The sequence below is a fragment of the Mustela putorius genome, unplaced genomic scaffold, assembly GCF_011764305.1.
Source record: "Mustela putorius furo isolate JIRA1106 unplaced genomic scaffold, ASM1176430v1.1 tig00003898_pilon_pilon_pilon, whole genome shotgun sequence".
Taxonomy (NCBI): domain Eukaryota; kingdom Metazoa; phylum Chordata; class Mammalia; order Carnivora; family Mustelidae; genus Mustela; species Mustela putorius.
The window spans coordinates 19,984,443-20,056,531 of NW_025422047.1; the positions used below are offsets into that span (position 1 = coordinate 19,984,443).

The 72,089-nt window shown below is 39.6% G+C and overlaps 5 gene segments (V, D, J or C); all 5 read left to right on the forward strand.

Moving 5' to 3' along the window:
* The first annotated feature begins 11,879 nt into the window (after positions 1 to 11,879).
* LOC101679476 lies at positions 11,880 to 13,645 on the forward strand. The segment is given in 2 exon segments: positions 11,880 to 12,167; positions 12,389 to 13,645. Coding segments are annotated over 2 exon segments (393 nt in total).
* Positions 13,646 to 18,336: 4,691 nt separating this feature from the next.
* Positions 18,337 to 22,199, forward strand: LOC101670342. The segment is given in 2 exon segments: positions 18,337 to 18,581; positions 18,727 to 22,199. Coding segments are annotated over 2 exon segments (522 nt in total).
* A 9,761-nt stretch (positions 22,200 to 31,960) lies between these two features.
* LOC101679175 lies at positions 31,961 to 33,142 on the forward strand. The segment is given in 2 exon segments: positions 31,961 to 32,105; positions 32,321 to 33,142. Coding segments are annotated over 2 exon segments (597 nt in total).
* A 5,959-nt stretch (positions 33,143 to 39,101) lies between these two features.
* On the forward strand, positions 39,102 to 40,062 carry LOC101678871. The segment is given in 2 exon segments: positions 39,102 to 39,257; positions 39,413 to 40,062. Coding segments are annotated over 2 exon segments (438 nt in total).
* Positions 40,063 to 48,710: 8,648 nt separating this feature from the next.
* On the forward strand, positions 48,711 to 49,800 carry LOC123388331. The segment is given in 2 exon segments: positions 48,711 to 48,918; positions 49,106 to 49,800. Coding segments are annotated over 2 exon segments (411 nt in total).
* Positions 49,801 to 72,089: the final 22,289 nt, after the last annotated feature.

Here is a 72,089-nt window from a genome sequence, read left to right on the forward strand (position 1 = left end):
ATTTAGAATACATTTCTTTAAAAATTGGAGATGAGGGAATGAGATAGGAAGTGTCTGGCCTGATGTGGAAAAGAGTACACAATATAAAATCCTCCTCGAATCACACGAACCTCACGGGGCTTCTAAAACAGAATCCTCTGACTGCTTTTTCAGTGCAGGAAAGTGGCTGTTTTCTGTAATTGCTTTTGCTCAGACAAGTGTTACCATTTTATGTAAAATACATACACATCTCCCTCTCCCCACACACACTGACTTGGACCATGTGCTTCTTAAAATTTTAATTTTACTAAAGTGGCAGGTTTTTACTCTACCAGTTCATATAATAAGGATCTGCATTTTGAACATTTCTTTGATGACTATCATGAGTCCACAAGATGGCAGTGTTTTTTCAGGGAGTGAAGAAACCTCAGGTGTGTGTGTTTGTGAGAGAGAGAGAGAGAGTCGAGAGGAGGGGCTTGGTGTTGTAGCAGGGGTGGTGAAAAAGTCTCTTTTTTCCTAATTGGTAGGAAAGCAGAAGAATTTGAAATGTCTGACCTAGACTCACTTTTTTAGGGCTTAAAGTCTGAATCCTCAGCGAACCTGGGGAAGAAAGAACGATGAAGTCCTCAAGAGTTTTACTGGTGATCCTGTGGCTTCAGTTAACCTGTGAGTTTGGGGCATCTCTCTGGGAATATAAAGTCCAGTATTTGGAGTTATCATCTATTCTGGGCCTGTGGGTAAAAACATGAATGATTTCCCCCACTCAGGGAGGGGTGGGCTAGGAGGCCTGTGAAAATTCATTTAAATTCTGGAGAGTAAGCATCCACTACCCAAAGACTATCCTTTGACTGTCTTTTTTCATAGGGATGAGGAGTCAACAGAATAGAGTGGAGCAGAGTCCCGGATCTCTGAGCCTTCGGGAGGGAGATGCTGCCTCTCTCAACTGCACTTACAGCGACAGTGCTTCCCAGTACTTCACGTGGTACAGACAGTATTCCGGGAAGGGCCCTGAGTTGCTGATGTACATGTACTCCAAAGGTAACAAGACGGAAGGAAGATTTTCGGGACAGGTTGATAGAACAAAGCAGTATGTCTCCCTGCTCATCAGAGACTCCCAGCTCAGCGATTCAGCCACCTACCTCTGTGCAGTGAGCACACAGTACTTCCCTGGCACCTGTTGTCTGTACCCAAACCCTCTAGGATCCCAGCACTGTCTGATATACAGCCTAAGCTTCAGGGTAGAGAAATTCTCTTTGCTCTCTAGAAGCACACAGGAATTAAAAGCATTAGCCATGGCCATAAAACGCCTTATACCCACAGGCAGAGCATGGGAGCACAGAATGACTTCAGATTTCCTGAGAAAAATCGCCAAGTAAGTATCTAAAAAAGTTCCAGACACTGAGGAGTTTTGCTACAGTGATTAAAGACCTGCATGGATCAATTATGAAAATACCATATGGTATTGAAGATGATGTCTTAGAAAATGTTGTTGAGGGAAGGAAGTTGATAACACCAAAGATTATACCAAAAGACCGTTCCTCGGGGGGGGGGGGGGTGCTTGGCTGGCTCAGTGGGTTAAGTAAGCCTCTACCTTCGGCTCAGGTCAGGATCTCAGTGTCCTGAGATCGAGCCCCACATCGGGCTCTCTGCTCAGCGGGGAGTCTGCTTACCCCTCTCTCTGCCTGGCTCTCTGCCTACTTGTGATCTCTCTCTGTCAAATAAATAAATAAAATCTTAAAAAAAACTCTCCTCTGGAATTGCCCTACAACTTATGCCCAAGTCCAGGAAAAATGTTTCTGGCTTGATAGAATTAAGGCCTTGTGGTAGATGTTACAATTACAGGGGGAGAATGTAAAAGTCACATTTACTATAAAGCTGAAGACGTGGCCCATTAGACAGGACACTGTTTATGTAGTCTAACGTGAGGGAAAATCTGGAAATGGGGAGTTAAGATTTCTGTACATTTTTGTTCCCATAATCACTGATAAAAAGATGCAACCTGGAATTTCCTCTCATTTCCAGTATGCTGGCTGCACTCCATCCAGCTTTACAGAGTTCATATAGATTCACTATTTGTATGTCATATTTTTCTTACAATTATAATTCTGCTCACTTTTCTGTTTTTTTTTTTTTTTAGTGTGAGGCCTCCATCATTTGGCAAAATTTATCAGTCTGTTCTGGCCACTGACAATTAGAACAGGACTCTCCCTTTCTCCTCTTAAACATAGGGTGCCCAGGTTACTCTCATAGCATAAACACACATCAAATGTGTTCCCCTGAAACCAAGGAATCTTCTTCACATTTTCTACCTGACAAAGAAAAGTACTGCCTTTGTAAGTCGGCACTGATTAGATAATGTCACATGTTCCAGGCTAATTTTAAGTATCATCCAGCAACACAAGGCCATATGAAGCTCAGCTCCACTGAGGCAATTGATTTTAGTCCTTCTGCCTGATGAATGGCTTTCAAAGGTAATATAAAGCCTCTCAAGCCTACTCCAAAGCAGAATATTCTCTTCTGTGATTAATTTCTCAGTGAAGTAGATTACTCTTCTATTTTTACAAAACTCCCATTTCTCCCTTATTTTGAGACTAATACCATGTACTACAGAAGGTGATGTGATCACAGATTCAGAGAGGAAGGAACACTTTCTGTTGAAGTTCTGATGACCACCTCTCTGAAATGAGAACAGAAGACAGCTAGCTCTCTCAGATCCTTGGTCCTGCCAGTGTTGGCAGAGTGTGATGCTGCACAGAAGAGACGTTTGTTCTGGTTCCAGGTCCTCACCAGACACTAAGCCCCTCCTCCCTGCAGCTGGCTGACGTTGTGCAGAGAAGAAACCATGACAAAAAGAAGCCAGAAGAGGAAGACTCCTTACAGTCATTGAAACTCATCAAAGCCACGGACTTGTCCAGCCCCACCTCTCCATTCTTCCTGTAGCTCTGAAGGCTCAGTGATCTCGGCTACTGTCCCACCTGCTCAGGAAGCCCAGAGTGTCTCCACTGCTCAGCCATGCTCCTGCTGCTCATCTCAGTGCTTGATGTGATTTTTGCCCCAAGTGAGTAACATTCCCTTGGACCATGAGTAACATGATGTGATTTTTGCCCCAAGTGAGTAACATTCCCTAGGACCATGTTCTAACTGGATGCGGAATAAAGACACCTTCTCTTACCAGGTAAGTCTGTCTTGGACTCACTGACTCGGCATTGATGTTTCAGGAGGAACCGGAGCTCAGTCGGTGACCCAGCCCGATACCCATGTCACTGTCTCTGAAGAAGCTGCTCTGGAGCTGAGGTGCAACTATTCCTATAGTGGAACTCCTTATCTCTACTGGTACGTGCAGTACCCCAACCAAGGCCTCCAGCTTCTCCTCCGGTACTTTTCAGGGAACACCCTGGTTAAAGGCATCAAAGGTTTTGAGGCTGAATTTAGGAAGACTGAATCCTCCTTCCACCTGAGGAAACACTCAGCGCATGGGAGTGACACGGCCGAGTACTTCTGTGCTGTGAGTGACACAGCGTCTGAGACTGCAGGTGGAGCTGAACACAAACCTCCTGAGACACTGGGACTTTTTGTGACTCAGGACCTCAAGAGAGAGTTTCCCCAGATCTCTTCCTCAGTGAAGAAATATAGGGCAGGACAGGCTGGGCTCTGGGAAATGCTTTACTCTTGAGTAAAGCTTTCACATTACATTACTGCTTCAGCAGTAATGCTCTGCTGCATTAAGATAGACTTTGTTCCAGACGGAGGTCTTCTGATGAATTTCTCCAGGACAGATGCACTTCCACCAATTCCCCACGCCACTCCCACTCTGAGTATGTCATGAAGTGTCAGAGTTCTGAAGTGGAAAAGGCAAGAGCGTTTGTATTTTTTTAAAAAAAATCACTTTTAGCATTCATTAAAGTAATTAGCACTGCCTTAGGTGTTGATCTCCATGTGGAAAACGGAAGTACTTGGTTATGATGTTAGCGGACAAGTTGGGCCACGTATGTTCTAAACGAAGGCAACGCGTACAGCGTAGATTTTTATTCAGTGCAATATAGTCTCCACCTAGATTTGAAGCTTAACTGCTAGCACCTAAATATCCAACTGTGTGACACTGACATACTTTAATGTAAAATAGACATCACAATTCCTAGGTTTCCATTCTTGTGTAACAGAAAGCCAGTGAACCTAATTTATATGATTCTTAAAGCAATATTGAGAATCTAAAAGCCACCCAGTCATAATTGTTTTCTGAAATAGTTATCCCAGTGATTTTTGAATTGAAAATTTAAGGCTCCTAACCCATAAAAGGATATCAAAAGTAATATCTGCTGAAAAACTCTTAGGTATTTTGTAAGAAGCCACACTAATTCATCATATAATGTAAAATAGCATATTCAACAAAGATTTCTAGTCTTTCAAACCACATTATCGAAGTTCATAGGAAAATAGATCTCCATGACCAAAGCTCACGATGTCAAAGATTACATTAATTCTAATAGGGGTATCCAAAACCAGAGAATATTTTTATTTCCTCTGAAACAGCTGTATCAAAGAGCTCATATGTTTAAGATGTTTTATATACACGATTATAACTCTAAATTATTATATGTGATTTATGTGATTTTAAAAATTGCCCCAAAATGTTATAAAAGTTTGTACACACCGGAATTAAGCCTCACAGAGCAGAAATTCATTTTGAAAGTAGTAATAAGTAAGCAATTATACTTCATGTCCTCCAACTTCTTTCTACATCTCTGTTCACCTCCTCTTTTTTTCAAAGATTTTATTTTTAAGTAAGCTCCACACCCACCGTGGGGCTCAAAGTTACAACCCAGAGATCAAGAATCACATGCTCCTCCAACCAAGCCACCTTTCCCCCCTCTTATTTTCTCTGGGAAACATCTCTAGTCTACTCCCAAAATAATATCTCTACTTAATCTACTGATAACATTTCTTTCTATCTTTTCTGGGAAAAGGACAAAATGATCATTTTCTTATTAAATCTTTATCTAACTGTCCTCTGTTATAAGAAATGTCTCCTTATTTCTGGGTTCATTTTGTACTTTTCCGGGATGCTATTTGGGATATGAATACACACACACTCACATGTTTGTCTTTCCTGCGATACCTCAGTGTCTTAAGAATAGCGACAATGTTTCATTCAGTTTTTGATTTCTTAAGACCTAGCTCAAGATCTAGTTTAAGAAGACCTTCAATAAATTGCTGTGGAATTATTTTTAAATAGATTGGAGAAATTACATGCAACCCTGAAGTTTCAATTTGACAAGATATTTTAAGATAATAGCCTTCATTAAGTGGCATTTTGACGAAGAAACCAGTTCACTTTAAAAAAAAAAAAAAAAATCCCCAGCCTGGTTTTCGACCAGTAGGGGCACTCTAGGCATTACTCTAAATGAGTGATTTTTTCCTTCTAGTTCTGAGATAGTTGGATGTTAGTGAAAATTTGAATGAGAGCTAGCAGCAGTTGGGAGGGCATCTGAACTAGTCATACCTTTTCAGGACAAGGAGATCGCCATATATTCATCTGTGAGAACGGTCTGCTGCTGTGATGGGTGTGACAGAGAGGACTCCAAGCAGAACTGAGCATCATCTAGAACAAAGGGAAAGCTGGAAGCTCCAGGAGAAAACATTTACAATACTTATTTGCCATTTTGATGTTTATGACTAAAAATTATAAGGTATGAGCCTTTATCCTCACTTCAAAATTATTCCAAAGATTTCTACTTTCTGTTATACCTCTTCTGAGATTAGAAAAACAGGATAAAAAGGAGATGAGAAGATGAAATGGGAGAAAAATAATGAGCATATGTAGAGAGAGAGGAGAAAAGAAAGTGAGGAGAAGAGAGATTGGGGAGAAAGAAATGAACACTTCAAAATGTGGCCTATACGTCATAGTCACAGAGCAGAATCGGCCAGGTGTACCTGCAGGGTATACAGGGAAAGTGTTGGAAAAGAGATGAAGGGAGATAAAAATGAGATCAGGGTGACCATCATATACATGTTCTATTTCCTTCCATCAACCAAAGTCTTGTTGGAGACATTGCATTTGTTCATGATGACCACAAGTCTGAGATTTACAGAATTCTCCTAATTACATTTAATTATGTTCACTTCTTTAAGGGGATTTAATAAATTAACAATGCATTCAATGATGTATTCCTTCTTTGACACAGCTTTCCTTTTTCTTTTTTCTTTAAGATTTTATTCATTTATTTGACAGAGATCACCAGCAGGCAGAGAGGCAGGCAGAGAAAGAGGGGGAAGCAGTCTTCCTGCTGAGCAGAGAGCCCGATGCAGGACTCGATCCCAAGACCCTGAGAACATGACCTGAGCTGAAGGCAGAGACTTAACCCACTGAGCCACCCAGGAACCCCATGACATAGCTTTCTTATAAGTGAATTCTCAATCACTTTTCAGAGTATGTGTCCTGATTTTCGGCTAAGGAAATTGGGTCACTGACCCTGATCATTTTTTCAGGCTGTACTTGACCCAGATGAGGACTTTATTTATCTCTGAAGCTTCTTTTTCCTTTCTTTACTCCCCTCTTGACAAGTCTGATTACTGAGGGCAGGCTATGTGGAGGTGATCCTATGAGAATGATAAGCCTAGATGTTTCTGTGCCCTTGGTCAGCCGTGTAGCAGTCAGCAGGGCAACATCAGTACCCTGCTGAAAAAACTAGAAGGAAACCTTTTTGCTCTCTGATCTCCTTGTACTCCTCTTCATTAAGGACAGACTCAGCCTACTTGTTACTTCCTTTTAAGCTATTTGGGGGCTAGAGGACAGGCTTTCTCAAGAGAAAAGCTTCCTTCTCAGAGGCCCAGTGATCTTGGCAGGCCAAGCTCTCTCAGTGTTCCATAGTTTTCTCCTCTTCATCCTCGAGTTCCCTGATATCTGACCCCAGATTTATATGTGACTCCACATAGGATTCCCCACTTGAGCTCTCTTGGCATAACCTGGCTGGTCACCACTCTTTGGCAAAGCACAGGGAGTCAGGGACACTTTCAGTCTATCATCTATCTAGAATTGCCTTCTTTCTAAGCTAAATGGGTGTTTATTTTTATTAACATATAATGTATTTTTTGCCCCAGGGGTACAGGTCTGTGAATCATCAGGCTAACACACTTCACAGCACTCACCATAGCACATACCCTCCCCAATGTCTGTCACCCAGCCACCCCATCCCGCCCAGGCCCCTTCCCCTCTAGCAACCCTCAGTTTGTTTCCTGAGATTAAGAGTCTCTTATGGTTTGCCTCCCTCCCGATCCCATCTTGTTTCATTGTTTCCTTCCCTACCTCCCAAACCCCCTACCCTGCCTCTCAAATTCCTCATATCAGAGAGATCAGATGATAATTGTTATGACCTGTTTTTTAAAAAAGACTTGTAGAACTTAAATTCTAAAGCGCCACTTCTTGATGTAGGGAAGGTCAGAATCAATGATGATGGATGAAAAATCTCTTGATCTGGTAATGTTTAAACATTTCATTAGCATACTTGTACAAAAGTTTCAATTTCTATGAAATGTGATCTATCAATATTTTCTATTATGCTTTCTGACTGACATGCTTAAGCAAACTATGACATCCTAAATTTATTAAAAAATAGCTTCTCTTTTATTTTATTTTAAAATGTTAAGTATTATCTCACTTGGAATTTATTTTGTAACAGATACTAAGGTAGCTGTCCACATTCGTTTGTTAATTTCTAAATGACTCTCCATTTATCAAGGCACATTTAATTTTTTTTATCTTACCTTTCCCCATTTTTGTTACAACTAAGTTTCCATCAGTAATTTGTATGTTTGAACTTTCAATTCCATCCCATTGATCTATGTGAACCTTTATAGTAGCACACTTTTTCAATTAGTAAAGCATTCCACTTTGTTTTATTAACTGTAGAGGAAAATGTCTCTTCATTCTGAGAATGTCAAGGCTTCCTGAAAGACCAAGATCATCTGCAGTATCCAGTTTTGCCTCTAGAGGAGGACGTTACACAAATTGAACTTCACAAAAGCCAGAAACCAACCAGGTCTTTGAAGAAGAGCTTTCACTTTACATACCGGTAAACTCACTTACCACTCTGCCAGTGTCCATGTGGCTGAACTGTTTGCATAAAAGAGCCCCGGTTTCTCTGCAGCTCTGACATGAAGGCCACCCTCCTCTCAGTGTTGGTGACAATATTCACACTCGGTGAGTATAATGCCTTTTTATTCTCTTTCTGGGGTCTTCCTGATTTAGAATAGTTGAAAGGAATATTCCCCTCAGTCTGCAAGACTTCTCTGATGTTAATTTGGTGTTACAGGAGGAACAGGAGCTCAGACAGTGACCCAGCCTGAGGACCACATCTCTGTCTTTGAAGGGGACTTCGTGCAGATCAAGTGCAACTACTCGTATTCTGGGAGTCCCATACTCTTCTGGTATGTCCAGTATCCTAAACAAGCCCTCCAGTTACTCCTGAAACAGATCTCAGGAGAGAGTACCAAAGGCTTCGTGGCCAACCTTAACCGAGATGAGACATCTTTCCATCTGAAGAAACAATCAGCTCAACAGGAAGACTCAGCCATGTATTACTGTGCTCTGAGTGACACAGTAACTGGTTTCATAAGGGAAGCAGAGCACAAACCCTTTAGGAGTTACAGAAAGTAACCTGAGCCAAAATCAAGAGTCTGACACTTAACCGACTGAGCCACCCTGGTACCCCTCTTCATAAGTTCTCTATACGGCCATGGTGGGGTATTCTTTCTCTGGAGACTCACATTGAGTTTACCTCTTAGATATAATATCATTGGTTGTCAGTTAGCTATAGATTAATCTCAAAAATTTGTCCAAGGAAATTCTCATTACCAACTCTGTTTAATTAGTTTTAAAGATATAAGTGTGTTTATTCTGTCTAGTAGTACCTGGAAAAAGTACTTCTGAAATAAACTATATAGCACAGCATAAAAAAAAATTTTTTTTCTAGGCCCAAGACAACTCTCCAGTGGGTTGGGTCTCACCTCTCCAACTCCTCTGCCACCCAATCCCGCCCCATATATGTTCATCACCTTATACCTAAGCACAGTTCCTTGAAGGTACTGTACTGTTTCATGGCATGTGAATGCCTTTCCTGTCATGCACTTCACAGACTCCTACTAACTCAACCAGAAGAAAAAAGAAACCCACAGTAATCCAAATCTAATCAGTAATTATTAATACAAATAATTAAAAAGAACTCTAAAGAACATAGAAATAGCATATGTAGGGAGAAGCTTTTACCTTAGGATTAGGCCAGGGTTCCCAAGTAAGTGACATATTGTAATACCGTACTCTCCAAGGATTCTGATCTCGCTGGGGAGTGTGTGGCTGCAACTTGCAGAATGGTAGAGAAGTGTGCTGAGGTGCCAGAGAAAAAGGCTAGCAAGTAGAAAAACACCCACCAGGGTTCCAACAAAGTTATAGGAAGCTAGAAAAGGAGCAAAACTTGCTCTGGGGACTCAGCAGTCTTGCCAGGAAGCTGATGTGTGGCTGTCACTGAACCTTACTGCAGGTGAATCCCGCTGCATGTCCCTCAGGCTGGCTAGACAAGAACTTCAGGAACAAGAAAGGCAAAGACATACCAGCACCAGGAAAAGAAGCTTCTCCCTCCTGCCCTTCCACGTTCCTCTTATTGGCATAGCTTGATATCATGCCAGCTGGTGAAGGAGAATGTTCCATGGAGCGGGTCCAATATCGCAAAGGGGGCACTGATTTGGCAATAAGAAAGAAAGGCAATAAATCAATGACTGGCACACTTTATTCTTACGGTTACTTATCTTTCATAGGTACCTCTGCATGCACATTTGAACTTCTAAACAACAATGAAATGACAATGTTACAATCTAGCAAGCTAAAACTGTCCTTTGAACAAGAGAAGTTCTTAACCTTTCCCCAAAATGAGACCTGTAGTCCCAACAGTCATTAGCCCTCTCTTGCTATATTAGTCATTTCTAAAAATTCAGAGGAAATTCCTTTGAATATGCTGTTATGCACAGACTAAATCACAAAGTTAATCTCTGACAATTTATATATAGTGGTGAGAAGGAGGGAGAAAGAAGGAAATGACAGCATATACAGGAGAACACACACGTATAAAGAACAAAGGGAAGACAGAGAAAGTGACCACATTCTTGGAGTCCAGATTTTGTCAGGGGGCTGCAGGTGACACAGCTCCGTTTCCCTGCCTGAAGCCAGAACCCTGCTGGATTTGGGTTGTTTGCCTTGAAAAGTGACCCCAAACTTCATTCTCAAAGGATCTGAGCCCTAAATGATCCTGCTTTTTCATATATTGCTCTGGTGTTCCATTAACATTTACAATGAAAAGTTTCCCTTTCACCCCAGCTAGCTCACCTCCCAGTTCTTTCCAGAGGTCAGTAATGTTTCCATTTCCTTTTTTTTTTTTTTAAGATTTTATTTATTTGAAAGAGAGATCATGAGTGGGGGAAGGGAAAAAGGGAGAGAGAGAAGCAGACTCCCCCTTGAGTGGAGACCCCAGTTTGGTTCCATCCCAGGACCCTGGATCATGAGCTGAGCCAAAGGCAGATATTTAACTGACTAGGCCACCCGGGTGCCCCTCTGTTTCCTCTTCCTGCTTCTCAATATACTTTTCCTGTATACAGCCAAATAGATACAAATAATAATGGAGCTAGATTCTTGTGAAGCATTGGAAGAGTCACTTAATTTCTTAGAGCCAGGGATCATCTTTTAACCACTAGTAAAAAATTTCATCACAAATTTTTCAAAATTATGTAGCAGAGACCAGACAGACTAAAATGTAAACTCCTTAAATTACATCAGTTCTTGCTCAGAAAGCTTTACTCTTTCTTTGTCGCATAGTGACAAACACCCAGGTTTGCTGTGGTAGTCACCCAACACAAACCTTCTTCTAGAAGTACCTCCTAGCACTCTCCAATCTCCAGCCAACAACCTCTCCCCTTCTTCCTTTCTTTCCTGTCTTCCTTATATGTCTTCCTTCCCCTCTTCCTCATCTCTCTAGTTTACACACAGAGCGTCTTAAAGTCAGTTTTTGAAACCATTTAGAAAATACTCTAGGGGGTGTTTGCCATTCTTTTTTACTGCTCAGCATCAGGAACCATTTTCTTGGAACAACAATAATTTTTGAGTCATTAGTAAATGTCAGGCTCTGCTTTAAATAGTATTTTATTATCTCATCAATCATTTCCAGAACTCTAAAAAAGCAATATTATTATTACTCATCATTCACATTTTATAGTCAAGGGAGTACAGGCACAAATGATATAAACAAGTACTGAATGGGTAGATCTAAACTTGACCTCCCTGGCCTGATTGCAAAGCTGGTTCTCTTCCTGTACCCTACCGATTGCTTCCATAGAAACAGAAATATCAGATACTCATTATTAGGAGATGAATTGTCTCCCCACCCAAATTTGTATGTTCCTAGCCCCCCAATACCTCAGAATGTGACTGTATTGGGAGTAGGGTTATTAAAGAGGTAATTAAGTTAAAATGGGATCATTAGAGTGGGCCCTCCTCCAGTATGACTGCTGTCTTTATGAGAAGAAATTAGGATTGGACCACAGGCACAGAGGGAGGACAGTGACGTCACGGCAGGAAGGTGGGCATCACTGCTTTATAATGGTTTCTGATTCGCCCTTTTTTCCTTTTAAGAGTACATTCTATCAGGGAGCCTGGGTGGCTCGGTGGGTTAAAGCCTCGGCCTTTGGCTTGGGTAATGGTCTCAGGGTCCTGGGATCGAGCCTTGCATCGGCTCTCTGCTCGGCGGCGAGCCTGCTTCCTCCTCTCTGTCTCTCTGCCTGCTTGTGATCTCTGTCTGTTAAAGAAATAAATACAATCTTCAAAAAAAAAAAAAAAAAAAAAAAAAAAAAAAAGAGCGAGAGAAAGTACATTCTATCAGCAATATGATGCTGCTACCACAAGATGGCAGTGTCTCTCCCCAGACTCAATAGGTTTGAAAACGATTGGGTTGGCTTCTGATTGGCCAGGTAAGACTCCAGCATCCAGACAGAACAGATAAGTATACGCCATAGAAACAGCCAATGTTTTCGATTGAGTATCCTGGCCGCATTTCAGTCCATAGAGCCGAGTCTGCTGTGATCCCAATAAGGAAGAAGAATGGAGAAACTCCTGGAAGTGTCTTTGCTGATACTATGGCTTCAACTGCCCAGTAAGTTGGGGCTCTTGGTAATGGAAACGGGGGGGGTGGGGGGGGAGAGCCACATTTATAGGAACAGGGTGACCTATGCTCAGAGCCCACAAGACTGAGTTTGGGCAAACTCTTCTTGTTAAGTTGAAAATGCACCCGAAAATTATGGAAAGAAATGTAAATACTAAAGAGTAAAAGTACAATGACTGACTCTTGGTGTCTGGCCTTCTGTTTTTGCCTAGGGGTGAACAGCCAACAGGAACAGCATCATCAGGTCCTGAACTTCCAGGAGGGTGAAAATGCCACCATGAACTGCAGTTATAAAACTTCGATAAGCAACTTACAGTGGTATAGAAAAGACTCGGGTCAAGGCTTTGTCCAGCTGATTTTAATACGTTCAAATGAAAGAGAGAAATACAGAGGAAGGCTACGGGTCACCCTGGACAACTCCAACAAAAGCAGTTCTTTGTCCATCATTGCTTCCCAGACTGCAGACTCTGCTACTTACATCTGTGCCACAGGACACAGTGTTAACCAAGCACTTGCAGCCTCTGCACAAACTCTGCCCAAGCTGCCCCTTTGAAGCCCCACAGTGGGTAGCATTCGTGGTTAAGTCTTCACAGGAAGGAGAGTCTATAAAGAGCGGGCAAGATGAAAGACGGACCCTCTCAAATTCACGATTTTTTTGGAAGCACCTTGTACCAAGGCGAAGGGCATGAAGTTTAGAGTGAGAAACTACAATGCCAGGTTCAAATCTGCTAACCCCAGTTCTATGGCTTTGCTTTGGGCAGAGCATCAGCACAGCAGCCTTCCCTTTCCTCAATGGAAATGAAGGACTTGGAATGACAAACCCGAAAAGCCCTCCAAGCTCTAATTTTATCAGGGAAGAAGCTAAACTCTGGACACTTATAGAGGATGAGGAAGGAATTCTCTGTATTAGAAGGTCTCATATGTTCAATCCTCTGGTGACCCAGATGGCCCCTTGAGATGTATGTGGAACTCTTTCAGCCAAATTTTCCAATTTAAAGCTGAGGAATGGAAACATTGTACCCATAGAAACAAAACTGCAAATCTCATTCTGTGTTTACTAGTCCTGTGATTTCCAAGCCTCAATCTCCCCACGAATCAAAGGAGAACTTACGAGATAAAGGCAGAGCAAGTGGTTCTCCCCACTTGGGTGAGAGATGTATGTTCCCCACTGCCACTGCCCTGAAATTTTGTTTTTAAAAATTGGGCACTTCCATTATCAAACACATAGCAGTTTTCATTTATGTCTCTTCCTAATAGTAAATAAATGTTGGCTATAGTTGTCAAGTATAATTCAAGTATCATTAACATACAGTGTTATATTAGTTTCAGGTATACAATATAGTGATTCTACAATTCTATACATTACTCAGTGCTCATCATCATAAGGGTACTCTTAATCCCCCTTGCCTATTTCACCCATCCCCCCATCCACCTCCCCTCTGGTGACTACCAGTTTGTTCTCTATAGTTAAGTTTGGTTATTTATTTATTTATTTATTTATCTATTTCTGTGTTCACTTGTTTTGTTTTGTGAATTCCAAATATGAATGAAATCATATTGTATTTGTCTTTCTTTGACTAATTATTTTGCTTAGCATTATACCCTCTAGGTCCATCCATGTTGTTGCAAGTAGCCAGATTTTATTCTTTTTCATGGCTGAGTAATATTCCATTATATTCATCTCTAACTATGTCTATAGATCTCACATCTTCTTTACCCACTCATCATCAATGCATACTTGGATGGCTTCTACATCTTGGCCATTGTATATAATGTTACTATAAACATAGAGATGCACATATCTTTTCATATTAGTGTTTTCCTTTTCTTTGGGTAAGTATCCTGTAATGGAATTACTGGATCCTATGGTTTGATGTAGCTTTCTTAATTAAATTTTGATACTACTGGAAATGTGTTTGTGGAGAAAATTGGGAATTTCTATTTATGTACATGTTTGGTGAAAAAGGTGGGGGAGGATAGAGGAATGTTCTAGAGGGCAGTGGTTCCCAAATGCCAGACTTCAACCATCAGCATCACCTGTATCAGAATCACCTAGAGCACCTTTGAAGATCTGAAGTATTAGGCTCTATACCAGCTTACTCCCTCAGTCTCTGATGGAAACAATGAGTTTGTGTTCTTAATGAACATTTTCTGTATCAGTTTAGAGATTCGTTCAGGCTCATGTCACAGAAAACTCAAGTGATAATATTTTTAACAGGCTGGAATTTATTTTCCTCTCACACAAAGAAGCTCTATCATATGCAAGGGTGGTATGCTGGCTTCATCACGTTAGGAAGATCAAGTGTCTTTCTAGTTCACTGCTCTCATCCTGAAGGTGTCACTGTTGGTTTTATACTTTAAAGAAACTGCTAGAGATCTGTCCATTTTATACACCCTCCAGGAAGAAAGAAAGAGAAAATCAGAGGGCAAATGGGCACATGATGGCTAAGTTAATCTTTTCCAGAAACTATACCTAATGGCTTCTATTTCCATTTCATTTTCCTGAGTTTTATTTAATGTCTCTACCTCTCTCCCATCTGCAAGTGAAGCTGAGATATCAGGACTATCTTTTGTCTTAACATGTTGCCACCCACGTTAAAATCAGGATTCTATTAGTAACAAAAAGGAGACAATGAGCATGACAGAGGGAATGAGCAGCTTCTGCCACAGCCTCACACTGTGGCAGGTGTATCAAGGCTCATATGCCTTGTGGTGTATCAAGGCTCATATGCTTTTTACTTATTCCTAATTATTTATTTTTGAAACACCAAAACCAGTTCTGTCAAATTTCTCCTAAAAGTCTTCCAGAAGACATCACAACCCCCACAACCTCTCAGACTCTACTCCACAATCCTAATTACAAATCCACCTTGATCCTTCATTTCCCCACTCTTAGCACATTTAACATTTGACCTCATGAATCCTCAGTGTAATCCTTTAGAGTCTGGTCAGAGTGCAAATTTGACAAGGTCAGTCACCTGGATCTACACCTGCTCTTAGAATAAAGAAAAACTTCTTAATGACCTACAAAACCTTGCATGATCTAGGATCTTGCTACTTTGACAAGTTCATTCCACAGTATCTCTAATCTCTCTCCCTTCTTCCCACTCCCTGTCTGCCTATCTCGGTCTTCACAAATACTGGTGTTATTTAAGTTCCTTAAAAGCACTTTGTTTCTCCTATATGACCCTTTCAGGGCAACTTTAGGTGATTTTCTCATTCTTTTTCCCTCTCTGAAAATTCTTTTCCCTCCCTTCAAAAGAGTAAAAATTACCAAATGTCTGCTCTTTCTTGTACATCTGGTGAAGAGTAACTGAAGAAACCTTGATGTGTACTCTTAGAATCATAGGCCCCTGCCTTTTCAAACTTGTAGTTTTTCTTTTATTTCTTTGATTATTTTATTAAAAGCTATTTCCACTACTACTCCGTGAGCTCCCTAACAGCAGGGACTATATCTGAGTTTTTACTCCTTAATCCTCAGCACCAAAATATCTTAGGCATTAAGATCATCAAGTCTCCTTCTTCTCCTTTCTATTATTTGCTTATTTAATATCCTCCCTTTATTTTAAGCATCCTCAAAGATAATATTGATAATATTGCAATGAAAGGACAAAAAATGAACACATGGCTGAGTCTCTCAGACTGTAACCTGTGGGACTTTGGAGGTTTTGGGGTAAATTCCCAAGGCTAAGTAGGGGTTGGCAAACTACAGCCCACAGGTCTAACCTGGCTGCCACCTGTTTTTATAAATTAAGTTTTATTGGGAAAAGAGCCATGCCCACTTATTTGTGCACTGACTCTGGCTGCTTATACTGTGACAGCAGAGTTGGGTATCTGCTCAGAGATATGACTTCAAAGCCTAACATATTTACTATTTTACAGAAAAAAATTCTGGCAACCCCTGAAAATAGGAATTACTTGAGAATTTTTATATTTGTGGAGTTTTCTGTTTGATGACAACAAAATAAAACAATAATAGCATATTTCTAACAGTCTGTATGACCAACTTAGAATACTCTCCTTGGTTTTGATACTTTTGTTCTTTGTGTCACTTTTCCTAAATTAAAGACAAAAGAATTAATGACATTTTACAAATAAAGACATCACAGTTGTTTAAATGGAGAAAATGGCTTGAGAAATTTTGGTTATGATATGGCATGTAGTACTAAACACGGGCCAGACTCCCAAGAACCTATGTTACCATGGGTACCACAATGTTTCCATTGGAAAAGGGTGAGTCACTCACACACAGTGTTTGAATATATCAACATACAATTCAATAGATTTAAGAGTATTAGAAAATGCATAATGTGTTTTACTTTTCAGTAGTGAATTTTGGGAGTTTTATTACATTATTTATTTTACTTTTGTAAAGTGGTAAGTTAAATGACTGTTTTTAAATAGGAAAAGTAAATGTATTTGGAACAACTGATTATAATAATCCAGACAATAGTACATGAAGCTCCAAATCATTTCAATCCAGTCAGTTATTGAACTACACATATCTTTAGTATTCCTCTAATGAGTCTACACCAATCCTTTAGTTTCAACAGAAGATCATCCTTCATGTTATTTGAACTTGAATTTGATTGATTTTATATTTTGTTTGCATTTTTTGTTTGGTGTGGTTGATGAAGTTCTAGAACCTAGGTGAGGTCCGGAGCCGATGACCAAGAAAGAATTCTTGAGACATCTTTGGTGCAAAATGGTGGTTTATTAAAGCACGGGGACAGGACCTGTGGGCAGGAAGAGCTGCTGCCCTGGGTTTTGAGGGATGGGGTTATATACCTTGCCACTGGGGAGGTGTGAAGGGAAGGGAGATTCTTGGTGGGCTGTTATGATCCTGCTATCATTTACATTCCCTTCTACCTCAGCCTCCTCCAGTTCATGGTCGGGAGAGAGACATTAGGGCTTCAGGAACTGAGAGTTATTTGCCTCTGGAAATTTGTGCTATTGATAAGGTAACCTCTCTGTTTGTAGATCTCTAGGACATCTGTAGAGCAAGGGAGATTCCTGTCCTGCAGGATTGTGATCTCTGCAAGTGAACTATTTATCGTTTTATGGCAGTCAGGGTGCCTGACTGCTCTCCATATTACGGAGAGGAGGGTGCAAGGTGCCAGCTTCTGCTCTGTCCTCAGCCAGCCTCCTGCTCCCTCATCATGGTAATTGTGTAGACCTATGAGCCTAAAACATTTATACTAAACTTCATTTTGGTGTGTATTATGGCATCATAATATTTTTTTTTTAATAGCATAAGAATGGTTCCTTATATGAAGATCTGTAACTTACTCAATTTTGAGAAACACTGAATGCACCTGTTATTGAGGTCTGGGATCTGACTCTGGAAAAAGTTGGTAACAGGTAACACCAGCTTACGCTTCATAAGAAGATAATTGTACCTACCAGACATATCCACTCATTCATTAATCACTCATTCTTAAGATATTTTTTGAGCATCTCCTAAAGGCTTATATATTTTGAGAAACTGGCCACTGAGACTAATGAGATTAAGTTCCTGATCTCAGGAGCACCAAGTCTAGTTTGAAAAACAGAACACAAATGATTCTACTATGAGGTAGTAATGACAGTGTAGATAGATATGTAAAGTGGGAACAGAGAGGGCCTCCCTTGAAGACCTGGGGGTGTCCTTTTGCAAGGAAATGCTGTGTAAATTGGTTCTTAAAGAATGAATAGAAGTTACTTAAGCAAAATCAGGGGAGAAAGGGAGCACATTGTCAGCAGAAAGGCTCTTCCCTTGGCTGGAGGGGGAACAGTGGATGCATGTGTCAAGGAAAGTCTCAGATCATGCTTTTTTTACACTCTCAGTATATCCTAAGTCTACTAAGATATCCTCAAACTAGCTTAATACTCAGCGTGAAGAGACACTAGATGCTAGGATTAAGGAGATTTAGGGAGCCATGGTGTCCTGCATCTTAGAGAGGGTGATAGAGGTTTACCCATTGTCTCAGCCTCAGGCACCACCTTGCAGTCTGCAAAAAGTCCTTCCAGGAGCCCTCCTCCTCCCCCTAAACTCCTATTTCCTTTCTATGTCTACAACTTCAGCTCTGGGCCAGGGTAAATACCAGTTCAGTTGGAAAGTGGCAGGGAGGATCACGGGGGGACCACAAGAGGGCGCTGCTCTCTTCAGTCTGTGGTTTGACACAAATTCATCTTCCATTTCTGAACACGTCTCCTTTTTTAGAGCCTGTGAGATGAACTTGCAGGGCAGTTTGTCTTGCTAAACACATGAACCCACATTTTCTAAACGAGTCCACTAAAGGATCAAGAAACTAGAGGAACGGCCCTCTCAGCTTTGGATGTATCCCCAGATAAAACCTTCTGCTGCTTCTTCACAAGCCATGTTGTTTACTTCTTGCTCAGGACTTGTAATCCTGCTGATACTGAGTAAGTAACATTTATTCAAAATTCCCAAGATGTTCTATTCTTTGGTTTTAGGATGACTTTTTTTTTTTTTTTAACCCTTCCTAAAATGGAAACTATCCTTTTTATATTATCAATATAACAAAGTCTTTACTTCTTTTTCCCCTAGGAGGGACCAGTGGAGACACAGTGACCCAGACAGAAGGTTCTGTTACCCTCCCTGAGGGGACACCGTTGACCTTGAACTGCACCTACCAGAGCAGCTACTCGGTTGTTGCTTTCTGGTATGTCCAGTACCAAAACAAAGAGCCCAAGCTCCTCCTGAAGAGCTCATCAGAAAACCGGAGGGTAGAGAATCACGGTTTTCAGGCCAGTCTTAAGAGTGACAAGTCCTTCCACCTGGAGAAACGCTCCGTGCAAATGTCAGACTCGGCTGTGTACTACTGCGCCGTGGAAAGCACAGTGAGAGCAGCAGCAGGGGGAGCTGAGCGCAAACCCAGAGGGGCACAGGAGGGGCCTGGATGTGGGCAGGCTGGAGGGCAGAAAGATGATTTCTCTGGAGTCAGTGTGCTGGGCTGGACACGGCTAGAGGAGAAGGAATGAATTCCAGCTCAGATGCTCCGCGCTCAGGAATCCTGGCGTTACTCTGGGCTAGGAATGGAAAGAGGTGATCTAGGTGAAAACGTAGGTTATAGATATGCTTGTAAATAGAATCCTATAGCACATGGCCTTTTGTGTCCAGCTTCTTCACATAGCATCATCTTCTCAAGGTGTATCTATGGGTCAGTACTTTATTACTTTTATGGCTGCACAGTAATCCATTGTATGGACACCTCATATTTTCTTTTTCCATTCATCCTTTGATGGGCATTTTGGTTGTTTTCACTTTTTGGCTATTGTGAATAATGCTGCTATGAACATTCATGTATGGAGTTCTGCTCTTTTAAACTCTAATATATTGGTTAGAGGTTTCTGAATATTTTTGGTTTTTGATTTTTGCTTTTTTTGGTACTAACATTTCTTTGTGGATATAAAATGAACAAATATATGAGAAAGTGCTCCTTACAAATAACGATTTATACCAAAGTAAGATATTATTATTCTAAGGTATAGCTACAGTCATTCAAGAAAATTTCTAAACATCTACTCATATGTGCCAGTTATTTTAATAAGTATTGGGAATACAGTTTAGGTAACAGAGTTTCCTGTCTTAGAATTTTATAACACAGTGCATTAAAATATTGCATAAGTCTTAAAATAATGGCTTTTTTTCACAAATCATTTTATTCATGCACTGACTTCTATTTGTTCCCAAATATTTATGGTGCTTACAGTTTTATGGACATTGGGCCAGGCACTTTAAATTCCTCTCCACCTCTCTCTAGATACTACCAAATTCTCATTTTACAGATGACAAAATTGACGTTTAGAAATGTTAAGTGACTTAAGGTTACAAAACCAGCTGGGAGCAGTAGTTGGTCTAGGCCCAAATCTGATACGTGACCAATATTCTTAATAGCTAATTGATTGAGCCTTCTAGAAATCTGTCCTTTTTTTTTCTCCCAGAATACTATTATAATCTTAGATTTCATAATTGTCCATGTTTTCCTTTGGTGGAGAAGAACCCAAAGCAATAGTAAAAGCTGTAGTTTACTCAACTGGCAATCACAGGAGTCTATATTCATGCTTACTGAAGACAACACAGTCACCATCTTTTACGTTCTTGAACCACAAGGCTGCTCATACACTGTCTGACTGAATAGCCTGGCTATTTGAGGAGTCACTGTTGAGCCCCAGGGGTTGTTATCAGGAGACATACAGGTATTTAGCATGGAAATGGGGGCTATATTTTCCAAATACAAACAAAAATACTGGATGTGGCAAATACATCTAGTCATTGACTGCAGGATACAATATTTTTGCTTTTGCTACAGTGTAATATCTCATTTAAAAATTCTTTTTCAAATAATTAGTAAATGCAGGTATAATGTCAATATGATGTGAAAGTTTTGATTCTCATGGACTTTTCCAAACTGAATAATTATTTCACATCAAAGAACTATGAGGGGCAAGTTTCTCACTACAAGAAAACCTGAACTCTAGTTTAGTGTCAGCTGAGTTTGTTTTAGTGGTTTTAAGAATTTCTAGGGTTTTTAAGGTAAAGCTACCATATGAAACTGAGAGTGAGAATAAAGGACCAGGGAACTATCGTCACCTCTTGTTTTAACAATTCTGATTTATGAAGAGTAATAATATTAAAAATGTTGAAGAACTGACTCTCAAAGAGATACATATTCTCATGGACCTAAATCTACAGAGGCAAAACATAAAAGTACCAATATTTAAGGCTGTGAAGAGTTTACTGACTATAATGCACGGGCCAAATTCAACAGATACTGAATTCCACTGCTATTTTTGCTAAAATTTCTGTTGTTTTTGAAAATGCTGTGGCTACAAAGTTGTATGTTATTAGGATTTTCCCTCTTCTGTTTTCCACCATAATTTATGTCTGTAGTTTGGAAGAGCAGGGCTATTTCAGAAATATGTGTATTGAGTTATTACAGAAATTCCCAAGCTTAGGCCCTGAGTAGCATTTTCTAGACAGTAGCTCCTGTGTCTACTGAGAGGTAGGCAGGGCCACTTTATTTCCCTTAACTAAATAATTTAAGGTATATTTCCACATATTTGCTGACAGTCTAAAGAAGAAAGGTTCTAAGACGTGAGCAATAATCACACCAGCCTTCAAATTGTATTGGTTTAAACCTTGAGCACTACCAGAATAAACATCATCAAAATTCCACATGTCAAGACAAAAGCTAACAAGGAAATGGCACTTTCCCCTGAGGAAATATTCAACTCATAGGTAATTTGCGAGACACTAAATCTTTATAGGTTATGGTGGGGTTTTTTTCCCTTCTTATTTTAAGAGTATGTAAATATTTTTTGATACACCTGAAATATGACTGACAGATGAACTTTCCCCAAGATGAGGTCATAGTTGGCAAAGAGGATATTCTCCTCCAGTTAAAATGCAAGCTGCCTTGGAAGTGGGGTGAGCTTTCTAACCTGCTTGAAGAAACTAGGAGAAAGTATCGTCCACTCCCAGAGCATGAGACAGTCTCTCAACTCCTCTGCTCATCAAAAGGAATATGGATGGTACTTTGGTCACTGACCTGTGTCTCTACTAATAGTGTTGCCATCGCACCAGATGCCCTCTCTGCCTCTTTGTGGCCAACGACCTGTCTATATACACCTCTGGGGATCATACTTTCTGGAAGGAAAATGGGGAGCACAGCAGGAGACAAAAGATATGTTTTGCTGCTGGAATATATGGCCTAGGCACCGAATCCCTGCCATTTCATCATTTCTTAAAGTGTGGAGTAGTCTTGGAGAATAGATAGTCACCCTTCTTACCTACAACAGATGTAATCCCTTCCAAACACAACAGATGTAATCCCTCCTCTAAACTTTCCAATCATGGAATGCCTGGGTGGCTCCATAGGTTCAGCATCTGCCTTCAGTTCAGGTGGCAATGCTGGGCTCTATTATCCGGCTCCCTCCTCAGTGGGAACTCTGCTTCTCCCTCTCCCTTGGCTGCCCACCCCGCCCTGCTTATGCTTGCTCTCTCTCACTCTCTCTCTCTCTCTCACTCTGTGTCAAATAAATAAATAAAATATTCATTAAAATCTTTTAAAAAATCAAATAAATAAGCTTCCCAATTACTCCTTAAGCCTTCTTGGTACTTGCCACTTGATACCTTGTCTTGTGGTCCTGAAAATTCGTATCTAGAACGACACTACAAACAAAGTGGGTAAAGTGAAGAAGACATGGAGTGTCTACAAGAGCATGGAGCAATGGGAGTTCTCAGATGTCACTGGAGGCAACGTTAACTGGTACAACCTTGCAAACCATTTGACAACACCTACTGAAGCGGAACATATACATAACCTGTAATCCAGCCATTACACTTGTAGGTATATACACAACAAAAAAATGTGACCCCTGTTCATTCAGAATCAATGTACAAGAATATGAAGACATACAGCATCAATAATTGTAGGATCCTTAAGCTAGAAAACAACCCAGGGGTCCATCAACAATTTCAAGGGTAAATAAGTTCTGATAACTGACTACACAGCAAGAGAATGAATAACCTTGCTATATGCTCAATATAGAACGAATAGAGTGAAAAATGTCAGACACTAAAGAAGCTGAAAAATCAGTTAGACTAATCTAAGAAATGATAAGTCAGGAGAGTAGAGGTGGTGGTTATCCTTATGGGGAGATAGTGACTCAGAGATTGAACAAAGGAGGTTTCTAAGATGTTGATAACATCCAGGACTTCAAACTGGGTGTTAGTACTATGGGTGAGTTCACTCTGTGAGAATACACCAAGCCCTACACTTAAGTTTTGTTTATGTACATATAATACACTTCAATAAAGTTTTTAAAGGTATACATTATTTCTCCATTAATTGGATTCTGAGAACACAATTCATAGTCAATCTATTTTCATATCCCCATTGTCCCTCACACTATGCCCTCATTTAACAGATGCTTAATAAAGGTTTGTTCAGTAAGACTGAGCTACTTTGGATATGTATTTGCAAAGATTCTTTGCTCCCAGTTCCAGGAATACAACATGCCAGGTGGACTTGAACTTCCTTCTAGAGCTTTCTTCTCCAGAGGGCTGCCCAAGTTGAGACACTCAGCTGCTCACATCCGGTTTTCTATAACAGCCTTTGAACTTGCCTTCCTTTTACCAAGGTCTCCTCCCTGAATCCTACTCCATATCTCACAGGATAATGTATCCTTTTAAAAAACACAGCATTGATCACAGTAATCCTCTGTTTAACGACCTTCAGTGACCATCCTTTGTTTGCAGTATTAAGGTTAAAGCTCTCCGTGTGACTCTCAGTGGCCTCTAACAGTTTTGTCAGGAACTTTCTGCTTCAGCAGATTAAGTCTGACTCAAGAATGAAGTTGGGGAACACTCACTGTACTCTTTAAATAGCCCTCCCTACAGCCTATTTCTCCCATGATCACCTCTAACTGAGTGCTTGCCATTTCGATTCCTCCCAATCCTAGAGATCTTCTCAGACCCTTCCTGCCTCATGAAGAATTTCCTGGTCATTCCAGCTCACGGTGACCTCATCTTTCCTGTGAAAGCCCTGCCACTAATTATTGCCTCTGATAAATTAACTGGTATTTTAAAAATATTTCAATTTTACCACCTAACTTTACAATGCACTTTCATAAGCATTATCTCATTTACCCCTCCTAATAATGTGAGTAAGCCATGGAACAGAGAGTTAATCTCATTTTCCAGTTTAAAAGCCCTAAGGTTCAGAGAGGTTAGGTGACTTAAACCAGTGTGCTCAGCCATGGGTACATCCCAGGCTCATCCAAGCTCTCTATACTGAATTACCTGGCTGTGGATGTATATAATATCACCCCAGAAAGATTATACATTTTTTGAAATGTGCTTATACTTTTGTATCCTTCAAGCACTGGACAAGGCATTTAGGGGCTCAGCAATTCTACCCCCACATTGTCCCCACTCAGCTCAAGGACTGATAAAAACATGCTACTTTGGCTCTATGAGACTTCTGTAGCAAAAGTTGAAGAAACACATCATTTCATCCTCAAAATATTTAGCTTTAGGGAGTAGGGAGAAGGGAGGAGCCCTTCTAAGGCCAGGCAGTCTTAATTTTACCTCTGTATCCTAGGCTGTAAATTGGGGGGAAAAAAAAAAAAAGGTTCAAAGGAAGCCAGTTGAAGTAGTAGCAATGAACTTCAAGAACCTCAGTTTAATCACAATAAAATAAATTTCAAATTGATTGCATTCCAGATATCATTTCTCAAATAATTCAACTTTCAGGCAAAATGGAGAGCTTTTTAATTCTGAAACTCAGTTTTAAAAATTTTAAGATATGTCAGGGATGCCTGGGTGGCTCAGTGGGTTAAGCCTTTGCCTTCAGTACAGGTCATGATCTCGGGGTCCTGGGATCGAGTCCTGTGTTGGGCTCTCTGCTCGGTGGAGAGCCTGCTTCCCCCTCTCTCTCTGCTGGCCTCTCTGCCTACTTGTAATTTCTCTCTCTGTGTGTGTCAAATAAATAAAATCTTTTACAAAAATTTTAAGATATATCAATTAAAAAAGCTTAATTTTATTTATGCCATGGATAGACAATACTAAATCTTTCCGGAAGCAAGTCAGAGAACTAATGTGATGAAATGAGAGGGGAGAAGGATTTAGGCTATGTTTACACACGAACCCTGAAGGTAAACACTTCCTTAACATTCTGGACTCCTTCACACTGGGTATTAGATACCTGAGGAGCGAAGGTTAAACATCTTGATAAACAGGCCAAAGAAAGGGGTAGGGAGACAGAAAAGCAAAAATAAATCTAAACACTAGAAATAAGATATTCAAACAGGTTTCATTCACCCAGTGATAAATGCATCAGCTATCTTGTTGGGCTGGCAGGAAGGGCTACTAAAGATGGTAAAAGTTCCCGCCACAAGACCTGAGCTCTGACAGGAGAACAAAGGCCCAAGCAGGAATCTGAGACCCCTGCCCCGGGCTCCTGTGGACCAATGGGATCCCGATGAGCGGCGGGATATCCAAATAAGGGAAACTTGCCAAAAGACCCCTGAGCTTTCCCCAAGACCCCTTAAAAGCCCCCTCCTCTCTGCCTTGGGCGCGACTTCCGCCACTCTGCTTTCCAGAGTCGCAGAACCTCGCCCGAGGGTGCCCACCTCCTCCCGGCGCAACTTTCCTGGCTCCCCTTCTCCTGAGCCCTGAAACTTCGCCGGAGAGTGTTTTTAATAAATCTTGCCTTGCACCCACTTTGCCTGGTGTTGTGTTTATCTCGCCGGAAAAAACTTTACATATCTAATACCTGTCTGATCCCTCATTCCACCTGCCTAGGCCTGGGCTACAAGGGAGTACAGGCAGGAAATAGAATTTACTCTACTTATCTGATCTTTACCAATTGAATGCAATTTGAGATAGGAATCACATCTTGTTTTGGTTTATATGCTCTTCATGGTGTTTTGCACATCATAGATATCTGCAAATTTCCAGAATGAAAGCTTGAGCTTAGGGATTCCTGAACATGCAGAATAGATTAAGAGCAGGAAGGTGATATGCTTAGCTAGAGAACCTTGCCAACATAACTCTACTCAAGACCCTAATTTTAGAAAGAGTTAAAACAAAGTTAATTTTAATTGGTGACAAAAATCTATTCAAAGTGAATATTTATCATCTGAAGAAGAATCATTCTTGTATTCACTGATTTGATCATAGTAATTTTTATTAAATAAAAGACACTATCCCTCAGAGCCTATGTAAGAAAATATCACAGCTGTTTGTTCACAATAAAAAAGTCCCAATGCCTAAAAATTACATAAGCTGGGAACACTGCTTTGACTTCTTACTATAATACAATCATACCCTGCATAAAGCAAACCCAATCTGCAGAAATATAGAAGCAACAAGCTATGGAAGTGACCCTTTTAAATCTGCTGGGTTTGTTTCATTAGCACAAGTAATTACAAAAGAAACTAAACAAACAAACCAACTGAGACCTTAACTGACATTCTTGAATTCTGTAATAAAATAACATAGCAGCAGACAGCTAAATACTATATGCATGCCTCTGCAATGAAGAGAACCTGGCTAAGAATATTAAACCTCTAAACCTGGCTTTCTAAAAGAAAATACTGGGGTGCCTGTGTGGCTCAGTTGGTCAAAAGTCCGACCCAAAAATATGACACAGGAGGAGGAAAGATCAGACATGTACTTTAAAATAATTATAGTAGGGGTGCCTGGGTGGCTCAGTTGGCTAAATGGTTCAAATCTTGATTTTGGCTCAGGTTATGATCCTAGAGTCCTGGGATCAAGCCTTGTATCTGGCTCCCTATTGGTTGGACAGCCTGCGTCCACCTCTCTACTGCTTGTGCTCTCTTGTGTGTTCACTCTCTCAAATAAATAAATAAAATCTAAAAAAAAAAAAAAATTCTTTCTCTCCTGTCCCATCCTCTCATTCATGCTTGCTCTCTCTCTCTCTCTCTCTCTCTCTCAAAAAACAAGTAGTAAAGTAAAATAAAATAAAATAATTATGGTAAAATGCCAAAGGACTTAATACAAAATGTAAACAATACACATGCAATGATGTAGAAATTTAGGAGAGGTTAGAAATATGCATTAAAAAAAGGAAGTGATTAAAATGAGCTAAAGAGAAACTTGGCGATAACAGAAGAAAAGATCAGTGAACTTGAAGACAGGTCAATAGAATTATCTCAACTAGAATAAAAGAGGTAAAATGGTATTAATAAATAAATAGAACAAACTTTTGAGATCTGAGGGACATAACAAATGGCCTAACATGTGTATAATCAAAAATTCCCACAAGGAAGGGAAAGGATGGAGCAAAAAATATATATTTGAAGAGAGAATGGCCACGAACTTTCACATTTTTTTCAATTAACATATAATGTATTAATTGCGTCAGGGGTACAGGTCTATTATTCATCAGTCTTACTCAATTCACAAACCCTCACCATAGCACATACCCTCCCTAATGTCAAGAACTTTCACATTTGAAGAAAGCTGTTAATGGACAGATTAAAGAAGGTCAGAGAATCCCAAGTGTGAAAAATACAAAAGGAGACCCATCTAGGCACATCACAGACAAAATTCTGGAAAACAAAACAAAACAAACAAAACAAACAAACAAAAAAACCAACTTAAATGAATATCAGATCTTAAAAAGCAGTCAAAAGAGAAAGACCCATTATCTGCGTGGGATTGCAGCTTGAGCTGCGATAATTAACTGGCTACTAAGAACAGTAGAAACAAGAAGACAATAAAACAACATTTTCTTTTCTTTTTTTTTTTTTTTAAGATTTTATTTATTTGACAGAGATCACAAGCAGGCAGAGAGAGAGGAGGAAGCAGGCTCCCCACCAAGCAGAGAACCCAACTTGGGGCTCGATCCCAGGACCCTGCGATCACGACCTGAGCTGAAGGCAGAGGCTTTAGCCCACTGAGCCACCCAGGCGCCACTAAAACAACATTTTCAAAGTGCTGAAAGAATCAAAATATGATCTCCTAGAATTCTCTTATTTGCAAAAAAATATCCTTTAAAAATAAAGGCAAAATAAATATACTTTCAGAGAGACAAAATCAAGGATTGTTTGTCTCCAGATTGTTTGTCCCAGAGATGTTGTAGGTCTTCATGTTATCATATGGAAATGCAGATTCACAAAAAGAAACGAAAAATATCCGAAAGGGTAGATACCTAAGTAAATTTTTTAAGTTTTTTTGGTAATTATAATAACTTCACTTACTTTAAAAAGCTACTATTTCTGGGGTGCTTCCGTGACTCAGTTGGTTTAGCATTAGACTCTTGATTTTGGTTCAGGTTATGATCTCAGAGTTGTAGATCAAGCCCCATGTGGGGCTCTACACTGGGCATATAACCTGCTTATGATTCTTTCTCCCTTTCCCTCCACCTCTCCCCAATGCCAGTTCACTTGCTCTCTTACTCTCTTTCTCTCTCTCTCTCTCAAAAAAAAAAAAAAAAAAGAACTGTTTCTTTAAAACAACATAAAAACAATGTGTTGTGATCTTACAGCATATTCAGATGCAGCAAGAACACATTTTCTTCATAAGGGGAAATAATTTTACTTGAAAACAAGCTAGGACAAATTAAGATGTTTGTTTTCATCTCAAGTGCTACTCCTAAAACTTGCACAAAACAGCAGAGAATATCTTTGAGACCTCAGAGCAGGCAGCGATTTCTTGGCACGGTACAAAATACACTAACCATAAAAGAAAGTCTGAGAAGTAGGACATGAGCAAAATTTAAAATTTCTACTCATCAAACAACAATAGTAAGAAAATCAATAAGCTATCTAAAGTCTAGACAGAAGTGATGAGGGAGCAGGAGGCTGGTTGAGGACAAAGCAAAAGCTGGCACCTTGCACCCCCTCTCCACGCTCTCCCCTCGGTAATATGTGTAACATTCCTCAGGCACGCCTGACCGCCATAAACAAGAAACAAATAGTTAACTTGCAGAGATCACAATCCAGCAAGACAGGAATCTCCCAACTATCTTGATGTTAATGGCTTGCTAAAAGACTGCCTCTTTAGGCCCTCTTTAGCATATGAAAACTACGTTGAAACCTTCCTTCCCCTCACCTTCCCCCAACCGCAGGGTACAGAACCTGCCATCCCTCACAACCCGGGGCAGCAGCTCTTCCTGCCCACAGGTCCTGTCCCGTGCTTTAATAAACCACCATTTTGCACCAAAGATGTCTCAAGAATTCTTTCTTAGTCATCGGCTCCAGACCTCAGCCCACCGAACCTCAGTTCTAGGCTCTAGAACTTCATCAGAAGTATTCCAGAAAGAAGTATTTGGAAAACAATTATTTCCAGAATATAAAAAGAACTCTCATAAATCAACAATAAAAAGATAACACAATAATAAAATACAAAAAGAGGATTACTAGTAAGTAATAGCTCAACACTATTAATCATTAGGGAGATTCTGATTAAATTCATATGCAGATACTATTTGCGCCCCCCCCCACACACACACACTAAAAGGCCTAAAAACAAACCATAGGACAACTTCAAATATTGGCAAAATCATGGAGCAGCTGGACTTTCCATGTACTCCTGGTAGAAGGGAAGTTGGTACCATCACTTTGGGGAACAGCTATGGCCCAAAAAGTCCTCAAATAGATATTTACTGAAGAGAAGTGAAAACACAGCCCAACAATTGACCCATACAAAAATGTTTGTTGTGGGCTTATTCAGATTTGCCACAAACGGGAAACGACCTAAATGTCCATTTAGGTAAAGAATAGGTAAACAATTAATGGTATGTAAGGAATCTTACTCTGCAGTAGAAAAGAATGAACCAGGGACGCCTGGGTGGCTCAGTTGGTTAAGCAGCTGCCTTCGGCTCAGGTCATGATCCCAGCGTCCTGGGATCGAGTCCCACATCTGGCTCCTTGCTCCGCAGGGAGCCTGCTTCTCCCTCTGACTCTGCCTTCCACTCTGTCTGCCTGTGCTTGATCTCGCTCGCTTTCTCTCTGACAAATAAATAAATAAAATCTTTAAAAAAAAAAAAAGAAAAGAAAAGAATGAACCACTGACTGATACACGCAAAAATAGGATGGATTGCTAAAATCTATAGTCACTGACAGAAGCCAGGTCCTTCCTTCCAAATGCTGTATGATTCCATTTAGATGAAATTCAAGAACAGAAAAAAAAACGAAGCTTGATTGAAAGTAGAAAGGCGGTTTCCTCCAGGGAGGACAGTTTGACCAGAGAAGGTCACAAGGGGACTTCCTGGGGTTAAGTAAATGTTTTCAATTTTGTTTGGGTGGTGATTACATGGGTATATAAAATTCTCAGACTCATTGAAATGAGCATATAGACACTGTGCATTGTTTTGTAAAGAAGTTATATTTCAATAAAAAGAACCAATATACGGGCACCTGGGTGGCTTAGTGGGTTAAGCCTCTGCCTTCAGCTCAGGTCATGATCTCATGGTCCTGGGATGGAGCCCCACATTAGCCTCTCTGCTCGGCAGGGAGCCTGCTTTTCCCTCTCTCTCTTTGCCTGCCTCTCTGCCTACTTGTGATCTCTGTCTGTTAAATAAACAAATAAAATCTTTAAAAAAAGAACCAAGATAAATAAAATAACCCATACATGGAGAAGTGTGCACCTGAATAATTACAGAGCGGGGTGAATTGTCACATACTGGAAACACCCAAGTAACCAGCACCAATATGGAAAAACAGGACATTACCCACATACCAGGCCACTTCTGTACCTTCCCCCTGTCTCTACCACCCTCGGTAAGCACTATCCTGACATCATTTGAACAGAATAGTTTTCTCTGCTTTTGTACTCTGTGCAAACAGAATCAATTAGCATGTACTCTCATAGCTGGCTTCTTTCATATAATCTTACCTTTGTGAGATTTATTCCTATAATTAAGTATAGCTGCCGAGGTCTTTATTCTGAGAGCTGTATTCCATTTTGTATAATCATCTCATTTGTATATATTTAGCCTTTCAGCATAGTCTTTGTCGCTTCCTAGTCTTGGGTGGTTGTCAAAAAGGTTGGGACTATGCTGTAATCACAGCAGACAGACCACAGCTGTTCTGTAACAATTAAAAAATATAAATAAATTTCTGCAACACCTACAGAACATTGGACAAATTAATTTTCTCTGTACACATTTTATTTTACTGTGGTTCACTTTTGTTTATTGAGGTATAATTTTTTTCTGCAATAAAATGCATAGATCAGTCTGGTGTGTCTTGAGAGTTATAAATATCCAAGGAACAAAACAATATATAAAATATTTCCTTCACCTCAGAAGTCCCCTTGTGCCTCCCTCCAGTCAAACCTCTCCTCTTGGAGATAACTATTTTCTGATAGTTGGACCATCCTGGACTCCTAAAAAACTCTTTTCTCACAATATAACATGGATGTTAGATGTCACTAAATTGATATACTCTCTTCAGGAAGAGAAAATAAATAGGTGATTAAAAGCTGCAGTTGACTGAATCCCAGTCATAAATCAGCACATTGATGCCAAGCAAATCAGACACAGACTTCCTCGCTATGAAAATAGGAAGCTATTGAGCTACTGTTTCTAGTGAAACTTCTGAGCCACAGCTGCTGCTGCAGAAAGCTGAAGAGATATTTGCAATTTTTGAGTGGCTACATTTTTGATATAAGAAAATAAGAATGCATAGTCTGGTGAATTTGATCTTGTTTCAACTGGAGGGTGCAATATTCAAAAGCAAGATTTTTCTAACACTCTTACTATTGGTTGCTGTTAGACACGTGCTGCTGGTCACATTTTGTCAATCACAAAACTTGCTGTGATAGCATTAAAAAGACAAGGAACTTTATCCAGTGGAAATTTCCTCAGAACCCATGCCTTGGAGTGCATGAAGAAAATTTATGACAATTGAGGGTGAATAGTTTTCGCTTCTTGTCTGGAAGAAATTTCTGTGAGTATATTTTATTGTAGACTTTGGCTGGAGAAAAAAAAAAAAAAGCATACACTGTACAAAAAGATGGATGACTACTTGTCCTTAGAAGTCACCATAATCATAAGTAATTGTATTTCTTTTGGAAACTTACCAGTCCATCATAGATGCACTGGCTAAAGATGGCAAATGGTTGCATCCTTAATATCCTACAATTCAACTTAATTCATATACATGTCCAGATATAATGGTTGCGAATTAAATTACAAAAAGACTAAATAAACAAGTTAGACTCCATCCCCACCATGTAAACAAGCCACACATGACACAAGCCCACGGGTATTTCCTGTTGTGGCACAGAAGTTTCTTACAGCTCAGTAACAGTGTGTGCACCCTGTGAGGCACAGGGCAGGCATTTAGATCTGAATTTGAGGCAGAGCACAGCACATTTCACTCAGAGGAAGTGCTCCAACATGCTACTCCTTAGCCTGCTGAGAGCAGTGATAGCCTCCCTCTGCCTTGGTAAGGCTAGTAAGGATGGCCACAGACATAGATTCAAGCTCCTCTGAGTCCTGAGTCCGGGGCTAGAGGCAGGTGGGGTTATTATTGTCTGGTGGGGTATAGGAAGGGAAATAATGGTCAGGGAAATCAGAACTCTCAGTCCTACATGAGTTCCTTAAAATCCTAGAGATACTACCAGAGGAATCGGCCTCATTCTCTCTCTTTTCTTTTTGCAGGATCCAGCATGGCACAGAATGTAACTCAAGCCCAGCCTGCCATCTCTACACTGGAGAATGAGACTGTGACCCTGGATTGTGTATTCAAAGCTAGTGGATCGACTTATTATTTATTCTGGTACAAACAACTACCAAGTGGGGAAATGATTTTCCTTATTCTTCAGGAGTCATACATGGAGCAGAATGCAACAGAGGGTCGGTATTCTCTGAACTTCCAGAAATCAGACCATTCCATCAGCCTCACCATCAGAGCATTACAGCTTGCGGACTCAGCAGTGTATTTCTGTGCTCTGAGAGACACCACAGTGATGCAGCACCAGAGGGAGCCCCACAAAAACCTCAGATCTCCACAGGAGGTATCCCCCAGCTCTGAACACCTGGGGAGTGGCGAGTGGAAGGAAGAAGCAGGGGCTGCACTTAATGGGGGTGGGGATTCTGAGGTGGATGCTTCACTGGAAGGAAAATACTATTTCTCTGGCTCAGAGAGCATATGGAACAGTGTCATTCAACAAAAGCATCTTTATCTTCAATTCTTTACCTTGCAGTAGATCATTTGGCAACAGATTAAAAGGAATTTGTTGGTGATGATTACATTAAAATGGTTTCCTCGTTTCAATCCGTAGTGCCAAACGCAGTCATATGGTGCCTAAATCTGTCTTGGGGTTGGAAAGGGGGTCTCTAGGAGGCTTCATTTGAAGGATCCAATGTCTTCCACAACCTAAAGCTAAATGTGCTTCTCTGTCATGGATATACTTGTGCTCTGCAGAACGTCCCCTCCTTATGCCTTCTTCTGGTCACTAACTGCTCTTCCAGAGAAACCACAATCCCATAGATAGATTCATTTTGCCTGGTTTTGAACTTTATATAAATGAAAGACTCAAGTTTGTGTTTTATCTATCCCATCTGGATTCTTCTCTTAGTACTCTATTTCTGAGATTCAGCCATACTGTGTATAGTCTAGTTTTTTTGGTTTTGTTTTGTTTTTGTTTTAATCGCCGTGTGATTACATTACAGGTTAGCCATCTGCTTAAATGGTTATTTGGATTTTTCTAGTCCTTGGCTATTACGAGTAGTGTAGCATGAATATTCTTATAGTGTTCTTTGGTGAACATAATTACATACTGCTTTTGGGCATATATGTTGGAATTTCTGGATGATTCCTATAACTGTAGGCTCCACAGAGTAAGGAAGACTGCATGTATTACATGTACAGAATACTTGGCACATAGTGGCTCCATATTAAGTATTTGTTGTTTGAAGAAGAATAAATTGATAACATCAACAGATAAAGAGTTTCTAGACTTTGGATGCATATGATAAGTATGGGTTAATTATTTCTTGTATTTGTCCATTTCTATAACCATGAGAACACTCCTTCTGTTTGCCATAAATTCCCTTTCTTTTCCTACAGATTTTTCTCACATGACACTGTTTTCCAGGTTTGTAATTTAGATGGTCTCTAATTGTTAGCATAGATGCGGGCATCTTCATCACCTGAGTGAGGATATAGAAAGGCATATATCTTTTTCAGTTTCTTGTGGCCTAGATGCCTCTTAAATATGTGTGTGGATTCTTCTTGGTTTAGGCTAGTGTTTTATCCCTTCTCTGGTTTGATCTCCTGGGTTTTTATCTTAGGATTTGAACCTTAATATTTACTGTGGCTGGAAATAGGAGTCCTATAAAACTAGGGGTGATGATGGTCTAGGCTGAAAGAAAATCACAGCTAACTCAGTTCTCTCTGTGTCCCCGTATTTTTCAATTTCATCCTGATTTCTGGACCATAAATGAAATGACCTTTATACTACAGGTGTTCTCCACACAATAGATAGCGTCCTTGTATATAATTGTATTGTCTCAAACTGTCTATTGCCCTTTGTCTTTACTCTTGCCATCGTGTGTTCTACTTCACTGTATATTTTTTCTTTCAAGTCTAATGACCTAGTTGATTTACTTAGCTTTTGGGTAGACATTCCTGTTATTGGATGTCTTAATCTAAGACTTAAGGAAATGAGCTTGTTTTTCTAATTTCCTGATGCTGATTCCAAGTGCTGAATTATTTCAATCAAGAATACTTTAAAGCTCCTAGATTCTTAGCCCTTAATAAAACTTTTAAGATAAAGTTTAAAAGTTTATATTAAGGGCTAATAAAACTATTAAGCCCTTAATAAAACTATTATCCTCAATTGTAATACTGGTCTTTTCAAAATCCTCTCATGAGAGCAAAATCATCCCTGTCCCTGAGATAATAGGAAGAAAACATCACCACATCCTGGAGGAACTGAGATATTTGGTCTTGGAAATGTGTCTGTGGAAAAAGGTAGATAAAAGAATGTGGTTTTAGTGAAAAGTAATAACAAGAAGAGAATATTCTTTTCTTCAAGAAACATGTGCCCAATTATCAGAAAAGAAGTTAAAGACAAGGAAGGAGAATCCCACTTTTAGTTCAGGTTAAAGTTCAGACTTAAAGATGATAGATGGGTATTTTTCTCAGAGAATTTCAAAATTTAAAAAAATGTGAATGTTAGGCAGTATTACAGTTACCCTTTGTCATGTGACCACTTAGCAAACTTATACTAGAAAACATTTGAGAGCCTGATGAGGTGAGAAAAGTTTGATTTAGGAATCATATTTTTAAATTTACCTTTTAGGTAGAGAAATCATGGTAAGTATAAAAAAAATTGCAAGCTCACTCCTCTGTGAGAAGTCTTCAACTTACATTTTGGGTATGCTGCTTTAAGCTAGTTACATGATCAGAGCAAATTGGCAAAGCTCCAGACAAAGATAAGGGCACATTCCTCTTTTTAAAAGAATCTTTTAAAAATTATAAAAAGTTAACTCAAAATGGATCATGGACTTAAATGCAAAATATAAAACTATGAAACTTTTGGAAGAAAACATAGGAGAAATTCTTCAAGACTTGGAGCTAGATATGATACTAAAGTTCTAAGATTTGACACTAAAAGTATCACACAAACACATACTTAACTACATCAAAATTAAAAACTTTTCCTCTGCAAAAGACCCTGTAAAGAAGATGAAAAGATAAGCTACAGATGGGGGGGTGGTAAACATTTACACACCATGTAAAGTTGTAAGGCATAGAGCTTATATCTAGAATATAAAAAGAATCCTTACATCTCAACAGTAAAAAACAAATAAACAATTAGAAAATAGACAAAAGAGTTGAATAGATATTTCACCAAAGAGGATATAAAGATTGCTAATAAGGAAATGAAAAGATGTTCAACATGATTAGCCATCAGACCAATGCAAATTACACCAACAATGAAATAGCACTACGCACCTACAACAGTGGCTAAATTTTTTAAAAAAATAGTGATAACACCAAATACTGGCAAACATGTGGAGAAACTGGATCATTTATAAATTGCTGGTGGGAATGTAAAATGATAAGGCACTCTGGAAAATAGTAGTTTCTTAAAAACTAAGTATGTCCTACTATATGATCTAACAATTACACACTTGGGTACTCATCCTAGAGAAATGAAAGCTTATATCCACATAAAAACCTAGACATGAATATTCACAACCGCTTTATTCATAACAACCAAAATTTGGAAACAACCCAAATGTCCTTCAGTGGGTGACTGATTAAGCAAGCTGTGGCATATCCATACCATGGAATACTACTCAGAAATAAAAAGTAACCAACAGGTTGGATATACCCAATATCTTGGATAGATCTCACACTTTTATTACTCATGTGGAGTGAAAAAAAAATCTCAAGAAGTTATGTCTATGCAAGCCTATTTATACAACATTATTGAAACAAAATGGTAGAGATGAAGAACAAACAGATTAGTGATTGTCAGAGCTTAAGAGTGACATGTCAGATGTCATGCTACAAAGGGGATAGCATGAAGAAGACTTGGGGTAGAAAATCGTGCATCTTGATTGTGGCAGAGGATCTATACATATAATACACATGAATTTATCTATCTGTATATGTATAAAATTACACAGAACTACACATACACACATACAGTCAAATGAGTGGATGCAACACTGTGGAAACCTAAATAAGCTCTGTGGATTGTACTGACATTAATTTCCTGGTTTAGATATCACTGGAGCAGACTCGGTGAAGAGTACGTGTGACCTCCGTGTAGGTTTTTTGAAGCTTCCGTGAATCTATAACCATTTAAAATTCAAGATATTTTTAAAAATTTCTATGTTATTCATTCATTCAGTCATTCATTGCGAGCACACAAACAGGGGGAGGGTCAGAGGGAGAGGAACAGTCTCAAGCAGACTTCCTGCTGAGCACAGTACCCGATGAGGGGCTCCATCCCATGGCCCTAAGATCATGACCCGAGCCAAAGCCAAGAGTTGGATCCTTAACCAACTGAGCCATACAGGAACCCCCCAAAATTTAAAATGTTTTCTAAAAATTTAACAAAATTCCTATCAAACTCACAGTTGTTAATTAACTTCTCTGGCTCTATTACACATCACATATTCAGCTCCCCAATTCTTGTCATTCCTGTCCTCCACAGAGCTCCTGCTCTAATCTTACAGTCACCTTTTCTTTTTCTGGGGTACACATATTCAGTGACAGAGAAAAACTGCCTTTAAATATGATTTGTACAAGTCAGAGTTTGCTAAGTCTGGCTAGAATAAATCATATAAGTCAATGATAAATTGTATACAGGTTAGTGCAGTGACTTTTAGATCACTAAGAAATTATCTAACTCTCAAATAAAAAGCCAAAAAAACAATGAGCGTTGTACTGTTAGTACTACACATTCTGTGTAGCTCATATTTTCTGGTTACTGAGTGAGAGGACAACGGATGGAGTGACATCAAAGCAGTGCATCAGAGAGTTGATTTTTTTTTTCTGGGGTGCAAAGTATGCCATTTGGACAAGTCTGAAGAGAACTCATACAAATGGTGATTAATGCAACAAGATAATGCATATTCAATGACAAAATACAATGGCATGTCATAGAATCAAACAATTAGACAATACTAGTTTTGCCATAGATAGCCTAGCTTAGTGTTACTAATTTCAATATTAGTATTGAAATATTAGTTACCCTCTAAATTCAATAGCTCTTGTTTTTTGTAGTAATGTGATACTGTCTAGAACATGATTACTTTGAAATTTTTACCATATTTACTTAAAAACAGACATGCTGCTTCTAAAACTCAAGTGAAAACAAAATGTGCAGAAAATCAGCATCAAATTTGAAACAGAAGAATGATGGGGATGGAGTAGACCCAAAACTCTATCAACCATCAAATATTATAAAGCTGGAATAATTAAAAATAATTAGTACTAGCAAATGTAGAACTAGAGAGACTATGGAAGAGAAAAGAGAAGACAAAAATAGAAACAAATTATGAATAGGAAATTACTATAACACAAAGTACTGCTTATCAGGGAGAAAACAATGAAGGAGCAGATAATGTTGGGGCAGTGAACTAGCCACTTGAGAAAAATTGGCCCCAAACTTATTCCTTAGATCAAAGTAATTCCATGTGGTAGACTAAAAATACTAAATTTTAAACATAATAGGAAATTTCAGGACTCTTTAAAAACAATCTTAGCAAGAATAAGGACTTTCTAAGCATGACTCAAATTTCAAACTTCAGGCAGAATGAACAACAAATATTAATAATAAATAAGAGCACATCAAAGCAAACATTTCTACATGGCAAAAACTTCATCAAAAGCCAAAATCAAGTGCCAAAATGGAATAAAAGCATTCAAAACCAGAGAAAATATAACTTACTATATAAAGAGCTTTTTAAAATCAATAGGTACATTAACCCTCCAAAAGAAAATTGCAGCAATAATAGCTACAATTAATCAGGTATATTTACTATGTCCTAGCCATTATTCTAATTGCATATAACTATATAAATATATACGTAATCTATCCGTCAATACATATTTCAAATGATACAGCAATTCTAGAAGGTATGTACTAATCTTTCTCCACTATTCAGAAAAGCAGGAAAAAGGAGGCTCCCCACTAAGCAGGGAGCCCAACACAGGACTTTATCCCAGGACCCCGGGATCATGACTAGAGCTGAAGGCAGATGCCTTCACCCAGCTGCCCCAGTAACACTTACTTTTACCATATATCATTTACTTATGTAAAATGTTTGTGATTTGCATGGATAATAGTTACCCTCCCCCAACACAGTGGTGACCTTCTGTCTCCTTTGAGATCTAGAAGTGGAGAGGTCTTTTTTCCCCTCTGTTATGCTCTTCCCTCCCTTCTATAACTCTCAAGTTTGTGACCCTGAGTTTTGGTCACAGTTGGTCCCTAGAGCCAGGCATAAAATTATTTGAAGAAATGGATTTCTTATATTCCCTATCTCTAATCAGTGATGTTTCCAGACATTGCCACACCCTATTTGATTTCCCTCTTTTTGAACTCAGGTCCTTTTAAATGTAAGATTCTGCTAAGATTCTTGTGTATTATATGAAGAAACACAATCCATGACACCTACACTTGGGTCCAACTCTCTTATAAACTCTGGTAGCAGTTTAAAGGCTATTCAAGGAACAATGAAATAACTAAAAGTGTAAATAAGAGAAGGCTTTTCTGACTCTTTGAACCTCATAGACACTATGCTCACCAAAAGCAAAATGTCCTTCCCTCAATCTTTTCTTTGTGGGCTGCATATAGTGGGTGCTGTGAGATTGTGTTGTTGACCAGGAGGTGGCAGTGGTTCCATTCCTCTCCTTCCTTGATTCTTTAAACATCAAAAGCATGAAAGTTACTCTTGATTGGCTGAGTCACTAAGAGAAAGGCTCTCTCCCCTGTCAGAGAACAAGAGCCAAGCCCCAGAGACAGCACCTCAGAGAAGATTTGGAATCATTACAAATTGTACCAAGACTCAGACGTCAGGATGGAGAATATGCTGGAATGTGCATTCACAGTTTTGTGGCTTCAGCTTGGCTGTAAGTTAGAGATTAAGAGAGGAGAGCCACCAAGGACACATTTATCCAAAGCTGGGGAGAAGAGATAGGGGTTCCGTGTCCGCTCACCGCTGGGTTTTTTCAAAAATGTTGTACTAAAGGCTTTCTATCATTTCTGATTTTGTTTTCCTGAACAGGGGTGACTGGAGAAGACCGGGTGGAGCAGAGTCCTCAGACCCTGAGACTTCAGGAGGGAGACCGTGTCCGCCTCAACTGCAGCTACACGGTCAGCGCCTTTAACGGGCTACAGTGGTATAGGCAGGATCCCGGGCAAGGCCCAGAATTCCTCTTTGTCCTATATGCAGTTGGTGATGAGAAACAGAAAGAAAGACTAAGAGCCACACTATTAAAGGAGGGAAGTTCTCTGCACATCGAAGCTTCTAAACCTGAAGACTCAGCCACTTACTTCTGTGCCGTGAAGACACAGTACTCCCAGGCAGCCTGGGAGCTGTACCAAAACCCTGCAGTTGCACTCTGGAATAAGGGCATCTCTGCTGTTCCTCTTCCTCGAGGAAGTACTTAGTATTCAGAGCCTCTTTCCAAGTGGTCCTGTGGAGAAAGAAGTCTTGTGACACAGCTTAGATGGCACGGATTACTATTCCTTCTGTTCTGGTCTTTAGGATAGTTCCTTTGTGTGTTCTGTATCAGTCTGCTCTTTGAAACAGCTCAGGGCTTTCCTCACCTGGATACAGAAGGGATAGCTGTGCAATGGACAGCCTTGGTTTCTTGCTTTGGGTCACTTGAAAAGAGACTGACCAGAAATACACACTCTTCCCAGAAGTTTTTTTTTTTTTTTTTTTTTTTTCTTTTTTTTTAAGTGCTTTATATTCTCTTACAATAATCTGGTCACATCTTTATTAAATGAATCTTTCCCATTTTAATACAGTCTTCTCAAAGCCCACATCTTCACCAGCCATATTTCTACATTTCTCTTCTCCTTAATCACCAAATTAATGGAAGGAATTTTCCGTACTCACCGTGTCCATTTCCTCAACCCCCATTCTTCACCCCTGCCAGAATCTGGCCTCTGTTAGTATCAGTCCAACAAAATCTTTAGCCTTCACTCCCATGACTTTGGTGTTGTTGAAACCGATGGATTGATGTTTTATCCAGTCCTCATTCTGTCTGAAATTCACAGCAGTCTCTCTTCCTTTCTTTTTAAATATCTTTCTTTTCTTTTTTTTAACCACAATCATACTTCATATATTTACAAAATCAAATAGCACCCCTTTTTGGTCCCCACTCCTCCACATACTTCAGTCCTCCCTCCCTGGTGGAAATGCTTTTAATTCTCAGGTGGTGGCAGTGATATTCATTTCAATATTTTTAAGTGCTGTTTCTTTGGGGCACCTGGATGGTTCAGTCAGTTAAGCATCCGACTTGGTTCAGGCTCAGGTCATGGTCTCAGGGTTCCGAGATGAGTCCCAGATGGGGCTCTCTGCTCAGCAGAGAGGCTGCTTCCCCCCTCTCTCTCTCTCCCTCTACCCCTTCCCCCATTCATGCACATTCTTGGTCTCCCTCTCTCACATAAATAAATAAATCTTTAAAAAAAAATAAAATTTTCTGTTTCTTTGTTTTTTTCCCTCTTTTTTTTTTTGTAATTGAGTTACAACACGTATAACCAAGTGCACAAAACTTAAAACCTACAGCTCAACAAACCTTTACACTTCTTTATAGCTATGTAATACCATCCGGATCTGCAGAGTGAATATACCTGTTGCTCCAGAAGATTTTCACATGCCCCTTCCAATTCAACAGCCCTTCTTTCCACTCTCCACCCTGAATAACCACTGTTCTGACTTCTGTAATCCATTCTGGAACTTCACTGCCTAGAATTGTGCAGGATGGTGCAGTATGTATTCTCATATCTGGTTTCTTTCACTCAGCATAGTTATCTTTGCAATTCATTGATTCTGCCCTGTGTATCAGTTGTTTACTCTTCCTTATTGATGTGTAGAGTTTCTTTGTATGAATAAACAACAATTTACTTCTCCATTCTCCTTGAAATAGACGTTTGGGTTATTTGGATTGTTTACAGTTTGGTGCCATTATGAAAAAGTCTGTGTTTTGGTGGACAGATAAACTCATTATTTTTGGATAATTCCACTAGAATGGACTTACTGGATCAGAGAGTATGATATATTTAACTCTAGAGCCAGCTGATAAACATTCTTCCCAAAGCATTGAACCAATGCATGAGAGTTCCACTTACTCCATATTCTCACCAAAAAGTGATATGAGTTTTCATTTGTTTTTAATTGAAGCCATTCTGGTGATGTATAGTGGTATCCATAAAATTGTGGATTTAATTTTATTTTCCTGAGGAATATTGATGCTGAGCACCTTTTATACATTCATTGGCCATCTGGATATTCTTTTGTGGCCAGTATGTGTTTCAAGTTTTTGCCCATTTGTATGTTTATTATCCACATGCATACATTCTTTATATTTTCTGGCTATGGACTCATGTTAAAATTCTGTACTGTGAATTCCTTCCTAATCCACTGTTTGGCTGTTCACTTTCACAATGATATCTTTCAATATACAGATATCCCTAATTTTAATAAAGCACAGCTAGTCCTTTTTTCCCCATATCGGTTAATATTTTGTGTGTGTGTGTGTTCTATTGAAAAATCTTTGCCTACTTCAAGGCATGGACATGTTTTTTCATTTAGGTCCCTATTCCAGCTCACACCAGTATTTGTGATAATATGCAATAGGTGTCAAGGTTCCAGTTGCTTCATAACCATTAAGAGAAAAGATCATCCTTTCTCTCCTAGAATTGCAGTGGCATTTTTGTCACATATCATGGACCTTACATATGTAGGTCTCTTCTTGCACTATCTTCATTCCATCTATAGAACAAAGTGTTTATTAATATAGTTCTATAAAATTTGAAACTCATTGTGTTTTTCCTTCATCTTTGTTCTTCTCCAAATTATTTTATCCATTCTAGGTCCTTTGCAATTCCACACAAATTTTAGAATCGATTCCTAAATTCTAAACCTTTTTCAATTTTCACAAAATTTCTGTTGCAATTTTGATTGGTTTTGCATTATATCTATGAGATCATCTTGGGGAGAATTGATATCTTAGCCACACTGAGTTTTATGTTGTAAATTTAGACTATCAATTTATTTAGGTCACCTTCTATTTCTCTAAGCAATATTTTTTTGTTTCTTTTTTATTTAAATTTAACTAATTAACATGTAGTATATTATTAGTTTCAGAGGTAGAGTTCAGTGATTCATCAGTTCCATAAGATGCACAGTGCTCATTCCATCAGGAAATGGTTTTAATTTTTAAGATAGTGATCATACATTTCTTATGTCAGATTTACACCCATGGATAGAGATCTCAAGCAATTTTTTTAAATGTTATTTTCCAACTGTTGCTTATGTATAGAAATACAGCTGGTTTTTATATTGACCTTGTGTTCACTGAACTTGCTAAATTTAGTAGTTAATTCTAACTGTTTGTGAATTTGTTTGGATTTCCTACCTCCATAATGATGCTACAGCAAATGAAGAAAGTTTTATTTATTTTCCTTGCTTTATTTGCCAGCCTTGTGGCAGAGTCAGTTTCCTGGAAATACTGAGATCTGCTTATTATGACAGGTGGGCAAAGATTTAAAAATGCAAAGGATATAAACAGACCGAGTGGAGTCTGGAGGCCTACCTTATCAGTTAGACCAACAATTGATCTCCTCATAAACGGACTCTGAACAACAGACTCAACTGTCCCATCCCTGTCTTGTGGAGAGGGGATGGGGGAAGGACTAGAAATCAGGGAAGCAGAAATGGAAGCTTCCTGATTTAGGGAGAGAGACAGAATTATTCTTTTATCCACATCACCTGGTTTTGTCCAATTTTAGCCCATTGGGTTTATAGCTTTACAGTTTTACCCAACATAGAGAATAATCCCAGGATTCTTGTTTTAACCTGCCCTCATCTTTCCATCCTCATTGTGACCACTGTTGCCTTTATTATCATTTATTGAACATTTAGCATATGCCAAGTACATTGCCCAGCACTCTACTTACTCATTTCATAATACAAAAAACTGTGAAGTAGTATTAACACATTTTCAGATAAGGAAACTGAGACATACTGGGTTGAAAGGTGAAGGAATTTCTGAGATAAAGGATAATATTCTGGGCACCGTAACATGAGATTTAAAAATAAGAATGCCTGAGCTAACCAGCTGGACAGTACTTCTCAAATGTCTGGATACTTAAGAATCACATGAAGACTTTTTTCAAAAGTACAGATCTGATTCTGATCAATAGATTCTGAGTGAATAGGTCTGGCATGAGGTCAAGGGCCACATTTTGGTGAGTTGGTGGTGATTTGGGTTTAAGGGACTAGAAGATCTTACCTTGAGAAACCACTGTCATTGTGAAGCTGCTGCCTTTCAGGAGGATGGGTGACGCAGACCTGCAGGTATTGGGGGTAAACGTAGATGAGAAGTGCTGAGGGACCCTCAAGCCCTACTTTGACATGCCTGAGTGCAGCTCACACCTTATTTCTGGTTAAGCCATATCCTATTTTAGTTAGTAGAAAATTTCCTTCTTAATGATAAAAAGACAATAATTTTTTTTCAACAACAAAAAGAAAATTATCCAAGGTTTGAAAAGCAGCCAAGAGGAATAATGGACAGACAAGCCTTCTGGTTGCAGACTTAACCAGAAAAAAATGGCCAGAACAACTTATTCCACTCTCCAACATGGATAAAAGTTTATTCGTTCTTTATATTTTTTTAGATTTATTTATTTATTTATTTGAAGGGGGCAGCAGAGAGAGAGAGGGAAAGAGCATCTCCAGCAGACTCTGTACTGAGCACAGAGTCCCACATGTGGCTTGATCTCATGACCTTGAGATCAGGACCTGAGCTGATAATCAAGAGTCAGACGCTTAACCAACTGAGCCACCCAGGCACCCTTATTCTTCATTTTTAATTAAAAATTAAAACCTCTCTATATGTTAAAGGCCATAAGTCAATTATCCCTTAATATTTTCTCCTCTCTTCCAACATTTAAATATATTATATTTAATTTATTTTAATTAATCTTTTTACTCTTTCTGGATTCTTTAAAACATTTTAACTTCATATTAAAGAAAGCTGGTTACAACACTCATAAAGATCTGCTTGCTGCAGAATATAGCACACTAGTTCTCTAATCTCTGCCTTTATAGTTCTCTTATTAATTTCCAGTAAAGACTACAAGATAATGTATAACTGGGGGTGCCTGGGTGGCTCAGTGGGTTAAGCCACTGCCTTCGGCTCAGGTTATGATTTCAGGGTCCTGGGATCGAGTCCCACATCGGGCTCTCTGCTCAGCGGGGAGCCTGCTTCCTCCTCTCTCTCTCTGTCTCTGCCTGCCTCTGCTTACTTGTGATCTCTGTCTGTCAAATAAAATAAATAAAATCTTTAAAAAAAAAAAGATAATGTATAACCGTTTCATGACCATGTTTAAACTTTTGCCATATCCTTATAGTCAGTCTTTCCCTTTCCAATATTTATGTTGAATTTTGGTTAGTGTGAGGTTTATTATTTAATTTTGTCCCCCAAACTTACCCAATATTAATGGAACAGTCTTAATGCTCCTAATATTATTGGAATATATAAGATATATTTATTTATATATTTATAATCTATATAATATTTATACATCCATATATATTGTATGATATATTATTATGGGATATTTATATTATATAATACATAATTATGAGATCATATGTGTATATATTTTCATATTGTCTTTTGAAGAATTAGAAATCTTTATTTAGAATCATCTAGGGGTGCCTGGCTGGCACAATTGGTTAAACCTTGGACTCTTGTTTTAGGCTCAAGTCATGATCTCAACATGGTAAGATAAAACCCCACACAGGGCTCTGCTCAGCGTCAGGTCTATTTGACATGATATTCTCTCCCTCCCTCCCCCTCTGCCCTCCCCCCTTTCCCTCTGCCCCTCCCCTTGCTCGCATCCCTTTCTCCCTCTAAAATAAATACATAAAATCTTTTTAAAAATAAGATAAAGAATTGTCTATAGAATTAAATTGTCTATAGAATTAAATATTCTTTTCCCAGTTAGATGAATAGTATGTACTGAAGGGCATTTTCCACTGCCACAAATTTGGCAGCTAGGACCCAAAACTAGGGACCAAGAAGGCTTAAGCATCTACCACTGCCTGTTAAGAAAGTCTCACAGCCAGGCACTTCCTCTAGGATTTATGAGAAATGAGTGAATAGGCACTATATCCCCCAACCTCCAACCTTCGCCCCCTTAAGCTGATATGAAGAATGGGAGGAGCCAAGAGGGAAAAAAAAAGTGTTCCCCTTTCCCCAAAAGCCACTTGAGGAGTCTGCTTCTGAAGCAGATTGTGATCTATGTTTATACCTGCTTAACAGAAGACAAGGAAATTGGAGAAAGGTGGTGGAGTGGGGAGAAGTAGCAACCTGGCTGCCTGGGTTTCTCCACCAGGCATGGTGAGGACCAGCGAGGATTCATCTGGGCAAGTGGTGCCTCTGAAGGCAGCAGGGCCTGCACTGCCCTGCAGCACTCCCAGCAGAAGAAAAGAGCTCGAGAAGCTGAGGAGAACGCCCCCCGAGTAGGGACTCTCTGGGAGGGGACCATCAGCAAGGGGAGAACCCAGGCTTGAGGAGGCCCCTCTGGGTCCCCTGCTCTCTCATGGGGATGCCCGCCTCATGGAGACCATCTAGGAAAGAGGAGAAGGAAGTGAACAGAGTAGCCAAACTGACCTCACTGTAGCCAGGGGCCAAGACTCAAGTTCAGAGAGCAGAGAAGAGATGGCAATCTATGGAAGATATAAACAAGACTACGCTGAGATTTATTTAATAACTGAAAATGGCCCAGAGGTTTTGCCGTTTTCTTTCCAGGAATTCTTTAAGGGAATAAGGTCCAGCATCCCTCCAAAGCACCCGCCAATACTTTAAGCCTCTTCACTTGTCTTTGATACTCTTTCCTCTCCCCTTAGAAAATGTTTGCACCACCTAGAAAATGTTGATTTTTTTCTTGGTTAAGTAAACTTGCATTATATCTTTGTAACATCTCCTAAATCTACAGTTGTTTCAGATCCTCCCATTTGTCCATACGGCTGAAATTTTGAAATAAAATGACTAACAAGGCATCTGTATTTTCTTTTTCCAGCTGTGTGTCCTGTTCTTGAACTGATGAGCCGACAATTATACCACTGTCTGAAAGGAAGATCATGTGGGTTTTTTTAACAATGAAAAAAAAAGCAAAAACTCTTAATATTCCAAAAATTGTCCTGTCTCACATGATGATCATCCTGAAACCACAAATGACCAAAATTGAAGTCCTTTCTTTCTTTTTTTTTTTTTTTTTTTTTTGGAAAGATCTTATTTATTTACTTGACAGAGATCACAAGTAGGCAGAAAAGCAGGAACATAGAAAGGAGGAAGCAGGCTCCCCGCTGAGCAGAGAGCTGGATGCGGGGCTCAATCCCAGGACCCTGGAATCATGACCTGAGCCTAAGGCAGATGCTTAACCCACTGAGCCACCCAGGTGCCCCAAGTCCTTTCTTTAACATCATAAAAACATCTCAGCGATTCTCCTCCAGGTCTATAAAGCAACTTTACTAAAGCAGACTGTTGGACTTGGCCGGGGTGGGAAGGAAGGCCTTCATGTGTTTAGTCACAAGAGGGGGATGGATGCTCTATTGTCAATAGCATCCCTGATCCACTGGAGGAGAGAGTGTTTGGCTAGCATTCAATATTGAGGTTGTACAAAACTGTGACAAATGATATATTTTATTCTCTTCATTATAAGCAGAACAGTCTGTGCACAGCTTCCAACATTCAGTGATTCCTGGCCTTGTCCCAATCCATTATGAAAGGTTTTCATTCCACTTAAAATAGGACAACAGAGGAAGACGGGAAGTGGCTGTGCCACTTTCGAGCATAAATAATCTATTTTTATCAATTTTTTGCAATGATAGAGAAAAGTAGAATTTGGGGGGGAGTGGGAAGGAAATTATTTTATTCAATCTATTTCAGTTCTCTTAAATTTGGGAAGATAACAGGAAGAAATGTTCAAGGTCACTCCTCCTCCTTTCTTACAGAGCTTTTCCTCTCCCTCCTTTCTGTCCTCCTCTGTAGGTCAACTGTGTGTGATCATGACACACACACAAACACACACACAGAGAAGGAGGAAGGTGGGTTTTGAGCCGGTTTGTGCAATATAAAAGGGGGTGCCATTCCAGGTCTCTTGTTTTCTTTATACCAACTTGTGAAGTCTCTGAATGCCCCCTAGAGAGACATGATCCCTGGCGGTATTTTAGGAGACCAGAGAATCCGAAAACCTGCCTTCTAGATCGGGCTCTGACCTTCACCTTCCCAGTCAGTTTGAGCACGTCACTTTGTGCATCTGAGTCTCATTTGCTGATTCTTGTCATTTATCTGGGCTTTCTTGATCCTCTGATGTACATTATCTGGTGGTTTTCCTGAACATAAAGAAAAATCCTTGGAGCTCCCCAGACCATCAGTTTATTGATAAGCTGTATTCTCTCTTGGGTTGTGAAAAGGCAGTAAGAAATGGATTCTGGGCGGATGCGGTCCTTCTTTTCCTCTTTCAGACTCATCTTCTTAGAGTTTAAAATTCATAAATCTCCTCAAGAGAACCCCTGAGTTGAAAGTGGATGCCTTTGTTCATGTTGTTACCCTGGTTCCAGGGACAACACTAAACCAGGGACCTGTTGTCAACCAAGAAACTACTATCTCACCTGCTACTGGAGACCTGGAATTCCCCAGCACGACAGCCACCAAGGGAGGGGCTGCAGTGACTCAGCTGGTGTGTCTGTTGTCTTACCTGTTACCTGATGGGTGAGAAATGATATAAAATAATATAAAGGGGGGCGCCTGGGTGACTCAGTGGTTTAAGCCTCTGCCTTCAGCTCGGGTCATGATCTTAGGGTCCTGGGATCGAGCCCCACATCGGGCTCTCTGCTCAACGGGGAGCCTGCTTCCCCCTCTCTCTCTGCCTGCCTCTCTGCCTACTTGTGATCTCTATCAAATAAATAAATAAAAATCTTTAAAAAAAAATGATATAAAGGGACTTCTCAAGAAGGTGTGAGCCGAGGAAAGCCAGCACTTCCGGGCTTAAGTGGCAAGAAGAGGGAAGTAGTTCTAGGAATCTAAAGAAAGCAACAGCAACTGGATAGTAAAAACTTAGATTTCTTTTCTGATATAAGCATTTATAATTTGCGTTTTTCTCTATGCACGGATATTTGGCAGCGGACACATTTGGTATTTAAAACTTTGTTGTCATTCAGGAGGAGGAAGAGAGAGAAACATTTCTCTGGCAATGCTGGGGTGGGTCCTCAGATGGCAGTGTTTCCATTTCTACCTCCTACTCTTTGCAGATCAGTATGGGGTTGGGGGTGGTGAGTGCAGCTGTGTGAGCATGTGACCTTCCTCCATTTGGCTGGGCTGATGCTGTTTCCTATAAATGTTTGAACATATGTGGCAGCAAAGCAGATTCTTTATCTTGTGAGACCTTGTCAGTACTGCAGAAACAAGAACAAGTTTCAGTGACTCTAAGTGGCAGAAAGAATGGACAAATCCCTGGGCTTGTTCATCCTTTGGTTACAACTAGACTGTAAGTTAAAGAGATTTGGAAATGGGCAAAGAACAGACAGACCCCAGGGTATTTCTACTGGGGGTGGGGGAGATAAGGACTTGTATCCAGTGTGATGTTTTGCATAGATTGAAAAAGCAAAATCAAAAGTAATTTCCAAAGAAGAGTTAGCCACTAACCCGCCTCTCTGTGTTCTCTTTCTGGGCAGGGGTGAGCAGCAAACAGGAGGTGAAGCAAAGTCCTGAAGCTCTGAATATCCGAGAGCAGGACAGCGTGGTTCTCAACTGCAGTTACACGGATGGCACTCTTTATTCCGTTCAGTGGTTTCGGCAGGACCCCGGGAAAGGGCTCACATTGCTAATGATAATTCTGTCAAATCAGAAGGAACAAACAAGTGGAAGAATTAAAGTCTTGTTGGATACCCGGGCAAGACAGAGCTCTTTATACATTGTAGCTTCTCAGCCCAGCGACTCGGCCACCTACCTCTGTGCAGTGAGGCACAGTGTGCAACAGGCTCCCGCCACCAGTACCCAAACTCTGCAGCTGGGGCTCCAACCACATGTCCTGTCTTGAAGCTGAGGGGCCTTTCTCCATCTAGGGGTTTTCTAAATTGACTCTCTCCCCAGATAGAAGCAATTAAATATGCAAAACCTCCTCTATATATGTACCAATACATATATACACACACATACATATATGTTTGTGTACATACATATATGCATATAATACACATATGCATCTGGAGTTAAATTTAACCTTTCATTTTTTATCAACTTCAATTTAAATAATAGCTTTACTGAGATTAATTCCCATGTCATACAATTCACACTTTTAAAATGAACCATTAAGGGGCGCCCGGTTGGCTCACTTGGTTAAATGACTGTCTTTGGCTCAGGTCATGATCTCCGGGTCCTGGGATGGAGTCCCCAATTGGGCTCCCTGCTCAGCGGGGAGCCTGCTTTTCCCTCTTCTACTCTCCCAGCTTGTGCTCTCTCTTTCTCTCCCTTTGTAAAATAAATAAAATCTTTTTAAAATTTTGTAAAAAATACAATAAACCATTAAGTGTCATCTAGTACATGTTGTGTAACCACCAACTCTACCTAGTTTTAAAACCTTGTCATCAGCCTGAAAGGAAACCACATACCCAGTAAAAGGTTATTCACCCTTCTCTACTTCCCCCACCCCCTGGTAACCTACTTTCTGTCTCTATGGGTTTGCTTATTCTGTTCATTTCATATAAATGGAGTCATACTGCCTTTTGGGTATGGCTTCTTTCACTTAGCCTATTGTTTTGGAGGTCCACCCAACCCAGGATCAGCTGGAGAAAGGCAGATATTCACCACTACCCAATCACACAGGATGCCTTACTTCTAGTTAGGTTGCTACATCTTCTCCATTTTTTTTCCTTGTTTTGCTAGAATCTTGTCAGTTTTACTGAACTTTTTAAAGAACCAGTTCTTTGTTTCATTGATTTTCTCTACTGTTTTTCCATTTGCTATTTAACTGTTTTCTGCTTTTTTTATTTCCTTCCTTACACTTGTTTTGGATTGATTGTTGTTTTCTTTTTCTGGGTTTTTGAGGTGAGCCCTTAGATGATTGATTTGAGACCTTTATTCTTTTCTAATATTTGTGTTAGAAATTTCCCTCTCAGCACTACTTTGGCTATGTCCCACAAATTTGGATATATTGCATTTTTATTTCCATTCAGTTCAATATACATTTGATTTCCTTTGAGACATTCTTTATGACCCTTAGATTAAGAATTGTGTTATTTAGTTGTTAAGTATTTGGAGATTTTCCTGTTATTTTTCTGTTACTTATTTACAGTTTTATTCTATTGTGGTCAGAGAGCACACTCTTTATTATTTTTATTCTTTTTTATTACACTTATTAAAGTTTGCTTTATGGCTCAAGATACGGTTTTACTTGATATGTATTTCATGGGCACCTGAAACCAATGTGTGTTCTGCTGTTGTTGGGTAGGGTGTTGATTGGTAGAGCTGGCTACTAGATTCTGCTGATTTGTGGTGGTGTTGAGTTCTTCTATATCCTTGCTGATTTTCTGGCTAGAGATATTGATGTCTCTATAATTCTAGATTTGTCTATTTCTCCCTTTAGTCCTGTCAGTTTTTGTTGCACTTATTTTTCAGCTGTTGGTGGGTGCATACACATTTAAGATTGCTATGTCTTCTTAGTAATTTACCCTTTTTATCAGTATGGAAGCTTCCTCTCTGTTCCGGGTGAATTTTTTTGTTCAGAAGTCTATCCGCTTTATCTGATATGAATATAGCCATTACTCCGCTCTTTTGATTAATGATGACATGATATATCTTTTTCCATCCTTTTACTTTCAACATACCTGTGTAATTTAAAATGAATTTCTGGGTGCCTGGGTGGCTCAGTGGGTTAAAGCCTCTGCCTTGGGCTCAGGTCATGATCCCAGGGTCCTGGATGAGTCCCACATTGGGCTCTCTGCTCAGCAGGGAGCCTGCTTCCTCCTCTCTCTCTCTCTCTCTCCCTCTTTCTGCCTGCCTCTCTGCCTACTTGTGATCTCTATCTGTCAAATAAATAAATAAAATCTTTAGAAAAAATTAAAAAAAAATAAAATGAATTTCCTGTAGAGAGTTATTATTGGATTATGTTTTTTAATCCACTTTTTATTTTAACTATATCTTCATTGGTATATGCAGGACAGTTTCTGTATCTTAACTGATATACTTATATAATTTGCATTTAATGTCATTGATATTTTATAGATAGATCTGCCATTTATATATTTATTTTTTTGTTCTCATTGTTTTTTGTTTTCCTGTGTTCTTTCTTTTGAAATTCTGTGAGTTACTTAGCATTTTCTAGAATTCAATTTTAGTATATCTACAGTGTTTTAGATGTATCTTCCTGTGTAGTTTTTTTTAGTGGTTGCTGTAGGTACTACATTGTATATACACAACACAGTCTACTAGTGATGTCATTTCACCAATTTGAATGAAGTCTAGAAACACAGTCTCCTTTTTACACCCGTTTATCCTCCCTTATTCATAGTATAATTTTCTTTAATATTACATATATATATATACTTAGAACATCATTAGACATTGTTACAATTTTTGCTTAATCCATTAAATGTAATTTAGGAAACATATTTATCTGTATTTTTGTTTACTGTGTTCTTTCTTCCTTCCTGATGTTCCAAGACTCCTTCTTTTATCATCCATTTTTCTGTTCTGGATTGACAGCTTTTCTGTTTCAGCAATTGGAAAACATTCGTTTACTTCCTTCTGGCTTCCTTGGTTTCTGTTGAGAAATCCACTGTCCTTGGAATTGTTTTCCCTTAGGTAGGGTGTCATTTTTCTCTAGCTGCTTTCAAAATTTCTTTCTTTCTTTCTTTCTTCCTATCTTGCTTTCTTTCTTCCTTATTGAAGAAATTTTTCTTTTCTTTCTTTTCAGATCTTACTGTGATGTGTTTGGGCATGAATTTCTTTGTTTTCTGATTACTGTGCTTTAGCCTCTTGAATCTGCATGTTTATGTTTTTTAAAGAAATTTGTAAGTGTTTAGTCATTACTTCCTTGAGAATTTTTCAGGCCTACTCTTTCTTTTCTCTCTTCCTGGGATTCTGATAATTCAGATACTGGACCTTTTGGCCTAGTGCTACAGGTCTCTGAGGCTCTGATCACTTTTTTCAGTCTGCTTTTCTCTGTTGCTCAAATGGGCAGTTTCTATAGTTTTATCTTCTTGCTCATTGATTTTCTATTCTGACCTATCCATTCTGCTGCAGTGCTCATCCCCTGAGTTTTTCATTTTGCTTTGCATTTTCAGTTCTAAAACTTCCATTTAGTTCTTCCTCATATTTCTTTGCTGAGTCTTTCTTTAAAAAAAAAAAAGATTATATTTATTTTATTAGAGAGAGGGAGAGAGAGAGAGAGAGATCATGAGCAGGGTAAGAGGGGTAAGAGGGATAAGCAGTCTTCTGCTGAGCAGGGAGCCCAATGTGGATTCAATCCAGGACCTAGGATCACAACTTGAGTGGAAGGCAGATACCCAACCAACTGAATGACCCAGGCACCCTCTTTTTTTTTAAATCTATTTTGAACATATTTATTGTTGCTTGTTGAAGCACTTTTTATGATGGGTGTTTTAAAACACTTGTCAGATAATTCTAACTTCTGTTAGAATGAGTGAGGTGTTGGTACTGATTGTATTTTCTCATTCAAGTTGAAATTTTCCTTGTTCCTTCTATGGTGAGTGATTTTTAGTTGCAGCCAGGATATTTTGAGTATTATGTTGAGAAACTATGAAGCTTATTGAAACTTTTTGTTTTAGATGGATTTTTCTGACGTCACTCTGTCAGAGGAAGAGGAGGTTCAACCTCATTATTGCCAGGTAGAAGTAGAAATTTAGGTTCACTATTCAGCCTTCTTGATACCCAAGAAAGATAGTGCACTTCATTACTGCTGGGTAGGAGTTGGATCTCCAGCTCCCCACAGGGTCTCCACTAACACGGTGGAGGTGGCCTTGTTACTATTGGGCAATAGTGAAAGTCCTGGCCTGTATTATCTCTATTAGACCACTCCCGTGGGGAAAGGGAAAGGCACTTCACTACTCCTGATGACAGTGGAAGTCTAGACTCCCCACAGAATCTCCACTCACACCTAAAGAACAAAGTAAAGTTCATTACCAGAAGGCAGGAATTAAAGTTCCCATTCTCTATTTGTCCTTCTCTGACACTACATTAGTAGAGGCACTAAAGGTGCCTCTTTATGTTTGGAAAGCAAAAGTCTAGGCTCCTCACTTGGTATTTGATTGTGATGGTATGCATGGGGTCACAGTTTTTCCTGTGGTGTTTGGTTAAAATATAGTGTTTATTGTCTAAACATTTTCTATCTTGTTAAACAAAACCCTTTTCTGGCCCTTGGACTAGAGAAAGCAGGCTTTTTTAGGTCTTTTAAAGGTAATATTCTCTGTAATATTTAGACCTTTTCACCTGGATGAACCATGATGTTCCCTTCAGGATGAACCATGATGCTTAGAATTTGCCTAGGTTTGCAATGGAATGATTGTCAGTATGCACGAAGATGAGGTCGTGGCCTATGTAGTAGAAGGCATCTGTTTTTCCAGCTAGGATTCATTCCTACTTTTTTTAGTAATTATACCTCATACTTGCTTTGAGGCACAACTCCTCTTCCACTTTAAGTATACGTGGTTTAGGTGAGGTTCTAATGTTGGCTTTAGTGATGGAGTCCAGGCTGATCAGTGGACTGAATCTCTCTTGGCCAGGTTTTTCAGCCTTGAGAGCCCACTGGAACAACCCTGGGGCTTAAAAGAGCATTGAGGGGTGCCTGGGTGGCTCAGTGGTTAAAACTTCTGCTTTCAGCTCAGGTCATGATCCCAGGGTCCTGGGATCGAGCCCCGCATCGGGCTCTCTGCTCAGCAGGAAGCCTGCCTCCTCCTCCTCTCTCTCTCTCTGCCTGCCTCTCTGCCTACTTGTGATCTGTCTGTCAAATAAATAAATAAATAGGGCGCCTGGGTGGCTCAGTGGGTTAAGCCGCTGCCTTCAGCTCAGGTCATGATCTCAGGGTCCTGGGATCAAGTCCCACATCAGGCTCTCTGCTCAGCGGGGAGCCTGCTTCCTCCTCTCTCTCTGCCTGCCTCTCTGCCTACTTGTAATCTCTCCCTGTAAAATAAATAAAATAAAATCTTTAAAAAATAAATGAATAAATAAATAAATGAATAAAAGAGCACTGATACCTGGGTCCATCTCAGGCAATTAAATCAGGTATCTTTGGGTGGTTCCCCAAAACTGAAGCATTGTGTTTCTCTCTGTCTCTCTCTCTCTCTTTTTTTTTTTTTCCCCCAGCTGTCCCAGATTCTAATGTGCAGCAGTGATAACAGCTGGATCCAGATACAGTTACTGGAGTAAGTGGAGGTTTGTGGCTCAAGTCTTGAGAATTAACTCAATTCTATACAGACAGTGACTGGTTCAAGGGTGAGATATACTTTGAGGGTTTTTTTGTTTTGTTTTGTTTTTTTGAGATTTTTATTTCTTTACTGGGCGCCTGGGTGGCTCAATCTGTTAAGTGTCTGGCTTCAGCTCAGGTCATGAACCCAGGGTCCTAGGATCGAGTACCCCACTGGGTCCCCTGCTTGGTGGGGAAACTGCTTCTCCTTCTCCCTCTGACTGCTACTCCCCCTGCTTGTGCGCGCTCTCTCTCTCTCCCTCAAATAAAGAAATAAAAAAATTTTTAAAGATGTTATTTATTTATTTGACAGAGAGAGAGAGAGCGAGTACAAGCAGGGGGAGGGGCCAGTGGAGAGAGAGAAACAGACTCCCTAAGGAGTTGGGAGCCCCACATAGTGTTCAATCCCAGTACCTTGGGATCATGACCTGAGCTGAAAGCAGATGCTTAACCTACTGAGCTACCCAGGAGCCCCAACTGGGGAAGTTTATTCAAGTGAGAAGTACGCTCTCAAGATAGGAGAGAGAGTGAGCTCCGGAGAGAGCTGCACTGCAGGGCTTCCTGACTGAGCTCATGGGTGTTTCCTGATTTTCAGCTTCCTCAGCTCCAAATCTGGAATGAGACAAAAAGAAAAACCCAGGAAATGCACCATGTTATTCCTTCTCAGGTCTCAAAGTCACTAGTTGGTTGGACTTCTTATCGCCACCATTTTTTATTTTATACACAATGTTTAGGGATTTTAAGCATACAGGACTTAGAGAAAAATACATCTATTCCATGCTCCCAGTAGTGAAAATTCATGCATTTAATTATCAGAAGAAGTTCATAACATTGTGTAATTATTTAAGCTTCTTTTCCTGCAGTTCATATTTATAAACCTTATGGTATTACATAGTTCTGCATTTAAACAGATTTAAAAAAACAATAATAGTATCATGGATGCAGAGAGAAACATAGTATTAAGTCACTCAATTTTGTTATTCATGTGATCATTTATAGTTTCTATTTGTGTTTAATATAAAATGGAGTGAACATTATAAGGGGTAATTTTTAAGTGCAAATTTAAGTCAGAGACAAATCATTTATTGAATTTGAGTAATATTCTAAAAATTGAAATACCTTCTTCATTAAATTGTTAATTACTTACATAAAAACTAAAGACTGAATCAAGAAAATAAGTCTTCTCCAAAATATACCATAACTATTAAACATTTTTGTGTATAGTGGAGAAGAGTCTTAAACTCTTAACTTAAATCTTAAACTTTGTTTGATCCAGATGTCAAATAAGCTAGTCATGCCACTAGTCATGGGCCAGAATTTTTCCATCACTGAAGTCCAACTTTGTCAGATGGCGATCATCTGTTCTGATTTCTCTCATTTGGATACTCCCACCAAATCTGTTCTTTAATAACATTTGATCCTCCAGCTCCTTCCTGTCTTCAGTTCCATCCTCTATGTTCTCTTCCTTCTCATCCAGCATTCTCCATGGCATATTTCTTCAACTGCTTTGTGTTTGTATTCTCATCTCATTTCGTCCATTTGTTATCCTATGACACTAGTATTAGTCATGGTTCTTCAGAGAAACAAAATTAATAGGGTATACAGATAGATAGATAGATAGATAGATGGATGGATAGACAGATAGGTAGATAGGTTGACTGATCGATTAAAGGAATTGGCTCACCCATTATAGAGGCTGATAAGTCCCACAGTCTACCATCTGCAAGCTGGTAGGAAAGCCAGTGGTATAATTGAGTCCCTGTCCAAAGGCATGAGAAACAGGAGCTCCATTGTATGACAGCAGAAAAGATGGATGTTCCAGCTCACGAAGAGAGAAGAAGTAAGAGGGAGAGAATTTGCTCCTCCTCCACCTTTTTATTCCACTCAGACCCTCAGTGGACTGGATGATACTTGCCCACATCAATGAGAGCAGATTGCTGTTCATTCCACTCAGTTAAATGCTATTCTCTCCTGGAAACACCCTCAGAGACATATGCAGAAAGAATGTTTTACCAGCTATCTGGGCATCTCTCAGGCCAGTGAAGTTTGACAGAAAATTAACCATCACAACACAAGTGCTAGATTTCCCTTCTGGGCCAATCATAATTTTTAGTCATATTGCTTGATTGGTGAGCATAGTTGGTAAAAGTTACATAGCCATACAGAAGGTTGTCTCCATATAGTTATGGTTTTTAATAGCAATTGTACATGAAATGGTGCATGAAGATATTTTATGTTTCTGTAATCTGCTATCATCCCATACTCCGCAATATATCCCTTGAACCTCTACACTGCCAAAATGATGTATCCACCACCTTTTGATTAGCCATGGTGGATGACCATAAAGAGAATTGATATCAATAAATGAATTATCTTCAACTTTCTGCATCCCAACTAAAATTTTGCTGCTTTTTATACATATAATGTACCCCCCCCATAATAATGTAAAAGTCATCCCTCTTATTTTGAAGCAGTACCTTGTGCCCAAACTCTTTATCCATACCATTCTGTCTCACTTCTTGGGCACCTTAGCCCACTCTAATTACCCAAACTCTATAGTCCTTTTTTTGGGTGGGGGGGGGCACTGTTTCCCTTTCATCATTTAAAATATTCACACTTTCTCATCTTAAAAAAATACCTAAACTACTCCCCAAACCCATACATGCCTCTCCTGCCACCAATCCATTTCTTGGCTCCCTGTCCCTTTACTTGGTTCCCTATCCCTGAGTCATAAATGCTCCCATCTTGTCACCTTTCATTCCGTACCTCCGTTCATTTTGGTTTTTGCCCCAACCCTTCTTCAAATCTGTTTTCTCAAAAATCATCAATGACCTCTTCATTGTTAAATCCAAAAGCCATTTTTAAATTGCATTAAAACACTAGGTGAGTATTTCTCAAATTTTAACGTGCACATGAATCTTACTAAAATACAGATTCTGATTCGGGAAGTCCAGTTGGTGTCTGAGATGGTGCATTTCAGAGTAGCCCCCAGTGATGCCCATGCTACTTACCGCATTTAGAGCAGCCACTTCCTACAGTGTTAGCCACTGTAGGAAACTTTTCGGAAACTTTCTCACTCTGGTACTCTGGACTCCCTCTTAAATATTAAAGATCTGGGGACACCTGGGTGACTCAGTTGGTTAAGCGTCTCCCTTTGGCTCAGGTCATGATCCCAGGGTCCTAGGATGGAGTCCCTCATTGGGCTCCTTGCTCCTCCCTCTGCCTGCGTTTCCCTGCTTGTGCTCACTCGCTCTCTCTCTGACAAATAAATAAATAAAATCTTTTTTTAAAAAATTCAAGATTTGGGTGATCTTTTGCATGGTCCTTTTATACTAATCTTCTTTGATTATTCTTCATCATGAGCCTTCTTCCTGCTGTAAGCCCTCTTTCTCTCTCAATCCATATGCTGTAGTTCAGAAATTCCATCTACTCATCTGGCTTCAATTAGGCTTTCAGCAGCCTAGGAGACTAGAAATAAGACCGGGTTCTGGAGTTCAATCTAGATTATAATTCCTGCTCTGCCACTTAAAAGTACAGTGATCTTGTACAATTTCACTTAACTTCTCTGAAGCTAGGTTTACTCATACTAAAATGAAGAACAAAATAAGTAACCCAACAGATTGTTACATTAAGATATTCCTTATGAAGTATATAGCTGACAAATAATTCCTAAATAATTGATTGTTGATTGTTGATTGATTGAAAGCAGATTTAATGTGGGGTTAATCAGGTTTAAACTTCAGGGCCCCTTATTTGGTTCTTTCCAAGACCCTGGGAAGGGTCCTAGCATTGTGCTCATGTGTCATGCATTTTGTAATGCATGACAATCTTATTTCAAAAAATAAGATTATAACCACAGTCAGTTAAGACTCTTGCTGTTACATTCCAGCTTGCTCTCATTGCAGTTCTACTCCTGTCAGGTGCTGATAAACTGGCTACAAGCATACTTTTGTCTAGCATACTCACTGGCTAAGGTGAGTTTGAATTAAGGATACATTTAATTTGGATTTTGTGGGGCCTATGTAAGTGGTTCAGGATCACATCAGTATATTTTTAAGTGTCTAGCAAGATCTCACAGGCTAAACATCAGAGACAAATTTTGAGCAAAATTTTTGTTTGACACTAATATTAATTATTTTATATTATACTATATTGCTGTTCCTTTGTTAATGTCCATTAACAAGTCTTTGTTTCTTTAAAGGCCTGATGGTCTACTGTTGGCAACTTTCCAGTGTTTAAAACTATATCCTACCTTCCTAGCTGGTTCCAATCCGCTTTCATAGTTTTACTGCCTCCTGTTACTGTATCTGGGTATGCCACTCTATATAAACTTGATTCCCTACCTTTTGCTAGAGGATGCCTTTGTTTATGTTTTCCTTTGGTATAAAATGGCCTTACCCAGTTGTATCTATTAAGGTTTTTATTAATTTCTTGCTGATTGGTTATAAACTTTTTATATTTATGGGAATAAAGTAAAACTTATAATACACCAGAACAATGAAGACATTAGCAACTGTGGTAGGCAAATTCTAAGATAACACCTAAGATGTCTGCCCTCTGGTGTATATGTCCTGTACAATCTCCTCCTCTTGAGTGTGGGCAGGACCTAGACTATGATGGATGCCACTTCTGAGACTAAGTTCGGGATATGGCAAAAGTAAAGAGATTCTGCAGACATAGTTAAAGCCCCTAATCTAAGTTTGATTTTGAGTTAGTCAAAAAGGACATTATCTTTTTTGGGTCTGATCTAATCAGGTGTGCTCTTTACAAGAGGGCTTAGGCTTTTGCTGAGATCAGAGAGATTCTCCTGTTAGGCTTGAAGAAGCAAACTGCCATGAGCTCTACAAATATAAGGAAATGAATTCTGCCAACAACTACATGAGCTTGGAAGAGGACCCCCACACTTCAGACAAGAGGGTGGCCTTAGTTGACTTCTTGACTGTAGGCTTGTAAGTTCTTGTGTAACTGTGCCTACACTTCTGACCCACAGAAACTGTGAGATAATAAGTAGGTATTGTTCTAAGTCACAATGCTTGTGGTAATTTGCTACACAGCAGTAGGAAACTAATATAGACTTAATAAACTGGTTGATGAGTATCATCAGTTCATAGAAAACTTGAAATGTAGTAAAATCTTACAGTAGTACATAGTAACTTAATAGATGTTTTCCAAAATTTGACTATAATCTTAAAAATTTATGTAGCATTATCATAATGCACTGTGAATGAAAAATTTTTGTGATCAATCATGCTAGGAGTAAAGACTGAATTATCTTTTTTTTCTGTCTAGGAAATATTACAATTTGTTGTCAAATGAAGGGAAAACTAAAAAGCATGGAGCCAAAAAACAAAGGAACAAAAAATATTACATAAATACAAAAAGCATTACGTAAAGGTATTTATGTATTTATTATTACATAAATTACATAACAAAATATGTAATTTTCTAGACTTTATGATGTTGGTGGTATTCATTTTATAAAATTTGTAATTCGTTGTGATTTTAGATTCCATTCTAAAAAATTATTTTGTGAGGAAGGTTCGCGAAAAAACATGAATGTGTCCGTAGCGCCACTTGGCCCCTAGAGGGCGCTGTTGCCTAAATTGGAAATGTTTTTCCCGTGAAAGCTCCCAATAGCCCACGAAAACCTTCTTTCCCTGCAGCTTAAAGAGCTGTTCTGGTGACAGTGTTAGACAATGACATGCAAAGAATCTCAGACACTGGGGGCAGACAGTTTTGCCCAGACAGCATCTCTTCGTAACAGTCCCTAAGAAAAAGGAATCTAAATCCCCTATCACTCCTCCTCAACCTCAGAGCCATGTGGATTCAAGTACCGGAGGCATCAGATCTTATTTTATTTATTTTATTTGTGAGGAATTTTCCAGAAAGAAATTCCCTCCTTCTTCAGTGTTCGGCCACGACCTTCATGTTCATCTTGACGCTTGGGGTGCTTCTGTTCCTAAGTAACATTCCATTTGACTCCCTTGTCCGCAAATAAAACATTTTTCCGGTTTGACTCTAAAGGTAGACATTTTCTTTTAGCAGAGTTCGCTGACTCAGCGTTGATGTTTCAGGAGGAACTGGAGCTCCAGTCAGCGACCCAGCTTGATGGCGCAGGTCACTGTTCCTGAAGAATCCCCTCTGGAGCTGAGGTGCAGCCACTCATCTTCTTTCCAGCCCTATCTCTACTGGTACATGCAGAACCCCAACCAAGGCCTCCAGCTTCTCCTCCTGTACATATCACGGACACCCTGGTTTGAGACATCAAAGGTTTCAAGGCTGAATTTAAGGGCAGTGAAACCTTCCATCTGAAGAAACACTCAGCCCATGGGAGTGACTCAGCAGTGTACTTCTGTGCTGTGAGAGTCAGAGCTTCTGGGACTGCAGGGAGAGCTAACACAAACCTCCTGAGACATTGTAACTTAAAAGATTCAGGGGGTGCCTGGGTGGCTCAGTCCTTAAACCTCTGCCTTCAGCTCAGGTCATGATCCCAGGGTCCTGGGATTGAGTCCCACATCAGGCTTCCAGGGAGCCTGATACTCTCTCTCCCTCTGCCCTTACTCCCGGCTCATGAGCAGGCATTCTCTCTCTCTCAATCTCTCTCTCTCTCTCTCAAATAAATAAATAAAACTCAAAGAAAATTTTTTAAAATAGTGATGGGCAAAGATTGTTTGGGGTTGGCCATGTGAGTTAACATAAGGCAAATCAGAGAATTGCTCTGCAGAAACCCAGGACAATTGCTTATGTCAACCTGTATTATCTCCAGAATATTTTACTAGTATCCTGAGAGGCTTCTTTCAAGAACTCAACATTGGGGTACCTGGGTGGCTCAGTGCGTAAAAGCCTCTGCCTTCGGCTCAGGTCATGATCCCAGCGTCCTGGGATCAAGCCCCACATCGGGCTCTCTGCTCAGCAGTGAGCCTGCTTCTCTTCCTCTCTCTCTCTGCCTACTTGTGATCTCTATCAGATAAATAAATAAAATCTTAAAAAAAAAAAAAAAAGTCAACACTATGACTAAAGTATTTGAGAATGGGCCTAATTAAAGCTGATATTTTAAGGATACATACAGGTGACCTTTAGAACGAAGGGAAAAGGGCCTTTTTTATTCAGTGGTCCTTGGAAACAGACACCCTAAATCAAACACACTGTCCTGTTGGAGTTCCATGCGAAATCTTGGGTTTCTTTGTTCTATGAGTGACCAGCCTTTCTTTATCAGACACACCCAGGTTACTGCTCCCCTCTTTTTCTTTCCTCTAATTCAATTTCTCTAGTACCCGTTGAATGCCTAATAATAATTAGTGAATCCTTCGTCATCTTTTCTTTCCTATCTTGTCACCTGCATAGAAAGCATACGGTATCACATCCTACATTGAGCTCCTGCCTATAATAAAGATGTAGAGTAGTTGTTGTGGTGTTGGTGTTCGTGTAGTATTTATGGCATGCTTTTACTGCTGTGTCCTCTAGACCTTTATTACAATTGAGAGATGTTTGTCTCCCTCACTATTATCATAAGCTCTCTGAAGGGAGATCTAGTAGCTAATTCATTTTTGTATTTTCCCAGATCTGGAACGCTCTTCAATACATTGGCTAAACTGCATTGAATCACATTGGAGGGGAAATCACATTGGGGGCTTCATTTTTTATAAGTTCCTAGCTAAGAATTAATTAAGTAGACTGTTTTCATAGCATTACCTAAAATTATATTACACGAAAGTATTTATTTTCATAAAAAGGCACTGGAGGGGATTCATGGTCTAATCCATGGTTCTCTCCATCCTTGTGTACACTTCTGTGGTTTCAAGTCAATCCACAGGTACACCCTGACAAGGATGGCTAGGCTGAGCTATGTATACCTACTGAGTAAGAGGTGTTTCTTTTTTAAGATTCTAGCCCATTAGGAGGTACTATAGGCTTTTCTTAAACCAGGACTACGCTCAGGGATCTAGTTGTGAATAGTACTACTAACAAGTAGTAGAGAAAGCAAAATAATTCTGTTTGAGGAAAAACTAAAGCATGTAGGAAACGTGTTCCAACCATTAATTGAATATTCATTTCAATTAATAGCTCTGCCTTATTCCCTGATTCAAGTACCAGAAGTTTCTAGCTGTAATGCATATATCTGTGTTTACAGTGTTATGATCTTTATCTGTATCATTACCTTAATCTGCCTCTATCAGAAAAGACTTTTAGGGGCCCGTGGGTGGCTCAGTGGGTTAAGCCTCTGCCTTCCGCTCAGGTCATGATCTCAGGGTCCTGGGATTGAGCCCCACATCTGGCTTTCTGCTCAGCAGGGAGCCTGCTTCCCCTCCTCTCTCTGTCTGCTGCTCTGCCTACTTCTGATCTCTCTCTGTCAAATAAATAAGATAAGAAAGAAAGAAAGAAAGAAAGAAAAGACTTAGATTTGAGAGTCCTATAAAGCAAAAGGGAAGATGAAGAATTCCAAAGTTCAGAAATCAAATTTTTCTGATTTCTTTCATTTTTGCTGCCTAAGAATTTTCTGGATCAGGGGAAATAGGAACTTCTGGTCACAGATCCAAAATTATTTCTAAATCATCACATGCCACCTTTTCTTTAGTATTCTTTCTGTCTCTTTCCTATAACTAGGAAACTAAAAAGAGGGAAGACAGAAAAGCTAAGAAAAAAAGGAGAAAATGAGGAAGTAGAAGCACACTGAGGAGAAAGATGGAAGGAAAAGAGAAAGGTAGAGAAATTAGAAAAAATATTCACAGAATTGCAAGTGTGAATTACAGGAAAATTTACAGCAAGAATTAGAAAAACAAAACATTATGCAGCAAAGTGAATATGTAGAAATAATGTCCAAATTGACCCTATTTTTTCCCTCACAATTTACAGTCTTATTAGGTTCATTCCCCATAATAATATTTACCACCAGTCTTGGTAATTCCAGGAGAGTCTCAAGCCATAAATATTTCACATATTCCAATAATAGGAACTCATTAAGTATGTAATATATAACATTTATGTTTTTATTATTTGGCACGACTGAAATGACTCTCATATAATTAATTCATAGGTGAGTAAACATCTTTTTGTCAGAATACTTGCTTTTCAGATTTTAAAATGTGGAGATTCTTTCTGTGATCTCCCTCCCCCATTAGCTTAGATGAAGCCGGCTTTCCAGGGGGCATCCTCTTTCCTTCTCCCATGCTGTGATTTCCAGGATTACCAGCAAATGTTCCTGAAGTATCAGAGTAATGCTCTTTGTCATACCCCACACAGCCCCTTCTCAGTGGGCTGGGGGTGGGGCTTCGTGTCCCAGAGGTCAGGCCAGAGCAGTGCGTGGGTGAGGATGATTGGTCGCAGAAGCAGAAACAGTTCAGATACTAGCCTTGACACTCACGCTCCAGGGTTTAGTTAAATATATCTGGAGGTAAAAATGTCCTGGTCAACAAGGAAAAGCATCATCGAGAAGCTATCGGTCACTGTGCTGGGACTTTTGTGCACCCAGGTTTGCCGTGAGTAGGGATTGTCCCCCGTGGGAATCTGAAAGGATTTAGTAGCTGCAGTATTATTGAGGGAGGAGGGAAGGGGCTCACAAGTCTTATAGACTTTCTATCCACATAATCTACGGGGATGTTTTCCAGGTTTTGTAGGTGTTACAGTGACCATCACCCTGACCGTGTCTCCGTTTCTCATCAGGTGTGACAGGCGCGGAGGTGGAGCAGAGGCCCCCAACCCTGAGTCTCCAGGAGGGAGCCAGTGCCACGCTACAGTGCAATTTTTCCACCTCTGCCGCTAATGTGCAGTGGTACCGCCAGGATCGTGGAGGCCGCCTCATCCTCCTGTTTTACATTCCTTCGGGGACAAAGAAGAATGGAAGGTTAAGCTCTACGACAGTCGCTAAGGAACGCCGCAGCTCTCTGTACATTTCCTCGTCCCAGATCACAGACTCAGCCACTTATTACTGTGCCGCAGAACCACAGTGCTCCCCAGGCACCTGCAGCCTGTGCACAAACCGGCAGCTGTTCTTGGCTCCTCCTCCAGCCGCCTCCTCCAGCAGGAGCCCACCACGCAGCACGTGCACAGCTTACTACTCTTTACTCTATTGGTAGAGCTGGAACCAGATACTTTTTGGTCCTACAGATTTGGGACGTTGGTCTTCATCTTCCCTTCTCAACCCGGTATCTCTTTCTCTGCACTATAAACCACTATAAACCTCTAACTTGGAACATGCAGAGTAGCTAATAAGAAGACAGAAATCAATATTTAAGCCACAGTAGGATGAACTCCAAAAGGGCAAAAAGTGAAAGGAATCAAAAGGGGGAAAAGAAATCACTCCAATAAAGATGTTACTAGACAATGATCCCCCTTAGCTCGGTGTCTCAGGAGTATTCAGGTCTGTTTCAGCAGAATGTGTCCCAACAGACAATTGCACACAGTTGCATTCCATCCTACTAATGCAGCAAAACAACAAAAAAATCTTCTGCTGAAAGTTCATATATGAACTTGGTCACTGAACACAAAACAGCTTTTTTTTTAATAGTTTTGGACTCAACATGTCTAAAATTAGTTTCTCAATCTAGTAAAAGTTCTTGGCAGCGATGAGTTCTTTTGAAAGCTCTGGAGGATAACCCATTTCCTTGCCTTTTCTAGCTTCTAGAGGCCACCTGGATTCCTTGGCTCATGACCCTTTCTTGAATCATTCTAGATTCTTGCTTCTACCACTGTATCTCTTTCCTCTTCTGGAGCCAAATCTCCTACCTCATTTTTATAAAGACACTTTTAATTCTATTTTGGTCCTACTCAGAAAATCCGGGATAGTTCATATCAGGATCCTTATATTAATCACATATCCAATCCCTTTTGCCATATTTGTTCACATGTTCAGATACCCAGCATATCAGGACCTGGATATCATTGGGGGCCATTATTCAGACCACATGTAGTATAGCAACTCTAAATTTCCATTCCCCACCTCCTTTAGGGCTTGTTTTTGTTTGCTTGTTTATTTGTTTGATGACCTGACTTTTTCAGTTAAGCCGATTTTCCCCATGGTATGTGGCCTCTGACATTGGTCCTAGAAGAACAGTGTTGGGTATTTGCCCAGACATGCAGGTATGACAGTGGTTTTAGCGAGACACTCTTTGGTAGTCCTTTTCCCTGATCTATAGTAAGTAAAGTCCCTGCCCCTATTTGTATGGCACCTTGCAATTAGCCTCAATTAAGTGTCAGATGATTGTTCTGTCATTTTCAACAATGTCTCAGTGGGCATAAATTGCTTCAAGCCCCTTCACAGAGGTAGTCTTTGAGATTTATTATTGAGGCTTGTTCTGATGCCTGGAGCATTCTTTCTCTTTCCCTTTCCTGTTAAATTTCTAGCCAGTTCATGATTTAGCTTATTGCTGTCCTTGAGCTACCTGCCTTTTATTAATTGCTTACAACCAAAATCTCCACTGTTTCAAAAGCACCCTTCAACTTGAACTTCCCGATGCTCTGTTCCAGATGAAGTGTTCTCTAGGGGAGAGTTCTGTTCTTACAGCTTCTTCTCTCCCTGGGCATAACCTCCGTGCCACTACTCTGGAGTTCTGAGAAAGGACAGTGGTATGCATTTCTCAGAGTGATATTCCTGCTTTATGAGCAGTGTGCTAAGGGCAGTAGTTTCTGGTCTTCTGGACAATGTCCAGAGACTTTAATTTTTTAAAAAGTAATTCCACCAATTTTGATTTTCACTAGTTATGATTGTTTTGCTGGGGACAGTATCCATAAATCTGATGTGGGAAACAAAGGTAGAAAGAAATGTAGATAAAAATGTCTTTATAACCTTCAGCCTATTGACAAATACTTGAGGCAAGCAGAGTATAATGTTCCTCCAGGAAGCTCCCAACTATCTTAATGTTAACGCCTTACTTGAGGGAAAAACAAGCTTTGTTTGACAATAGCAAGGCCTCCAGAATCCTGAAAGTCATCTTTAGTGTATGAAGATCCTTTTGGAACTTCCCTTACCTTTACTTCCCCCAACCTCAAAGTATATAATCAGTTGCTCCTCACAATCCTGGGGCAACAGCTCTTTCTGTCCATAGGTCCTGTCCCCATGCTTTAATGAAACCACCTTTTTGCATCAAAGACATTCAAAAACTCTTCCTTGGCCGTGGACTCTGGGCCTCACCTCACCAACATTCCAAAACTACCTCAGATCTACTCACGCTGCCATTCTGGAATTTACAGCCTCCTATTCATGCTACTAGCACATAGAATAGGCCTACAAAGAGAATAGTCAAAAGTTCAGCTTTTCTTTGAGATACATTGATTTTCTCTATTGAGAAAGAAACCCATCGTCTTGCTTTTAGCCTAACCTTGCCCCAGATATAATTAATCAAATACACTGTATCGTCATTGTAAAACAACCATGGTTGGAATACCATATCTTTTTTCAAATCAAAAAGTACTAGTTGTGCTTAGAGCTATTATCCAAAATAAATGAAAACTAAGGCTCATCTCTGAGTTTCTGACTCTTTTTTTTAAAGATTTTTATTTATTTATTTGACAGGCAGATATCACAAGTAGGCAGAGAAGCAGGCAGAGAGACAGGGGGGAAGCAGGCCCCCACCAAGCAGAAAGCCCGACATGGGGCTAGATCCCAGGACCCTGAGATCATGACCTGAGCCAAAGGCAGAGGCCCAACCCCTTGAGCCACCCAGGCACCCCTGAGTTTCTGACTTTTTAACAGAAAACAGCATAGTGTTGATTTTTACAAAGTCCAACAGTGTAGGTATAGGTATGAGGTAGGAAAGGGTTGGGGCTCAAAGCTAACAGCCAAGAAATAATTCTTGAGATGTCTGCAGTGCATAAAGGTGGCTTTATTAAAACATGGGAACAGACCTGTGGGCAGAAAAAGCTGCACTGGGGTCATGTGGAGTGGCCCATTTTATACTTTCACGTTGGGAAGAGGTTGGGGATAGGAGAAGTCTCTAAGGAATTTGGAAGTAAGGTTTCCAGGAGCTTGAGGGGGCTAGCTATTGTTAGGAAAAGGTCATTTATTACAGTCTAATAAAACCTTAGTCACGAGGCCCTTCAGATGTATATGGGTGGGTCATATACCTGGGGGATGATTGCCAACATATATCTTGGGGATAGAGATAAAGGAAGTTGCCAAAGGAATTTTTATGTGTTAAAGTAGACTTTCAGGATCCTGTGGGGTTGGGATAATGTTAAGCTAAGATTGCCTTTTGCCCTCAGCAAAGTATTAATATAGAGGCAGCTGAGCTCCCAGAGAGTCACTCTGCCTGCTTCAAGGACTTGTTAACGGGCTGTAGGAAGTAAGGACATTTAATTTTTTCTCTTGTCTTTGCTTCCCACATCAGGTACATCATATCTATTGAAGATATCACAATTATAAGACTACTATATGATTATTATATAAGACAATTATATGACTATATTTTCCACCAATAGAAAATAATGAACAATTTAGATACCCATTGTCTTTGGTTCTATTCCCCAGAGATGCACCTTGAGATGAGGATTTGTGCACCTGAAAAGGAAAAGGTCAGATTTCAGATGATGTTCCCAGATATTCCATCAGCCTGATTTTGTGGAGAGCTCTAGAGCATAAATCCCACCACAATTTGCCTTATTCTTTGATGGCAGTTGGTGCATATTTTCTTGTGAACTATTTGGACTTGGGCAATTAAATTTTTAAAAAATCTTTTACTATCTTTTTCCTGCACTCCACAACAAACCTAACATCAAAGATGTCTGTTCTTGTTTGAAACTCAATATCAGCAGTATTTGACATGATATCAGAACTCATAAAATCATCAACATTTATGATTATGGGAAAACAAATTTCTCTTTGCAGCTCATTCTAGTCAGAATTATGATGTTTACTGCTCTGTACATCTGCTAAGTTGCTGGTTCCAAAGTCAGATTTTTCAAAGCAGTTGTGGACTGTGTAGTGATGGGTGATTTTGTCCACATGGCAGTAAGATTCTTCACTGAATCACGAACACAACATTAAAAAACAAAACAACAACAAAAAAAACCTCTATAAAAGATAAATTACCCAGTTTAAAAATGGGCAAAAATATTTGAGTAGACTTTTCACAAAAGCTATAGGAAAAGACCAAAAAGCACATAAAAAGATGCTCTACATCAGGGGTCAACAAAATATGGCCCACAAACCAAATCTGGCAAGCCATCTATGTTTGCAAATAAAGTTTTATTAGAACGAATCAATGCTCAGGTATTTTTGTATTATCAGTGGCTTCTTTCATTCCACAACAGCAAAGCTGAGTAGTTGTGGTAGAGACTGAATGGCCTGCAAAGCCTGAAATATTTACCATTTGGCTCTTTATGGAAAAAGTTTACCAAACTTTCTACATCATTAGTCATCAGAGAAATGCAAAGTAATACCACAAGATCACTATACAACCATTATGTTAGCTGAAAAAAAAATAGCTGACTATATCACATTTTAGCAGAGATGTAGGACAGTTATCTACATTAGAATTTATTTAAGGACATGTTCTCTTCCATATAAAGGGCTCTCCCTGATCTGATATGGTACTATAGGAGGAAGGAGAGCCCACGCAGTGACCCAGTCGAGGGCCAATTTCTGCACCTGAAAGGACCCTAGGACAGGTGAGATTGACAGGATCCCTCTTGCCTCTTGGCAGGTCCAGCCTCACAACCAAGACCCCCAGATCCATCTGAGATAAACCTCAGTAAACAAAAGCAAGCGTTTCATAGGGGAACCCAACAAGAACAAAATCTCCTCCATCTGAAGAAATCACTGGCTCAAGAAGAGTCAGCCACTTACTTCAGTGCTCTGACTAATCCAGGGATTTCTGAACACAAACATTTAAGCAGCTGCGGAAAATTGTTCAGTGTAATTTTCTATATGGCCACCAAGAGGCAGTGCTACTTCAGAGAAAATTAACCTTGGTCTCACACAGGATCAACTCATCAGAATTTTTAATCTTTTAAAAATTTAATATATGTCTTCTGCTTTGCTTCAATTTGTATCTATCAGTCATCTATCTATGTATCTATGTAACTATCTGCCTACCTATCCATCCATCTACCTAAACAATATCTGTGTTTATTCTAGTCTAATAGTTTGAAAAATATTACTTTGAAAAGCAACATTTTTAAAATAATATACCTTGTCCTCCTTCAAGGTCAGGACCATATTAACTCCTTTAATATGAATTTATGTTGTTTTCACCATACACAACCAACCTCCAATCACTGAGTTAATGTGTGCCTAGAATTCTTTTATCCCATTATTTTTACTGGGAAACCTATAATGAATTAAGTCCCAGTTCAAGCGTCTCTTCCATTTGAACTCTCCTCTTTCTGGGCCCAGAGACAGAATTCATTATTCTTTTCTTTGTCACATTGTATAGATACACCGTTCTCTTTTGTAAGGCTTTATTTGGCTAGACTGGAGTACTGCTAGGTTGACTAAAGATCAGGACGGTGTCTCTTTCATGAATGAGACCCAAGTGTTGCCAACTTAGTAGGCAATTAGCAGGCACTCAACAGGCACTCTGTTATATATTTTGGAAATATGCACTAATGAATGAATAAATGAAAAAGAAAAAAGCACATCACAAATTCAGCAAAAAATTAAAAAAAAATCTCTTTACGGTACTGGACTGGAATGATTGTAGAATGAGGAATGGGGACTCTTAACATTGACTCCTGTTGGACTGTGATATACTTATTTTTTTATTAGATTTGAGATGATATCAAATACAGATATAACAAAATTTTCTCTGTGCTTCAGGAAAAGAATATGTGCTTCTTAGTTCTTCTAATTTATATTATTTATAATGCAGATCACCCCCATTTTTAGGACTGTTTTGGAGTTTATCCTCAATTTCTGTCTCTGTGTCCTGCTGTGTTAACATCTAAAGCCAAATTGGTTCTTTGTATTTTCATATTTTACCCATAAAGACAAAGTGTGGAGAAGTTTCATGTGTGTTCAAAGTCAGGTTCAGCACTACCAAAAATGCTACACCACTGGATGGCCAAGGCCCCAGATCTTTTGAAATCTTTCCATTCAGAATCTTTCCATTCTGTGTACCCATTTGGAGATCAAAGCTCCTGAAGGACAGATAATTCTAGTACTTCCTAACTTCTTTCCCCCAGGCATATTCTTAAAGACATTTAATTTACCTAATTTCTATTTTAGAAGAAATATAAAGAAGTTGAAATTGATTTAATTACTTTCTATCATTTCTTCGCCTCATATAAAATATGGACATATCTGAAAAATTGTAATAAAATTTAAGTTCCCTAAGGGGAAAGGGACCACATATTCTTTATGCTCTGCTCCATTACCCTAGCTGGTAAGGGGATATTGTACATTTTGTGTGTCTTTAATAGGCTTTAATTAGCACTTGTAATAAAAAAAGAAATGCCCCCATACAAGCTGATCTTGTGGCTTCATAGGAGTCCCTCTCTTCCCCACCATAAATGTAATCTTTATTGACATATTATAAGTCATATATATATGGCTTGGTTTATGATTTTTAACATTTTAGGAGGTATGAGGAAAAGAAAGGGGGATTTTGAAGGAAAGATATTCTAAATGCATCCTGATCTGTGTGTAAAGAGGAAATCTCTGATTCCCAATGAAAGTATTTTCCACCATTCTAAGTTAAGACAAAATGAAGAAGTGCTTTCTTTGACAGAAATAGTTTCAAGTGAACTCACTTGTGAAGGGGCGGGGACTGTTGATGGAATTAAAAGCGGATGTGAACTTTAGGTTAGAGTCCTAGCAGGCTAGGAAGACCAGAAGACCAGCTGAGTTGTCACTGAGCTTTGGTATCAAGAGGAATGGCCAGGATCCTGAGAACACCCATTTTAATAATATGGCTTCAACTAGGCTGTGAGTTGTGGAGGAATAACTCCAGGATATGTCATTAATCTGGGGGCGGGGGGGCGGGGAGATGAGAACTTTGGTATACAGACAACCTCATGCAGGTAGGGAAATATAAATTTGAGGACCTAATGACTTTTTGTTATCTTTTTAAGCAGGGGTGAGTGGCCAGCAGAAGAATAAGAGTGGCCAGCAGCAAGTGAAACAGGTTCCTCAATCTCTGACAGTCCAGGAAGAAGAGATTTCTACTCTCAACTGTACTTTTGAGAACACAGCATTTGACTACTTCCTATGGTACCGACAATACCCTGGTAAAGGCCCTGAATTATTGCTAACCATGCTGTTGGGTGGGAGTACAAAGGAAGATGGAAGATTCAAAATTTCCCTC